The sequence below is a fragment of the Bidens hawaiensis genome, unplaced genomic scaffold (assembly GCF_021521415.1).
Source record: "Bidens hawaiensis isolate Kalapana, Puna unplaced genomic scaffold, B.hawaiensis_p1.1 tig00040690_1, whole genome shotgun sequence".
Lineage (NCBI taxonomy): Eukaryota > Viridiplantae > Streptophyta > Magnoliopsida > Asterales > Asteraceae > Bidens > Bidens hawaiensis.
Genome location: NW_027497199.1, coordinates 21664 through 92375, shown reverse-complemented (window position 1 = coordinate 92375; position 70712 = coordinate 21664). Strand labels below are relative to the sequence as shown.

General features: G+C 33.6%; 9 protein-coding genes and 2 pseudogenes across 11 annotated transcripts in view; 3 read left to right on the top strand and 8 right to left on the bottom strand.

Moving 5' to 3' along the window:
• Window positions 1-2428, top strand: part of LOC143592335 (putative mediator of RNA polymerase II transcription subunit 26b) — a 2546-nt gene extending 118 nt beyond the window's left edge. Inside the window, exons 1-9 of the mRNA XM_077072276.1 lie at window positions 1-536; window positions 621-689; window positions 782-864; window positions 1027-1079; window positions 1162-1298; window positions 1397-1427; window positions 1522-1769; window positions 1906-1996; window positions 2114-2428. The exon at window positions 1-536 is cut by the window's left edge and continues 118 nt beyond it. Coding sequence (XP_076928391.1) covers window positions 30-536; window positions 621-689; window positions 782-864; window positions 1027-1079; window positions 1162-1298; window positions 1397-1427; window positions 1522-1769; window positions 1906-1996; window positions 2114-2241 — 1347 coding nt within the window. The 5' untranslated portion in view covers window positions 1-29 and the 3' untranslated portion in view covers window positions 2242-2428. The remainder of the gene's footprint in view (window positions 537-620; window positions 690-781; window positions 865-1026; window positions 1080-1161; window positions 1299-1396; window positions 1428-1521; window positions 1770-1905; window positions 1997-2113) is intronic.
• A 6379-nt stretch (window positions 2429-8807) lies between these two features.
• On the bottom strand, window positions 8808-12659 carry LOC143592334 (proteasome subunit alpha type-3-like). Its single transcript, XM_077072275.1, has 9 exons — window positions 12410-12659; window positions 12240-12323; window positions 11489-11562; window positions 10695-10781; window positions 10526-10610; window positions 9821-9867; window positions 9365-9430; window positions 9093-9183; window positions 8808-9010 (listed from the first exon to the last, which is right to left on the bottom strand). Exons 1-9 carry the CDS (start codon window positions 12551-12553, stop codon window positions 8939-8941), a joined length of 750 nt encoding a protein of 249 aa, XP_076928390.1. The 5' UTR covers window positions 12554-12659; the 3' UTR covers window positions 8808-8938.
• An 8355-nt stretch (window positions 12660-21014) lies between these two features.
• On the top strand, window positions 21015-28092 carry LOC143592333 (pectin acetylesterase 5-like; annotated as a pseudogene). Its single transcript, XR_013145905.1, has 12 exons — window positions 21015-21266; window positions 23244-23326; window positions 23619-23748; window positions 24118-24197; window positions 24282-24371; window positions 24886-25010; window positions 25309-25369; window positions 25605-25658; window positions 25761-25838; window positions 25936-26041; window positions 26117-26262; window positions 27924-28092. The product of XR_013145905.1 is annotated as a pectin acetylesterase 5-like (transcript).
• Window positions 28093-34307: 6215 nt separating this feature from the next.
• LOC143592326 (uncharacterized) lies at window positions 34308-35906 on the top strand. Its single transcript, XM_077072270.1, has 6 exons — window positions 34308-34343; window positions 34789-34851; window positions 34934-34981; window positions 35057-35110; window positions 35232-35289; window positions 35729-35906. Exons 1-6 carry the CDS (start codon window positions 34308-34310, stop codon window positions 35773-35775), a joined length of 306 nt encoding a protein of 101 aa, XP_076928385.1. The 3' UTR covers window positions 35776-35906.
• A 475-nt stretch (window positions 35907-36381) lies between these two features.
• Window positions 36382-37707, bottom strand: LOC143592332 (thaumatin-like protein). The gene is made up of 2 exons (XM_077072274.1): window positions 37621-37707; window positions 36382-37055 (listed from the first exon to the last, which is right to left on the bottom strand). The coding sequence occupies exons 1-2, from the start codon at window positions 37688-37690 to the stop codon at window positions 36382-36384; spliced, it is 744 nt and encodes a 247-aa protein (XP_076928389.1). The 5' UTR covers window positions 37691-37707.
• Window positions 37708-39503: 1796 nt separating this feature from the next.
• On the bottom strand, window positions 39504-42675 carry LOC143592331 (hsp70 nucleotide exchange factor fes1-like). Its single transcript, XM_077072273.1, has 6 exons — window positions 42590-42675; window positions 42379-42521; window positions 42252-42302; window positions 41061-41282; window positions 40863-40965; window positions 39504-40080 (listed from the first exon to the last, which is right to left on the bottom strand). Exons 1-6 carry the CDS (start codon window positions 42673-42675, stop codon window positions 39579-39581), a joined length of 1107 nt encoding a protein of 368 aa, XP_076928388.1. The 3' UTR covers window positions 39504-39578.
• Window positions 42676-43909: 1234 nt separating this feature from the next.
• LOC143592330 (actin-like) lies at window positions 43910-46915 on the bottom strand (annotated as a pseudogene). The gene is made up of 4 exons (XR_013145904.1): window positions 46841-46915; window positions 45866-46259; window positions 44606-45217; window positions 43910-44167 (listed from the first exon to the last, which is right to left on the bottom strand). The product of XR_013145904.1 is annotated as an actin-like (transcript).
• A 7134-nt stretch (window positions 46916-54049) lies between these two features.
• Window positions 54050-54755, bottom strand: LOC143592325 (uncharacterized). Its single transcript, XM_077072269.1, has 2 exons — window positions 54575-54755; window positions 54050-54204 (listed from the first exon to the last, which is right to left on the bottom strand). Exons 1-2 carry the CDS (start codon window positions 54753-54755, stop codon window positions 54050-54052), a joined length of 336 nt encoding a protein of 111 aa, XP_076928384.1.
• A 1690-nt stretch (window positions 54756-56445) lies between these two features.
• On the bottom strand, window positions 56446-57679 carry LOC143592329 (elicitor-responsive protein 1-like). Its single transcript, XM_077072272.1, has 5 exons — window positions 57592-57679; window positions 57435-57527; window positions 57208-57352; window positions 56741-56870; window positions 56446-56574 (listed from the first exon to the last, which is right to left on the bottom strand). Exons 1-5 carry the CDS (start codon window positions 57659-57661, stop codon window positions 56473-56475), a joined length of 540 nt encoding a protein of 179 aa, XP_076928387.1. The 5' UTR covers window positions 57662-57679; the 3' UTR covers window positions 56446-56472.
• Window positions 57680-60874: 3195 nt separating this feature from the next.
• On the bottom strand, window positions 60875-66006 carry LOC143592328 (uncharacterized). Its single transcript, XM_077072271.1, has 12 exons — window positions 65839-66006; window positions 64775-64886; window positions 64620-64693; window positions 64478-64524; window positions 64098-64233; window positions 63962-64003; window positions 63512-63716; window positions 63356-63417; window positions 62435-62535; window positions 62231-62285; window positions 62054-62101; window positions 60875-61280 (listed from the first exon to the last, which is right to left on the bottom strand). The coding sequence occupies exons 1-12, from the start codon at window positions 66002-66004 to the stop codon at window positions 61099-61101; spliced, it is 1230 nt and encodes a 409-aa protein (XP_076928386.1). The 5' UTR covers window positions 66005-66006; the 3' UTR covers window positions 60875-61098.
• Window positions 66007-68211: 2205 nt separating this feature from the next.
• LOC143592336 (putative cyclin-D7-1) lies at window positions 68212-70143 on the bottom strand. Its single transcript, XM_077072277.1, has 6 exons — window positions 69829-70143; window positions 69630-69716; window positions 69447-69545; window positions 69141-69333; window positions 68530-68645; window positions 68212-68454 (listed from the first exon to the last, which is right to left on the bottom strand). Exons 1-6 carry the CDS (start codon window positions 70141-70143, stop codon window positions 68212-68214), a joined length of 1053 nt encoding a protein of 350 aa, XP_076928392.1.
• Window positions 70144-70712: the final 569 nt, after the last annotated feature.

The following is a 70712-nucleotide window of genomic DNA, read 5'->3' as shown; positions in this document are numbered from 1 at the left end:
ATAATTGAAATCTTGGTGGGTTTATTGATATGGCGGGTGCGCGGGTGGATTACTGGAGGGAGTATTTTCGGAGTGCGAATGCTGACATTTTTGAGATTATTGAAGGGGCAATTAAGCTAGCAGCTTCTGATTGTCCTAAAGAATTTAAAGTTAGGAGAGATAGTATTGCTCAGATTTTGTTTTCTTGTAAATTGTTTAAGTGTTCGGGTTGTGATAAAGAGGAATTAGCCTTACCGGTAGACGATCAAGAAAATCGTCATCATGGTGATGGAGGGTTTAAAGATAGCAGCAAAGTAGCTAACTTTTCTAGAAATGACGATAACGAAGAAGATGAAGATGATGATGATCATGATGTCGAGCAAGATCAGAATGTGAACGAGCATGATCAAAATGTGAAGGGTGATGAAAGTAAGCATCACGTTAGCAATTATAGTTATGGAGAGGCAGAAGCCCTAAGTGATGAAATCGAACGAGAATCTCAAACTTTTGGTGAAGTTATGAGGATTAAAGAGATTGTTGACAACAGTCAAGATGAGGTTTATCTCTATTACTTTGACTAATTTTATCAAAATTTATTTAGTGTTGTGTTAATCATTGTTCTTGTTCTGTGCATTTGTTAGTCAGCTTCGGTATTATGCAATTCGTTAAGGAAGCTTCAGTTGATGTCAATATCCGTCGAAATACTCAAGGTTTGTAACTTTGTATATAACAATATTAATCACTAAAACGAGAGTTGCTAACGTTGTAGTTCACTTACTATCATTTATTCATATGTTTTCAGGCTACCGAAATTGGAATATCAGTTAATGCTCTTCGGAAACATGCATCAAAAGACATCCGTGAAATTGCAAAATCATTAATTATGTATGCATTTCTTGTCTATTTGTTTTTTTATATAAATGAACGTTAAATCCAGAACCAGTTTTTAGGTTCTTTACTTAAAATGTGTTCTGTATTCAACGCGCCCTTTTCCCTTAAACGGATATGATTAAACTTTGATCTCATATATGAATTTGTGAAATGTAGACCGTGGAAACGTATGGTAGATGAATGGGTCAAGGCTACCGCAAAGATGAGCGGTAACTACAAATCTTTCACTTTAGTATTTTTTTATTTCGAAAGTTTGTTGATTGTTAAAAGTTACTTTAATTATTATGGCAGTTTCTGAAAATACCCCCGAGTCGATGAATCCATCGGTTCTTGATGAAGAGGAAGGTTTAGAGGAAGGTTTACCTTCGCCTCCACTAGACGATTTAGGGTTTTTGAACCCTCATTCATTGTCTTTGGAATTAACCGAGGTATGATATGATTCGTTATAAAGAGTAACATAATTCGGTTTTGTTACGTTTTATAGAACATTTATTGATGGTTTTTATGTTTTTATTGCCATTTTCAGAAGTTCTTTGATGACGTAGACGATTTCGGAAGTGAGTTATATAACTTACTATTTATACATATGATACTCGGGTTTTGTTTTTAATTTTTTTTTATTGAATTCCCGTTTTGGATGCTGCTTTTTAGATGCTAAAAAAATTGAGAACTGTGATAACGGAAAGCTGCCGACGCCGCCAATGGAAAAGCGTAACGTAACAAAGTGGAAGCAACAGAAACCGTTAGCCGAGACAACTAAAGTCTCAAAACCAACCTTGGTCAAATCACCTGTTGTTGGCTCGACACCCAAGAGTCGAATGAATCCGACTATGGACCGCAAGTTGCAACCCCCTGAAAAACCTATTCTTCCAAAGACCGCTGCGGTTCCTCAACAACGCGTAAGTTACTCTAATGTATTTACTATGTTAGGGTTAGTTTGATAAATAAGCGGTTAATAATGTCATAAGTAGATAAAAGCTTTAATAAGCAATACCGGACTAATTGATTATTAACTTATTGTGTAACCGTAAACAGAAACCAATGCCTTCGGATAGGGAAGCCGAACAGAACAAGCTTGAAGCCACCAAGAGGAAACTTCAAGAACGCTATCGAGAAGCTGAAAAAGGTTCGTATAAACAATTCTTGAGGCTAAAGTTCATTTTAGATAATATGTCCAAACAAGCTTAGGTCAAAACATCTTTTTAATAATTATTAATTAATGTTTTATGCGTGTTTGTAACAGCTAAGAAACAACGAACCATACAAGTGATGGAGTTGCATGATCTCCCGAAGCAAGACACTGCCCCAAAGAACCAACATTTCAGATCCGGACACAGCCATTACCGACATTGGGCGAAGGGGCGGTTTTAACCGTCTTGGCGCGGTTTTGGTGGGCCCGCAGGCGTAAATCAGGTGGCTAGTTTAGTTTATCCAACAAATAATAATAAGATTTTTGGGGTGTTATTAGTTTAGGTTAAATGGAGGTGTCTCAATTGACTTTGTTGTATAGATTGCCATATACAACCACCCCTTTATTGACTTCTTAATCATTTGGCTAATTGGGCCCACCCCTATCCCAACACATGTGACAAGACATATTCTGAGACACATTCTTGGAAGCACATATAGGTGCATTTTAGTAGTCAAAACATGTGTACAACATGTTTTTTAGTAGAAAGTTAGACTAGACTATCTCATTTCACATGTTCTTTCAATGTCTTTGGTTTATAAAATATCTTTTTGTCGTTTATTAAATAATGTTTTTGATTCGCGTTAAATGCATGATGTAATGTAAATTTTGACGTATCTAAAACAAACTATTACGCCAAAAGCTTTTAGCCGAGCCTAAGTCTGGACTAAGTTTGAGCTTAGTCCAACTTAGCCCTAATAACTTATAAGGAGTGAAAACAAAACCGAGTTGTGTCCCAAGTATGGCTAAACTTGAGTTTCGCTTGTTTAATCGTTTTATTTTATAGGAGTAAAAATCCCTAAGCTTGTTTGGGGAGAAATTTACTGGTTTGAGATCAACTAGTTTATTATAAATTATTTTTATATGTATAATTATTCTTTGCGTATTTTATTATTATATATAACATAATTATAATTTAGTTTTTTAGTTATACTGAAATGAAATCTTGAATAATACATAGTTATACAGCATACTCGCTTAGTATATAAATTATTTTAGTTCCATACTATACCGAGTAAAATATTATTATTCGGAAAAAATATACTATTATTCTTTTTGGATAAATTCATAAAAATTTGAAGATAAGATATGGAAGGTGCACAACGATACTGTAAATGCTCGTGTACATAAAATATTTCTAAAATAAGTAAAAAGTGACTTTCAAAGTCAGTGAAATCAACATGGAGGCTTGGTAATTTTTGACCATATATAATTGAGTCAAGATGGAATCTTTTAATTATTTATTAAATTAAATTAATAAATTAATCAAATTACCTATTTTAGTAGTGTATGTAACCATCCCTGTACCTAAGTGATTCTTTTTTAAAACAGGATGCTAACCGGTTATTTTGATTTTGACGTTCCATTTCTGAATCACATAAAAACACTATAAACTAGGAAACTCGTCAATGTAGGAAAACCGTATTGAGTCAGTTTTGAACCCAAGATCTCAAAGATCCCAAACTCTAACTATTAAACCCATGTAATTAAACTAGAAGGCCAATTGCAACTAATCGAATTAATAATGTTACAAAACCGAACCTGAAACTCCAAAAGTATAAGGATTCCTGATCTAGTCAAGGAGGGACCGAAGGAGAACGTTTTGTTTTGTTTTTCATTTGCTAGATATAAATAGATGAATTTATGCATCTACTAGGGTAGTTGGGGGACTGCTCGGATTAACAAGCGGTTGTGCAAGAACACCGCCACAAGTCACTCAAGTAGGGTTTCTTGGTGGAAATTTGCGTTCACAAAGGTGGACATGAAGCCGATGATATGACCGCTTACTAACATTAAAAATACCGTTTTTGAGTCGTTGGCTTTTATAAAAAAAATATATAAAACCTATTTTTACACTAAAGTTCAATCGTTCTTCTATCATTTTAACACAAAAAGTACCCTTCTTCCACTATGTAACAAAATGTAACTTAATGTTATTCTTCCTCCATCGTCTAACTTTCAATTCTAGCGGGCTTCATGTTCTTGCCAAAGTTGTCACAGTCCCACTTGAAGTTGAAGATACAACACAATTAAAAAGAAATATGTGTCACGTTTCGTGAAAAACCTCATAAGGTTCTAATGAGAGTTTACATCGTCGATAGGCGTTTAATGCGAGATTTCGGATGTCGAAGGAATTATCTTTAAAAATTGTCGCGGATATAACTGCCAAATTTGAATGGGTTCAAGAAGGGTTAGATAGGGGGGGGGAGTTTCACGTCATTACAGAAATGCAGATCGGCAATTCGTCAACTCGTAGTCAGTAATGTTCCTAGCTTATACTATAAATAGGCAGTTTTTCCGGCTAGGAGTCATGTGAATCCTTATAATACTTTTGTAATGTGATTATTATTTTATACGGTACATTTTAGATACAACTACTAGCCATGACAATTTTGTAAGATGCACACAAATAAGAAAAGGATGTATCCAATACTGTCACAAGAAAATCAATTTGCAAAATATTGTGATTAATTCAAGAGTCAAAATCAATTAGCTAGATGTACGGTTAGCAAGAACAAAAGTCAAAGTCAAATCCATAAACTAAGCAGTTGAAATTATATGTATTTTATCATCTTTTAAGCAAGAAACACGTTTTATTGTATGTCAGTGTTTTACCGGCTTTAAGCCTTTAAAAGACCAAATAATCGAATCCAATAAATCTATATCCAAATAACCAGCCAAACTAATAATCAATAGTTCGCTTTTTTTTTCAAACTAGAATTATGGTTTAGTTTCAATAATCTCTTGTATCAAACCCTACCCAAACCGAACCAAAAAAAAAAAATTAAAACTTCGGCCAACTATTTTCATGCCAAAACATCTAAAAATCAAATGTAAATGCGAAAACAGTCGAAAACCGACTCTACACATACGTAGGTTTAAGATGTAGTACTATGATTATTTTATATGTATGTACGGACATGACTAAGACTGACGGTGGAAAATAATAGACGTATATTAGTTTGTAATACTTTATAATAATAAGAATATAATCATCTAGATATTGTTTTAGGCAAACGTCGACGGTTTGAGCTTATGCGTGTTGACAAAATGTTTGTCAACTTGTAAGCAGCAACAATGGCGTGTGGGACAAGACATGCACATGTGGTGTTTGGTATTTCACTACCACTTTTCTTGATTCAAACTTTAGTAGGTTACCCACACGTTGCGCAGTGAACTTGACAACAAGCCGATATTTTTAAGCGTAGATATACAAACATATTATAACGACTATCACTTCGACGTCATAACAAAAATGAGTTATCTAAATATCAAAAGGACTTGGTCGGTATCGGCTCAGGCCATTACAATATTAATGTCGTACAACACTCTAAATGTAGCTTCCGGTAGAAAAAAGATACTTATAGAGAATGCAACTCTGTTTTCAGTGAATCTGATATACTTTATTGTGACTACACCTCCATTTTAACAGCCTCACATACATAAAAATAAACATGTCATAAAGCATACTAAAAAATTTCGTATGTTAATCATTATAAAAGAACCAACGACTTGAATTTATAAATAATAATAAAAAGAAAAATACATGTTATGACACAAATTAAAACCTTAAAAATTTTGATGGGTTACATTACAAAGTAAGCAAAGTTTAGTAAAACAAAATGTTAGAGATTAAATTAAAACAGTTTAAAACTTTGAAGACTAATTTGAAATAATTTAAACTTAAGAGACTAAAATTGCAAGAAGCAATACTTTACTGTAGCAATAGATTTCCTATTACATATAGTACAATAGTCAAAGCCATTCGGTCATAGGATCTTCTAACATGCATATGAAAGGTTTTAAACATCCATATAATTGTAGTATATCACTATTTTTATGACTATTTACTTTTTCATCGTTATCGTACTAGGAGAGTAAGATCTAGGCAACCTTACCTCTACTCCGTAGGAATAGAAAGCTGCTTTCAGTGAGACCTCTGGCTCGATAGTAGTTTTGCATCAAGCCTTGGACATAAGGCACATAACACTCAACTATCGGGACACCGGCCGATTGGTGCATGTACCCTTGTCTTTCGGCTATCAATGCCACCACATGATGCCTGATTAACCTTCCACCACTTTTAACGTTATTTTTACGAGATTAGTAAAATAACGTTAAAATATATACATTATATGTGTGCACCGCAAGCAGGGCGTGACTATTTGCTTTTTATTGAAAAAAAAACATACTATTTAAATAAATGTAAAGCTTGTGGAGCTTATGGTGTAATCATAACAAGAAGAATTTTACGGCAAGGCTAGTTTATTTCTGTTAAAAATAACATGTCTTTATCAATTTTATTTCCAAATATGCGGGTTGATTGTTTAATGATCTCTTATCCAAATAACATGTCTTTATCAATTTTATATCCAAACATGTGGGTTGGTTGTTTAATGATCTCTTATGTTTTTCGCATATGTTTTGGGCTCGTTATCGGAGAGTTATTGGGCTTTAAGCGTTATTGGGCTTGAAGTTGATGCTGTTGGATGGCTTACTTATGAATGGATGGGCTAAAGTCTGATGGGCCCAAGGTCCACACATTTGTTACTGATAATATAAAAGGAGCATGAAACGGATCGATTATAATTTTTTGGAGAAGGATTCGGATCTACTGGCTGGTCGAGTGTTTCATTCGTCATCTTCTACATGTTTGGGTTTTCTTCATTCTTGAAAAACCATGTTTAGACGAAGTCGTTCTTGTGTAGTTTGGTGTTAATGTACATCGATTAGTTTTCTGTTTTCTTGTTGATTGAGTAATAAACACGTTCGGTTTGAGATTATACAGCCCCGATTTATCATTCATGACAATTTCATCAAGTATTGGGTGACATTAAATAACTAACTTTCTTGTGGCTTTCTATACGATCCAAGATTTCTATAAGGGAGTGGAGGCTTATGGTTTGATTTTAACCTGGATGGAATAGCGTATTTGATGTTTGGTTTAGCTCTTTCTATCTTTCTTAGTCAATAAAAAATAAAAAGCAAATGCATGTGTATGTAACGATATCTTCTATTGAGGCCCTGTGTAACGCCCTTGATTGCTATCAAGGGTTTCATTATCAGTGGAGTGGTCCCGACTAGCGGGATTCGACATGTGCAAGAACATCTAGTTAACTTTTGCAGCACTTAGATATGTATGAGTAGTTAGTAAGCTACACAATTTTGAAAATGTGATTATACATACATTTGACATGCTAAATATATAGATCATTTGTTTAAAGGGAAAATCACTAAAATAACCATTGATAAAGTGGGAAAAGCCAAAATAAGCATGGTAAAAGTCTGGGTTGTAGAGGTTTTACGAAAAACAAAAGTATTCAATATGTGACACATGGCTGAAACGTTTGGGTTGTAGGGGTTTCCTCTTGTAGTGGGAATGGCAAATGGGTTGGGTTGGGTCGAACGAGTCATGGGTTGAAATGGGTTTGGGTCAGAATGGGTAAACTAAAAAAAGGGTTATTTTGGTTTGGGTCAGAATGGGTTAGGGTCGGAACGAGTCAAAATGGGTTTCGGTAGTTTTTTTTTTTTTAACAAGAATAGTGGCGGAAACATTTTAGTATTTTTAGATTTTTTATTTTTATTTATATTTTGAGTTATGATTTTTTTATTATTTATTTTGAATTTTTTTCTAAAGAGTTTCCCATTAAGAACAAAACCCCCTCGAAAAAATATTCAAAAATAATAATAAAAAAATTATAACTCAAAATATAAATCAAAAACAAAAAAAATAAAAAAAACTAAAATGTTTCCTTCGTTGTCCTCGTTCCATAAAAAAAAACCACCGTAAAATCAAACTGAAACCGAAAAGTCGAGGGAAATGAAACAAAAAGCCATAACCGAACCAAATCAATCGAAATCAAAATGGAACTAAAAAAACTGAAACCGAACAAAAACGAAACTAAAAATGAAACAGAAAACCAAAAACGAGTTCGAAACCGACCAAAAAGAAACAAAAACCCAATCCGTCCTATGTGAAAACTCGTGTTGGCTTGAAACTTGAACCGAACCCGTTCAATCTCAAACTCGTTTCGTGCCGAAACCCGTCTCGTGCGGAACCCCGTTCCGATCCGAAACCTGCCACATTTCCTTAGGACATTAACCCACATCGACCCATTTCTTTGAATATGGGACCCAATTTGACCCGAAAATTACAAGATGAAATTTTAAATGACCCATTTGAGCCACTTAGTTAAAATTTATGACCCAAACCAACCCAGTTAATTTTTAAAACAACCCAAATTGACCCATTTAAAATGGTTTGGATCAAGATTGCCACCCCTAAGTGGGATTCATGTGTTAGCAAATCATTGGTCTGTTTGCGAGTCCCGCTATAAGAGAAAACCCCTAGTCTAGACTTCTCCCGCACTTATTTTGGCTTTTTTTTTCACTTGGTCACTGGTTAGTATTGTGATATTTCATTAATTTAAATGTTTTGTGATTAGAAGTAATATTGAAGTAACATTGGCATCAATATACCAACAACATTAAGGTGTTAAACAATTGAAAAATAAGAACGTTATACACCCTATGATTATGAACAGAAAATTTAGTTTGCATAAAGAACGACTGAGTTAACCGAAATTACCTCCACTCGGTTACTTGCTCACAATATTAAACACCAGTTTCTTATTATCATTTTATGCCCATTACTGCTATATCTTAAAACTTAAAAGCAATTTTTTGGTAGTAGTTTATCAACAAAAAGCAAACCTGAATTTTGGACGTAAGCAAAAGTCAACAAGGCTTACCAAAAGTCAACATACATGAATTCCAAATGGTGTCATGATGAAACAGAGATGGTACAATCTAAGATACTCGTCTTGGATTAAAACATGAGATAAACACAATGTGAACAGATCTATAATTATTACACTATTAATCAGCATCCATTTCTTCCAATGCTGCTTTAGCAGCTGCTTTTGCTTCCTCCAAAAGTGCTTCTGGAACCTACACACATGAAAATCATTAAATAATTATATATATTTATGTGTGTGATCGCGAATCGCGTGTGTATAAGCATATTATTTACCTTCTGGTGCTGGCAGTTTGATTCGTCACAAACCCAACTCATTTCCAATTCAAATGTCTTGTCCCTTGCCTCATCATGTACTCCGTAAATTCTGTTATCAACATCATAAAGTAAAACAAACCGATAGAAAACATTTACCTTGTATAAATTCAAGAACAGAAAAAAAATGTTTCTATAACTAAAAGAACACTTAGAGAAAGCTAACTAAAATAATGATATAAATTAAGGATGCAAACAAAACAATAACATTTCAAAGTAGAGAAAAAACTCACATTTTTGCTACTTCAATAACACCCTCGCGACATGTCAGCTCAGAAAGCTTCAACTTTTCGATCTCGCTTCAGTCACAAGAAAAAAAAAGATTATCATTTAAAAGAATAATTAACCAAGAAAACAATTTTGAGCCATAAAAGATTATGCATTAGAACAAATTATCATGATCATGGTCATGACATGCATATTATGGTCATGACATTAGTGAAGTTTGTATTCCTATAAAGTCGAACAAAAACAATAAGTCTAATTTCGTTATATACTGTTTTTTATCTTTAAAACAACTAATTGTCATTGGAAAAAAACAATATAGCATTCGAGAAGAAGTCAGTCTGATCAATAGATCTTGAAGCAAACACTTATATAGCATACACTAGAGTTTTATCCTGTTACTTAACATGCAATAGTTGCATGTTAAAATAACATAGGATATATAAAAGTAACGGTTTACTTACGTTTTTGCAGCCTGTCTGCCCTTTCCGATTGCAGCACCAAAATATCTCTACAAGAAAAGGCAACAAACATTTCAAAAAATTAAATTAAAAATAAGAAAAATTCAATTTCATCAAATGCTTGCTCAACTTCACGCATGGATGATGTCATAAACGTTTTTTTAATTCTATTTAGAATTTAGACCTATAAACGAACCGAATATTTAGTGAACCATTCAGCGGAAAGTTCGTTTATTTAATAAACGAAAGAACATGAACAGAAATTTTTATTCATTTAGTTAAACGAACAAATATGAACACATATCTCGTTCTTTCATTTATATTCGTGAGCGTTTGATTATGTTCATTAATTTACGTTTGTGTTTAATTCGTTTATGTATTTATTTAAACTGGTAGGCCCATTACAAGTTAGCTTGGTTTTATTAAATTAAAATAACACTCATTACACTTTATTATAGTTTAATTATTTTTTAGACACAACAAATTAGCATTCATGTTTACATTTAATTGGTGTTTGCTCAGTTATGTTCGTTTATATCTGTTCATCTATGTCCAGTTATATTTGTTCGTTTATACTATAAGTACTAAAATGAAACACTAAAACATGTACAATGCTTTTATATCAAAAGAAACTATAATTAGTAAAAATAAGTATTTATAAAATTACTTGTATTTATGAACCACTCAACCAAAGAAACTTTAACTCACATATGAAACACCAGAAGGTTCAACCATATACAATTGTGGGCCATCACAATCGTAACCTCCAAGAATCACACCAGATCCAAAAGGTCTGCAGCACAAACACTAATGATAATAATGATCTATTGTATAATGTGTATGTAAGTTTGAAGTAATAAGAAATGCTATAAGGAACCTGAGCCACCAATAAAGTGTGCAGAGATGCACATAACTAGCAACACGATCAGCAAGTTCTTTAATTGGAATAGGTTCACCATAGGTACTGCACAAAGAGTAAAGCTATTTGTCAACACAAAAATGCTGTAAAAAATGAGAAAACAAACAAGAATTTAAATATTTGTATGTCTCAGTACTAGTGGCAGGTGTTTCAAGGTATAATATTCACGTGCTTACAAGATAAACTAGAGTAAGTCTATAAAGATGCTACAGTTATACCAGTTCATTGTAATTCATGATGCTTTTTATCTAAAATACATGTGTGCATTTGCATCAAGGTTAGCTAAAAGTGTATAACAAGAATTAACTCATATGATAACAAGTCAGGAATGAAATAACGTATGGCATATCACATATGCATAATGCACTATTTACTTAGAACTTCACTTTTACAAAAGATAGTGATTACTGATTAGTGACCACAATGTTGATCCTAATACTTTAACAGGTCAAACTTACACACATCACACAATTTCTTGCAGATGTCTATCACACAATTTGAAAAATCATCCTTACCAAAAAGCCAAGAAGTTTTCTTAATCTAAACTCCCTATTACACAACTAATATGGGTTTTTGGACGTGTGCTTCAAACAATACCTGGCTTAAACGAACAGCCTCGGCCAAACATATTATAAGCATTAAGCTCAAACGAAGTTTAAGAGTATATCTAATCAAATACCTAAAAGGATTATTTATCGAAATGTAGTAATAATAAAGAAAGCAAGTAATATAGAATTGAAAAGCGAGCTAACTTTTCATAGCTGTGAGCTTCAGATTTGGCTCTTGCAACGATCTGTCTCCCATCTGCAGCTAATCCAGCTACCCCCTGTATTATGTAACATCAATTAGAACCTAAGCAGTTAACGCGGAAAAATATAGGATATTGGTCAAGAACTGATATTTGAGATATGGTTATCTCGCTGAGATATCGGTAATTTCAATATCATGTAAAATTCATATATATAACAATTTAACACTAATAATTCGGTATATTCTCCTACCATTAACAAATTAACCTTTTGCAACTTGCAAAATACTAACTGTTGTAGCAAGTAGGAACCGATTAAGACTTCAAACACTAACATTGAATACTAAAAATTGATAATCAAGACTTAAAACAATGATATTGGGAATATCGATGATATATCGGTCACTATCATCGACATACCGATTTCTGACCGATATTTTACCAAGGGACCGATAACCGATATCGGTGACATATTGGTGATATCGACTGCATAGATTAGAACACTTTCTGAAGCATGCATTCAACAGATAATAAAATCCTGACATAAAAAAAAACTACTAAGTAAAGAATAACTATCAAATATCATCCGAGTCTCTATCTCCATCTATATAATTTAACTAAGAAAACACATTTTCCTCTAAACTGAACACTTATTTTAGTTGTTTTCTTTATTCAATACTAAACATGATACTTAGCTGATTATACTAAGAAATAGACAAATACAGCAACAATTAAACGAACAAATTTAAATATACCATTCCGGAATGACGATGAACCGAATGGATTCTACGGTTAGATCCAGGCAACATCATCTTCGACGCAATCAGCTTCTCCACTCCCTATAATCCACAAATTAATCAAGATCATTAATCAGCAACAATAAATTATTTAAAATCAGAAGTTGTAATGAGCATAGAAAGCCTACGATAACAATGCCGTCCTTGCATTTGATGCCGACGACGGTGCCGCTGTTGTCGACGGCTTTAGCTGCGTACTCGATCTGGAAAACCCTGCCGTCCGGCGAGAAGGTTGTCACGGACAGATCGTAACCGGTTCCAATGCTACTCATGTTGTTGTGCTTGTTCTAGGGCTAAACTGGTAGTACTGATTTGATTTTGGTGGTGGTTTAATTGGGGGCAATGTTATTATAGGCGGAGTGGTGTCTTTCGTCTCAAGAAAAGAAACGAGACTAGGATTACATTCAAACTTAAGTGTAGGGCGTTCGAACTCGCTCGATTGTAAACGAGCTGCTCTGCTTGGTTCTGTTTGTCTAGAAACTACTAATTTGTTTACAAAATATCTTATTTATAGTATTCAAACTTGTTTCTTATTGAAAATTTTAAAGTGAAAAAGAAATAAAAAAATGCTCAAAATTGCTCGATTTTTCGATCGAAAAATGCTCGGTTCGATTTTGGCTCGTTTCGTTTTTCGCTCGGTTCTAATTTCAGCTGTTCGGTTTGGTTCGGTTGTAAATGAGCCAAGCAACGAGAAGCCTTCGCTCGGTTCGGCTCGGCTCGTGAATAGCCCTACTTAAGTGTGAGGCCGAAAGAGGTACTCGAAATTGTATTGATAAAAAACTCCAAATGAGTTGAGTCTTACCGAGCCGTGGTTGAGCTTGAAGCTAACCAAGCAATAAAGTTTGTTTAGTTATTGAGACTCAGCTCGAGTCTTGTCTTGTATGAAAACCTTGTTTAGGCTTCTCGAGTCTTGACGGGCATTATGTATTTTAAGGTTTTATTTTTAACTGTTTTAAAATTGTATGTATTAATTTCAAATTTGCACTGACGAACTTGAGGTAAACTATGGCTTATTTAAAGTACCGATTTGAGGTTTTTTCTCAAATTAGCTCGAGCCGATATGATAGTACTGATTTTGGGTTATGATTTAGTGTTCGATTGGGGGCTAAGTTATAATAATAAATGGAATTTGTAAAGGCTCGGTGGCCCAACAGGTTTAGGCCTAGTTAATTAAGATAGGCTTGGCTTGCTATGGTCAAGCGTTGATTATGGCCCATAATGTATCTTAAATTCTTAATACCTTAGCCGCCAACCCGACTCAAACCAACTAAATGACTCAATATATGTGTTTGGAAAACAGAGATGGATAGATTGGCAACTCAGGAAGAAGCTCTTGCTTTTAGACACGTGCGATTCTATCGAGACCACATTCGTGTGGAAAATGCTAATCATTTGTTTACAAATTGCCACATAGCCGACAACGTTTGGCATTCATGTTAGAATAAATATATTTATATATTTATTTATGGCCCTTATGATTATTTATATTATTATAATTGATCAAATAATATCATAAGCCTTATTAGATAATAGGTAAAAGCTTGATGGACGCTTTTACCCTTAAGACTAATTAAAAGGTTTCCCCTTGGGTGTATATATATAGAGAGATAATTAGAGAGTCTAAGGTTGGTTAATTGGCTAATCATAACACCTCAGAGTCACCCCACAACTCTCTCTCTCTCAAATCGTGTTCATCAAGAACACATAACTCCATCCTAACCGATACACCCTAAAGGGGAACCGAATCAGATTAAGAAGATGTCGATCTCCAACATCACTGGATTATCAGGTATTACATCCTTACTCGTTTCCATTATATCATCAAATAGAAGAAACTGATCAACATGTGGTATCAGAGCATGATGTTGATTAATCAGTTTCTTCGATGTCCATAAAACTGGAATTAAAATCGGAAACGAATTTTTGTTTAAAACCCTTATGTTTACGGTTTTGATCATCATCATAAAATTGATTGGATTTGATGTTCGTATTACTTCCAACGAATTGTCAGGTCTGATTAAAACCTGTTTATTATCAAAACCTGATTATTTTCGAAATCTGTTTTACAAAACGTTAAGATTTTGATTCCAGTGTTATTAATCTGATAAAATAATCGAATTATCAGTTTCATTATTTTTTTGAAACTGTTCTTATTTTCGAAGATGTTCTTGATGAACATCATAATTTTCGAAAAACTAACACTAATTTGGATTAACTTGGGAAACTGAAATCTGTTAAAGAGATAATGTTATCTCTAAATTTAATTTCAAAATCTTTTAAATAAAATAAAAGATATTATTTTGAAATCTTATTAAATTTTGAGATAATCTAAAATTTTAACAGAATCTCCCAAATCCCTTAAAATTAGGAAATAGGTTATCAGGTTGATTAAAAATTAATTTTTCGAATTCTTCTAATGTTGCGAATCAAGGCATCCATTCGCAACAAATGGACTCCAATCGCAACAAACAAGATGTTGCGAAATCGCATGATGTTGCGAGTACTCTTAATCGCAACAACTATGTTGCGAGTAACATGTTGCGATTATCCACTAATTATGTTGCGAATCAGAACCTGGCATCACAAAATGTTGCGAAAGGGACACATGTTGTGAAAGGTCACTAATGTTGCGAGTGCTTAAGATGTTGCGAGTATTACCTATGGATGTTGCGATCAGCCTTGAGATGTTGCGAGTATTACCTTATGTTGCGAGTACTCTTAATCGCAACAATTATGTTGCGAGTACTTCAAATCGCAACAATGCTGATTACATCGCAACAACATCATTCGCAACATCTCTTATAAAGCATCAATCGCAACTTATGACCTCACTATCCGCAACATCTAAAATCCCCTAACCAAATTCGCAACATTATTTCGAAGTAATCGCAACTTCTCTTATATCTTAGATGTTGCGAGATGATCAGAAACCCTTATGCACCCGAACCCAAGCAGGGGGCGCTGCCCCCCGCACCCCCCGTTAAATTACTTAACTTAAATAACAATTCTAGTTCACTTCTGCCCAACGGTGATGTGTAACCTAATATTGTTATTTAAGTCTAATTAAGTATGTCACTTAAAAGTGTATGTCCTAACATTATCAGACATTCGCGTGATTTTAGTTTTGCCTTAAATACACAAAAGTTTTCACTTCTGCCCAACGGTGATGTGTTATACTTAGTGCATTGCGAACCTACTTAGTGCCTAAAATCTTAATTGTCTCACTTCTGCCCAACGGTGATGTGTTACAATTAATTTTGCACAAAACTTTAATTTTCATAATTGCTTGAATATATTCACTTCTGCCCAACGGTGATGTGTTTTTATTTAAGTAGAACTTAATTTAAGTCTGTTATTTTGGTGTTTTATAATAGACTATATCACAGCTTCCTAATATAATGGTCCTTACTTGTTTGCCTGCTTTAGATTAAGTGCCCTTAGATCACTCTAAATTCTTCCTTAAGTTTCCAACTAGATGCCTTATTTAGATTAGTATCTTATTTTCTCATCTTATTTCCATCAGCTCCCAACTGTGGGATTGAAACCTTGACTGGCGCTAACTTTACTGCTTGGAAAGACTCCCTTACGCTGACACTTGGTATGCTGGACTATGATCACGCGCTCAGACATGAAGCTCCTCCTGCTCTTACTGATAAGAGCACAGCTGAACAAAAACTTGCTCATGAAAGGTGGGAGAAGTGTAACAGGATGTCACTTATGCTGATCAAGAACTCTATTACTGCTACCATCAGAGGAGCCATTCCTGATTCAACTATCGCCAAGACTTATCTGGCTTCTGTGGAGGAACAATTCAAGGGAACGTCTAAGGCACATGCTTGCACTCTTATGCTTAAGTTGGTGACTACAAAGTATGATGGAAGGAGCGGTATTCGTGAGCACATCATGATGATGCAAGACACGTCGAACAAGCTTAAAGACTTGGACATGTCAATCAGTGAGGGTTTCTTAGTCCAATTCATTATGACTTCTCTTCCTGCTTCTTATGAGACTTTTAAAGTCAATTACAACACACAGAAAGAAAAATGGTCAATGAGTGAGTTGATCGTTATGTGTGTCCAAGAAGAGGAACGTCAGAAAGTGGACAAACCTGAGATGGCTTACCTTATGACTACCGATAATTCCAAGAAGCGGAAAGGAAGTTTCAAAAAGAAAGCTGCTTCTAAGTTCCAGAAAAACAATCCAAGTACAAGCACTGTCTCCAGCTCTAAGAATCCTTCAGGGAAGTTTTTCTGCAAGTTCTGTCGTCTGACAGATCATAAGCAGAAGGACTGCCCAAAATTTAAGGAATGGCTGGCTAAGAAAGGTAATGATCTCTTTATGATACTTGAGTCCTTTAATTTAGAAGTTCCATCTAATACTTGGTGGGTTGATAACGGTTCAACTGTTCATGTATCCAATTCTTTACAGGGATTCCTTACAATCCAGAAGCTGGAGGGAAACCGAAGAACACTAAAGATGCCTAATGGAAAGCCTCTAGTAGTCAAGGCTGTGGGAACTTTTGAATTACGCATGAGAACTGGGTTTTGTATTAAACTTTATGATACCTTATATATTCCTGAAATTACCAGGAATCTTGTATCAGGAATAAAGTTAGACAATGACGGTTATGTAATTTCTCATGGTCATGGCAAACTTACTATTAGCTTTGAATCTAAAGTTGTTGGTTTTGGCTATCTGGATGGTCTCTATAAATTAGAATTGGATGATGATTTTACCAAGTCTTTGTTATCATATAATCTTAATGAATCACTAACAAAGAATAAACGAAAACGAGACTTAGAAACCTCATCTAAGTTGTGGCATGAACGTTTAGGCCACATTTCACGAGAACGATTATCTCGACTCGTGAAGGATGAAGTCTTACCATCTCTCGATTTCACTGATTTTGGAACTTGTGTCAAATGCCTTAAAGGTAAAATGACATCAGCGAATAAGAAAGGTGCTACAAGGAGTTCTAATTTATTAGAAATTATTCACACTGATATCAGTGGTCCTTACACTATCGCTGGAATAACTGGACATAATTCATTTATCACTTTCATTGATGATTATTCACGCTACATGTACTTGTATCTCATTAAGAAAAAATCTGAATCATTAACAACTTTTAAAGACTATAAAACTGAAGTTGAAAAACAATTAGGTCTTCAAATTAAAGTTGTTCGATCAGATAGAGGAGGTGAGTATTATGGTAGACATACTGACATTGGACAAGCTCCTGGCCCATTTTATGAATTTTGTAAAAGCCAGGGGATTGTGAACCAATATACCATGCCCGGTACTCCTCAGCAGAACGGTGTTGCTGAGAGAAGAAATAGAACCCTAATGAACATGGTTCGCAGTATGTTGGCCAACTCTAATTTACCTCAATTTCTCTGGACTGAGGCCTTAAAGACAGCTGTTCATATACTAAATAGGGTTCCTTCCAAATCTGTCCCTAAAACTCCTTATGAACTTTGGACAGGGAGGAAACCGAATCTAAGATATATGAAAGTATGGGGCTGTCTTGCTGAAGCAAAGCTTTATAATCCTTTTCTAAAGAAACTTGACCCGAAAACGATCAGCTGTTTCTTTATCGGCTATCCTGATCACTCAAAGGGTTATCGCTTCTATTGTCCTTCTCACATTACTAGAATTGTAGAAACCAGGCGTGCCGCATTCCTTGAGGATTTTAAGGTCAGTGGGAGCAGTGAAAATCCTAATGCTGATTTGCAAGAAGCACAAGACGCGGGGGAGAGGGATTCCTCACTCACATTAACTCCGATTACTCCTCTTGTACTCAATGCTGCACCGCATGTCATTGCACCAAATTCTACAGAACTTATCATACCAGAAAATGAAGTCACATTAAACGATCAATATCAACACAATGCTGAACCCGATAATCAACCCAGAAGGTCATCTAGGCCCAAAAAGCCTACTAATTTTGGTGATTATGTAACCTTTCTGGCTAAAGCTGAAGAAATGGATGATGGAAAGCTTAATGATCCTACCTCTTATCATGAAGCCATTAACAGTGATCAATCTTCTAATTGGAATAAAGCTATGACTGACGAGCTTGAATCCATGAAGCAAAATGACGTTTGGGATTTGGTTGAATTACCCAGCGGTGTCAAACCCGTAGGATGTAAATGGGTCTTCAAAACAAAACTGGATCCGAATGGAAACGTTGAACGCTATAAGGCGAGATTGGTTGCAAAAGGCTATACTCAGAAAGAGGGAATCGATTATCAAGAGACCTTTTCTCCAGTTTCTCGAAAAGATTCTTTAAGGATTGTCATGGCTCTAGTAGCTCATTATGATTTGGAGCTACATCAGATGGATGTCAAAACTGCTTTCCTTAATGGTGACTTGGATGAGGACGTGTTCATGACACAGCCTGAAGGTTTCAAACCCAAAGGGCAAGAACACTTAGTCTGCAAGTTAAAGAAATCTATATACGGGCTAAAGCAAGCATCGCGTCAATGGTATCTAAAGTTTGATGAAGTCATGAAGAAACAGGGTTTCGAAAAAAATCAAGTGGATCAATGCACCTACCTCAAGATGAGTGGGGGCAATTTTACTATTCTTGTCCTTTACGTAGATGACATTCTACTGGCAAGTAATAGCTTAGACATGTTGTGTGAGTCGAAGCGCTTACTTTCGCGAAATTTTGACATGAAGGATCTCGGAGAGGCTTCTTACGTTATTGGCATCGAAATACACCGAGATAGACACAATGGGATCTTAGGTCTATCCCAAAGGGCCTACATTGAGCGTGTCCTAACCCGTTACAACATGAAAGATTGCAACCCCTCTGCAGCTCCAGTAGTTAAAGGAGATGTTTTTGACTCATTCCAAAGTCCGAAAACAGAGGCTGAAAAGGCGCAAATGAGAATGATACCTTATGCATCAGTAGTTGGAAGCCTTATGTATGCTCAGGTCTGTACTCGTCCAGATATCGCCTACATCACTGGAATGCTTGGGCGTTATCAGACTAATCCTGGTCTGGCTCATTGGAAAGCAGCTAAGAAGGTCTTAAGATATCTGCAAGGGACGAAAGACTATAATTTGACTTATAGAAGAAGTGATCATTTGGAAGTGGTGGGTTATTCTGACTCTGACTTTGCTAAATGCAAAGATGATAAGAAATCCACTTCAGGGTATATCTTTATGTTGGCAGGCGGACCTATTTCATGGAAGAGTCATAAACAACAGTTGACTGCAACTTCTACCATGATGGCAGAATACATACCTGTTTACAAAGCTACCTGTCAGGGAATGTTGCTTAGGAATCTTGTCACTGGACTCAAAATTGTCAATTCCATTTCTAGACCATTGAAGCTTTACTGTGATAACTCAGCTGCCGTTAGTTTCTCGAACAGTAACAGTTCGACTGGCGCTGGACTATTTCTTGATACAAAGTTTTGTTCGTACGTGAACGAATTGAGGAAAATAATCTTTGTATTGAGTATATAAGTACTAAAGATATGCTTGCGGATCCGATGACAAAAGGTCTCCCATCTAAAGTATTCGAAGAATTTGTTTCGAGAATGGGCTTATTTAAAGATCTTATTTAATGGCATATTGTACTTACTTACGTTTATTAATAAAAGTTTCCTCACTTACTTGATTTACTTGTCTCTTAATATGTTCACGCTAGCCTAATGACATATAGACACTAATATGTAAGTCAAAATTAAGGGAATGATTTGATCCTAATGTTAAGTTTTAAATTTGGATTGTAGTATGATTAATGGGGGTCTTGTTTCGATTACTGATTCAATGACTGTATTTCTCTGCTACATTTGGGTTTAGAACTAAAATGAGTATTAATTCCTGCGCAGGCTTACCTAATGCTCATAATAAATAATCACTCGGACAAGTGGGAGAATGTTAGAATAAATATATTTATATATTTATTTATGGCCCTTATGATTATTTATATTATTATAATTGATCAAATAATATCATAAGCCTTATTAGATAATAGGTAAAAGCTTGATGGACGCTTTTACCCTTAAGACTAATTAAAAGGTTTCCCCTTGGGTGTATATATATAGAGAGATAATTAGAGAGTCTAAGGTTGGTTAATTGGCTAATCATAACACCTCAGAGTCACCCCACAACTCTCTCTCTCAAATCGTGTTCATCAAGAACACATAACTCCATCCTAACCGATACACCCTAAAGGGGAACCGAATCAGATTAAGAAGATGTCGTTCTCCAACATCACTGGATTATCAGGTATTACATCCTTACTCGTTTCCATTATATCATCAAATAGAAGAAACTGATCAACAATTCAATTAGTGTGTGGTGCCACGCCACTCTATTTACGTGTTCTCGGTTAGAGACCTGATTTTGATTTACGAAACGGTTCCGCTTTATAATAAAAAGAAGAATTCTTTCAAGGAATTATTATGACTAAATGTTGGTGTTTTTGAAAGGCGATAAATGAGGCAAACTTCTTTAACAAACTGATCAATCTCCAAGTTAACGAAAGATGTTGCTTTTCTTTAGATTAAAACTAGATCGTTTTTTCAAGGCTTTACGTTGTGCCATCTAGCGGATTGCCTTTTTATTAGAAGTTGTATTTTAAAAAAAAAGGTAACCGTTTTACTAGTGTTTAACAAACTGATTGTTTACGTTTCTTCTGGTCAATGGTAGCTTAACACTGAACAAACCTCCAATTTGGATCTGATAATCATGATTAACAACAAGTTGCTTTAATTTCACAGCTCAATTTCCTGTAACCCTATCAACAATGGCGATTACACAACGGTGGTGGCTCCGAGGAGTCCTAAACCGTAATTACATAACAACTTTACGGCAACGATGGGGAAAACGTAAATTCGCCATTGCCGTAGCTGAATCTCACCTTCTCGTTCATCGTATCATCAGATTCAGATTCAGATTCAGATTCAGATTCATCCGATTTCGTACCGCTCACTCTATTAAGCAATGCTGCTCAACGAGGCGCCTGTAAGTAGTCTTAACTCTACGTTCTACTTATTCACCTGTGAAGAAATTAGAGATACGATTGAATGTGGCGATTATTTACCTTTTGAATGCTTTAAACTCTAATTGTAAGTGGATACAGTTATTAGCTAATAGTGATTGCTGTTTAAGGTTCAGAATTAGGGTTTGATGTTTGGATCCAGTGAACTTGTAGTTAGTTTAATTTGTTGGTAGATAATTACTAAGTATCTTCTATCTAATGCAAATACATATAGGGATGTAAACGAACTGAACCGAACAAGGCCTTGTTCAGTTAAGCTTTATTGGGCAAGTGAACAGTTCACGAACAGCTAACCGAACGAAATTTCTTGTTCGTGTTCATTCATTAAGGAAATAAACTTGTTCGTGAACGCAAACGATGTGTTATTTGATTTGGTTGACCGACAATGGTCAGTGGCAACGTCCAGCTACCAGGTTTGTGTTGGTGTGATATGTATCAACTTGGATTTGATGACTTAGAATGGTGATTTGAGATGACCAGAAGAAATGTAGATAGAAATTATACTATTCTAATATATTTTCATTCATAATGCATACTGAAATCAATAAGCCTTTTATAGGCATACAAGAGACCACGGACCACTAACTTCTAGCCTTCTAGGCATGATAAATTAGCTACCCATTATCAGTAACTAATTAAATAAAGACCAATAGATTAAAAGGCCCATAGCAATTTTCTGCTGCATGACAACGTGGGTTGTAAACTGTTACATGCTTGAGACTGGCACATACCACTGATGTGGTTCCAACGGTTTACTCGTTGGCCAATAGAAAATAGGCGGAATCCAGATCAGCAAATAGAGAGAGCCATAGATTAATTCTTTTAACATTTTCATTCATAAACATTTAACAAAACAATAATGCCTTTATATAGGCTTACAAACATGTAGAAGTAAACGCGCATATGCCTTACATAACGATCTTGACCTAATTTAATGGTAGAAATAGGGAGATGATGGAAAAGGCACATAACATGGCGTTTTTTTTAACATTCATATGCAAATGCTGATTTTCATCATCATCATCATCATCATCATCGTACTCAGTATATCCCACCAATAGCAAAGCTATGGTAGGGTCTGAGGAGGGTAAGATGTAGACAGCCTTACCTCTACCCTCTAGGAATAGAGAGGCTGCTTCCGGTGAGACCCCCGGCTCGATAGTAGTTTTGCATCAAGCCTTGGACATAAGGCACATAACACTCAACCATCGCCGATTGGTGCATGTACCCTTGTCTTTCGGCTATCAACGCCACCACATGATGCCTGATTAACCTTCCGCCACTTTTGACGTTATTTTCACAAGATTGGTAAAATAACGTCAAAATTTGTGCAATTTCACTTTTGCCCACCCGAGGGTTCACACATATATACATTATATGCGCGCACCACAAAGCTGGGCGATTGCAAATGCTGATTTTACATATAAATTAATCACATAATACTCATATCTGTATTTGCTTTATAGTTAATAATTTTGCTTAAATCTTTATTGTAAGATTAGAAAAGTCATTAAAAACTATTAAGAACCTTTATTGGATAAACATAAACAAACACAATCGAATGAATCTGACCTTTGTTTGTGCTTGTTCATTTAGTTAATCGAGTGAAATTTCTTGTTCATTTTCGTTGATTTATTAAAAGAACGAACACATATGAACTTCCAGTCGAACAGTTCATAAACAGTCATGGAACGTTCGGTTCAATTGCAGCCCTTAATGCATAGGTAGCTCCATGGTAGTATGTAACTTATAATCATATTTTCACAGTTTCACATTCTCTTTACATTCTAGATTAGACTGAGTTTTTTGTTTATACAAAGTTTACAAATCCTTTGTTTGAAAGAAGTTACATGATGATTTGTCAAGTGAATTAGTATGTAATTCAAGCATCACTTATGGATTAAGCTTAGTTTATAGTATTTGCAACATCTGAAATGCAGATTGTTTGGATGGAAGTGTTCCTGCCTATCATTTTCAGAGGGGTTTTGGATCTGGATCCAGAAGATGGGTTCTACATATTGAGGTTATTGACCAATTGTAATATGTTATGGTTAATGAGTGTTACTTCCTTGAATCAAAACTTCCTTGAATCAAACCACGATTTTTTTTAACACAGTTGCACCTTAGCAATTGGATCTGTAAATGGCTAAATGCCCATGCATTAAATATTGTGCAGCTTACCATTATGAGCATATAATCTGTAATGGTCACACTTGGACAACTGTTTTTCTGTTAATACATTTATGGCATATCATACTATTTGTTGTAAAAACCTAATGTGCTCATGTTTTTTATTTTGTTTTAACAAACTGCAGGGTGGAGGTTGGTGCAATTCAGTAGCTTCTTGTTCTTTCCGAAAGACAACTGCCCTAGGATCTTCAAACTACATGGATCGCCAAGTTCAGTTTTCTGGAATTTTGAGTCGTGTTCAGTCCCATAATCCAGGTGAATTATGACTGTTGATGTCAGTTTGATTCTTAGTTTGTTCAAAAAGGAAAATCCTGTCACCTCTTACATCTTATTATGAATACCGAGATGTATGCTTTTAAAGCTTGTGAGCCTAGATGTGAATTTTAGTGAGTTGAAGGCAATATAGGCCATCTATGTTTGATATTTCAGTAAAGAGGAAAAAAAAGTAATGTTGCATTTGATACGTAGTTACGAACACTTAATCTAGCATCCCTCTTTGAATAGTAATCACGAGAGATGAGTTTTCTGCTAATATAAGAATTTGTTACATTTGTTCATTTGCACTGTTAAAAGTTGTCTTATTTCGATAATCATTTTATGAATCAATGCATTGGCATTTTTTAGATTTCTATAACTGGAACAAGGTCAAAATAAGGTACTGTGACGGGGCATCTTTAACTGGGCACCCTGAAAGTGGGTAAAAAGTAAATTTTTTTTTTTTGGAAATTTCTTTCAAGTATGCTAGTTTAGTATAAACATATGTTTTACCTGTTTCAATAATGCAACAGAATGATACTAAACTTTTCTTCAGAGGTCAACTCATATGGGAAGCAATGATGGATGAGCTCTTGTCAATTGGATTATCTAATGCTCAAGAGGTACATTTATGATTTTTTAGGGATATTGGGATAAGGTATGTGGGGCCGTGGGGGCCACTCACTTACTTTCTTTCATCAAGGTTGTTCATGTAAAACATGTCGGATGACTGACATTTCTTAAATCTATATAAAACAACAATTTTAAACCAATAACATGTTAACACCTCATCAAAGGTACTTCTGCCTTTTCAAAGAACTTAAGGTTATTTTCGTCATTTGAAGTTTTTGGCCGGAACTGGAACTCCTATAGATGAAACCAAGTATGTATTTGGGTGGCCTTCATATATATTACCCCAATTATTTACTTTCAAATCGTAAAGTTGAACTATATGACATTTGGTTTAGTCACACAAACCTTTATCTCAAACAAATTTGTGTAGGCTTAAACTAAAATCACCAGCAAATATGAGAAGACAAATTTAACTTTGTATATCAATTTCTGACTACAGATTCTTCTAGCACCTGTGCTTATAGAGAGATATATTTGACCTGTAAATTTAAAATTATTTGACAGGCACTTCTTTCTGGATGCTCTGCTGGAGGACTTGCAACACTCATCCACTGTGACGATTTCAGGGAAATTTTGCCAAAACACGCCAGAGTCAAATGTTTATCTGATGCAGGTTTCTTTCTTAATGAGTATGTTCTTCTGCAATAACCATTAATTGATCACTTTGTCAGAGTGCGGTGTGCGTAATATGAATACAAACAGATATATGTGTATGCGTGTGTGTATACACATGCACACACACACACACACATATATACATATATAAGTTTATTTTATTGCCAACCAAAGGAATGTTCTATTTTTCTTTAGTGTACCCTAATGCATTTAAATATTTAATATCTGAAAGATTGAAGACTGAGAATCAATATTATTTGCTATTTTCTTGAAAAATTGAGAAGTTATGCATCAAGTTTCCTTGTTTTGTAGGCCAGATATTGCTGGCAATGCCACCATCCAGTCATTTTACCATGATGCCGTCCATCTTCAGGTATGTTATTCTATTAAATAGCACAGCACAAGTCTTGAAAAATTTAAGACCCATTTAGGACTTAATTTTATAGTCATCTCACTAAGTTCCCACATTAATGTCAGTAATTCTAATTTGGTAATAGGTAATAAGTAATTAGGTATATTAATTTCCATTGAATGAATTTTTTTCCTTGAAATTTTGTGTTTATTAAATGGCATTATGCTCATCAAATTCTCATGTATGGTGATATCAGGGTGCAGCAGGAAGCTTACAAAAGGATTGCATGGCCAAAATGGAACCATCCAAGGTGCCTTATTTTCGTTTTTATTCGTTAATGTTACATTTTTTATATTTTAAGATCTAATTTGTTCTATATTATTAACTCGTTGATGTATTAAATGCCACCCAGTGTTTCTTTCCTCAAAATATGGTTAAAAGCATAAAAACACCAGTTTTCTTTGTCAACCCAACTTATGACTTTTGGCAGGTAATGTTTTTATTATATTGGTTTCTCTTAGAAACAAAACAGTCTTTTTCTTACTCTCTTCTATGCATTTTTCTTTTATTCTGTTTGTTGTTGACAGATAAAAAACATTTTGGTACCTGGTTCAGCAGATCCTGGTGATCATTGGCACAAATGCCAGCTCAGCATTCACAACTGTAGTCCTGAACAGATTCAAGTGCTCCAAGGTATTTTATTTATGATATTTTCTAAAGTATTGTGGCTAGGCTATATCTTAATGGGGATTATATATTTTTATGCAGGATTTAGAAATTCATTTTTGAAAGCATTATCAGAATTTCAGCAAACGAAGGATGTGGGAATGTTTATAAATTCTTGCTATGTTCACTGCTAAACATGGATGTCTGTCACGTGGCATGGTCCAAATTCTCCCAAGATTGATAACAAGGTAATGCTAAATATTATATGTGATGGTATTTAGGAACCAAATTATTACAACCAAATTATGGCCTAAGAACGGTCAATGATTTATAAACTTTATATAATCATTCACCTAGTTAATTAATAATTATATTTGAATGTTTTATTATTTTTTATACTGAAAAGTTACTTGTTAGCCATAGCCTTAAAACCCTTGATTTTAAACTGATTGTGTTTAAAGTTTGTAATTAATATACCAATGTAAGGGAAACGAACTTGCAGTGCATTAACATGTGGTTTTAGAGTAAGATGTAATGTTACTGAATAATTCTCAAAATGGGCGGGTTGGGTTACGAGTTTGGGTCAAAAGTGATAATTAACATAGCTCAAAGTGGGTTGGATTGACCTAGAAACATGTTTCTTTTTCCCCCTTTTCTTGAATTTTTAAAACAGTTAATGTACTAAGTACTAGGGATAGATCGGTACCGAATTTGAACAAAACAGGGTACCGAATACCATACTGAATGTATTGGTTCGGTACCAGTACCATTAATTTGGTACAGTAACCGCTTTGGCATTACTAGATCAATCGGTTCACTTGCCGTTTAGTAGTTTAGTCGAGTTTTAGAGAGTCTAAAATATAACTTAGTGTCTATTTTAGGTTAAATTAGTTATAATTATTAAAATACTTTTAGCACATCAGGATCACTTGCACCTCTCCACAGTAATTTGTAACGGGCCTAAAATTTAAAACACATATATAAACAAAGAAACATAGTTGAACGAACGTGCGTAAATGAACGAGCAAGATATGTGTTCATGTTCATTCATTCAGTAATGACCACATAAATTTGTTCATGATAAACGCTTATTAAATAAATGAGCATAAACGTTCTGTTAACACCTCAACCAGTGTTATTTTCCCTAATCACCATTGATCGTATCAAATTCATTCATAACCATGGGTAATCAAGAAACCAAAAATCGTATTAGTTCCATTCCTAATGAAGAAACCATAATGCGAAACAAAAACAATAAAAATATCCCAAAAAACGTATCAATTTATGTAGAGAAACAAGAAAGGTACGGGTACTGGCACCAGCACCTAATACTTAAGGAAAACTCTAAATATTCATGCCGGTACCTAATACCAAAATACAGAAAAAATACTGGTACTGATACCGTTTTCACCGAATACTGAAATCAATAAATTTTGGTACCAGTACGGGTACAATGCCGGTATTGGGGAAAAAGAATTTCATCCCTGCTAATTACAAGGTATAATTATGAAAACTCTATCATCTACAAAACGTTATTTTCTTTCTTTTATCAAAGAGATTTGCAAGAATTTAATTATACTTCGCGTTACTTTCGACACATTAAACGAGCCAAATTGAGCCCAAGCTCACCTTGAATTGAGCTCTATGTCTAAATTTTGAGCCTTGGCTCATTTATTATTTATTTAATTGTTATGTACATGCAAGTTCTTTTTGTTATATGTAATGCAATATATGTTATTTAGTTATTTTTATCAAAATCATACATTTTACTTTACTTATTATGTAATTATTTGTTTATTATATTAAATAAAAACTATTACATTTATATAAATACCAGGCTCTTGTTTATTAAACGAGCTTCATTTTAAAATCGCTTACTATTTTCTATTTTTCTTTGATGGTCGATTAGACAATTGCTGAATCAGTTGGTGGCTGGTTTTTCGAGCGAAAGGAATCAAAGCATATTGATTGTCCATATCCTTGCAATCCTACTTGCTACCATATGGATTTCACCGGGCCAAGATTTCATTAACAATGACCATAATACTGACATCGCATGCGGCGTGTGCAGAATCATCAACGCGATAGTGTAATTGAATTCTCTTGTTTATATTTTATAACTATTTGGTACTATTTGTTAGTAACAATTTGCAAAAAAGCTTTTTGTCTAGATGATCTAATGGGTTTTCTATTGGTAAATTGAAATGGGTCAAAATAGGCAAAGGTTAAAAGCAGTCAAAATTGATCATTGGTGAAAGAAGACCGCTGCAAAGGATGATCATAATGTTGTTTATACATTTTCAAGTTTTGTATACTTCTTTTTACCATGAAATTTTTCGATAAAACAAAAATCACAGTCTAATTATGATTACTATAGAGGGCATTCGATTGTCGATGGAATCCATCTGTGGTTGAGATATGCTGTTACATACATGTATTTATGCTATTGGCCTGTTGGCTTGGTTTTAAAAAGCGTGAAGCGCATGTAGACTAAAAGGTCTAAGACTGATGGTTCGAGGCAAAAGGCGCAAAGCACAAAAACACACTGTTTTTTGTACGTGATGCACAATTTATTTATATAATTTTATTTATTAATTCTCACTTCTAGGATTAGTTACCTAACCTTTAGCTATAATTAAGCTTTGTCTAGGATTTAATATATAAATAACTTATGCAAATAAGTTATACGTACTAGGGATGAGATTCGTACCGTACATGTACCTAAAATACCCTAACAACTGTTAACAAAACCGCACAGTGCAGATGAATTGCTTAAGGCATAAAAAGAACATCACCTTTTCATTTATGCTGGACCTGGAAAGGAAGTGATATGTGTTGCTACTCTTCTTATGGGCTGCGAAAATGGATCTTTATCCTTAAGGCACATATCCCCTGCTGGGGCTCCATTGAGTTGCCGGTTAAAAGTTAGCCTGTATTGTTCAGCAACTTATGGGACGTAACAGACGATACCGTTAGTTTTATTAGAAACGTGTTGAATATATAGAGGTTGTGTACATTGTATCCAGGTTCGAGATAAATTTAATGACACTGCCACAAAGGAAAGAAAGAGATCATTAACATATATGTATTTAAAAGCAACACGTATGTAAAAGCAACACTTAGTTGTAAACATAGAGCAATGATCGGGTCATTTATGGGGTCAAGGTCGAGCAACATGTTCAAGAATGGAGTCATATGCTATTGTGTATCAATGGACATTTTTAGAAAAGGTTTGTGATTTTGTTTGTTTTTATATGTTTGGTGTTGTATGTATTTGTAAGGCCCCCGACCCGGGAACCCTACTTTCTCGCTGGTTGGATTTACTCATTCACATAATTCGTAAAATCAGAGTTAATTAAAACATTTCGCGGAATATAAAGTCAATCATTCTTACATAACTTAAATGCTTTGTCCTTGAACTGAAATAACATAAGTCTTAACATAAATATAAATAACGCGTGATTCTTCTTTTCTTCGATGTCAGTCTTCTTTTATTGCCAAGTGTCCCACTCTAAGCAACCTGCCTCATTATACTCGTCTGCGTGCATACTAAAAGTCAGCTACGCTGAGTGAGTTCTAGTTAATTAACATACATTGCATTCACTTATTTATTAATACGCATCCGAATATACGTATTAATTAGTTACCTGTTCTTCTAACATTCATACATACATACATACATTCTTCCATACTTTATCTGTCTTTCTATAATTAATATCTACGCGTCCTTTCTATATTTTAAAGAGTCTTTCATCCTATAAACTTCGCAGATGTTATTAGGGTCCGCCACCCGTTATTCTTCGCAGATATTAGTAGGGTCCGCACCCTGTATTCTTCGCAGATATTAGTAGGGTCCGCAACCCTTTATTAACCGTTCAACCATACAATCATACATTTGTTCGTTTCATACCTTTATCCTTCAATTATAATATACTTAATTACAACTACGGCATACTAAATTAATAAATCCATATCATTCACATTCATACGCAAACATATACCTAATATACACTTACCATTTAAGTTAAGTGTATAAACCTAAACACATCGTAGTATGCACACAGCCCCGAAAACATAACACATAAAGGGGGCTAGAACTCACCTGGATCCTATTACGTTCACCGTTTATAGTAATTCCCTTCCTGAGTTTGCGCAGCTAACTGTTTAACATATATATTCATTAATTAACCACGTACTAACATAATTAATTAGAGTTGTATTTATTAATCTAGCGTACTTGATAAGCTAGGCTCGTTTGTTTGGGCTAACAAATCTAACAAAATAACTTTATTTAACGACGGTTTTTATTTTGCGTTCATATCCTCCCATTATTATATATATATATATATATATATTTCTCTTCTTCATTAATACATGTTTCTTTCCTTTAATATATTATTGAGAGTGTGTATGTATATATATATATACAAAATATATTCCTTTTCTTTAACTGATTATTTATCTTAAAAATATATTAGGTTATACGGAGGTGACGAAGTTGGTTGGTTTGGTTCATGTTGTTGGATTATCTTGGATTAACTAGGAAGAGCCCAGTTCACATCGCATGAACCTAGTTCGCTTCGCTTGGACCTAGTCTATTTCGCATAGCCTTCTTCACATAAAAAGAATTCGTGCGAAAGCCGGGTTTCGAACACGTAACCTCTCGCACCTACCTAAGTGGCTTACCCACTCCACCACTTGCTATGGATGCTTTCCATGTTATTGTTATTATCATTATCCTAGCTTTTCGTTACTGCTACTGTTGTTACATTATTATTATTAGTAGTAATGTTATTATAATAACACGTGTGTAGCCTTCCATCATACATCATTGCTTCTTTTCATTATTATTGTTACTCGTTTTACTATTATTCGTGAATAATAAGCGCTGTTACTGTTCTATTATTATTATTATTATTATTATTAATTCCATTACTATTAACACTAATAATTTAAACTTGGTTAGATTCAAGTTTCAAATCTTTTATACTATATTTATAAAGAGTCAAATTTTCGTTAGATCTACAAATATGAACGAGCCGAACTTAACGAATGAGTCAAACGAATTCGACTCCTAAAGTTCATCATTTAACATCAAGTTTATACTTTTATCAGCCCTTAGGCCCCGATCTAAGGTTCTACCAATTTTCATGGAGAACCGACATCAAAAGAACCACCTTTATACTACAAACGTACCTCTAAGCGTAATCCGGTTTAGAGTTTTGGTCTTGACACGAGCTAGATCTTGATTCTTCTTGTTGTTTGGATGCGAAAATCACTAAAACGACTTGGATCTCGTTCTCGGGTTTCAAGGTAGGAAGAGTGTGTGTGTGTGTTGGTAAAAATGGAAAGATACAGAATTATAAGATCTAGGGTTTTAGGAAAGGTTTAAGGGGTACTTATACCCTTAGCTCATGGACCTTAGGCCTATTAATTTACTAAGTCCATGTTTTATTGTTAAGTCCATATCCATTAAGCCTACCATCTCTCATTTTAATTTATTTACTTATTATAAGGAATTTAAATAACAAAGTTCATTTAAATATTACTTTATTTATTACTTCAGAAAGTCGGACGTTACAGTATTTACTCAGCTATTGTAACACTATAACCCGACTAGGGCTGATGTGTCACTTATACAACCATAAAAATTCAAAACTCAATCCAGGTTACTTTAATCATTACAATTTATAACATAAAATCAATTACAACTATCAAACTCATGTCTTTTTAGTTCGTGAGCACTCTTCCGGTCTTCCCCAAAATGTACACAAAAGGAAAGTTTGAAGTGGTTTTGGTTCAATTTTCGGTTTAATATGTTTGTATACCGATTGAGGTTGATATCATTTGACTGTAATTAGTTAAGTTTAGAGAAGAGAATAAGGAAAACAAAGGGCCGAACACTTGTATTATGAAAACGTAAAAGAAAAGGTTACAAGAAATTACATGGCCTAGCCCTCTCTCACTGCATATGCAGAAGCCATGACAATGCCATTATAAACATAAACATACTCTCATCCTCTTTGTTAATTATTGATATCTATTTATAAAAATATAAGTTGCACTTGACCCCTTTAAAATAGACAAATGATATTTAAACCAGAACTAGAGCATAATTCCTATCATATACACTGTGTTATATATGTAAAAAAAAAAATAAAAAAGAGATGGGTAATGAGATTGTGATGGACTGACAAGGAATAGAACTGATATTCCATGTTACCAAGGTTTGAATCCTGCCCCATCGTTTAGTGTCGGTGACACCAGGTGATGATAAGAGATTAGGCGAGTAGGTGTTGTTTACTAGTTGAATCCTTAAACTGAACTAGTTTTATTTCGTCGTACTATCGTGCTTTCAGGAGAATGTTCACGAGTGTTGGCCTTAGGTGACGGTTTTCCCAATATCGGAAGTCGAGTGTATCCTGATATGGTGAATTTAACCGGTAGCTCGTTTAGAGAATAATAATAAAAAATAAAAAAAAACATGAAGAAAACGTGCGTAATAATTTACTTAGTTACCTACCAATTAAATTAAAATAAAATCTTGTTATTGAATAATAATAATAATAATAATAATAATAATAATATACTTGGTTGTCCAACAACTTGTTCTCCTCAATCGGAAACCGCCTTCGTAATCGGTAATTTATTATGTTTTATTTCAATCAGATCTTAATTTAATAATTATTTTATTATCTCAATCGTTGATTTGAAATCGGCGTATTTGTTTGATGCTGTGATTCAACGATTAGTTGAATATTGGTATCTCAATCGTACGTTGATATCCAATGATTTTGTTTGCAGTTTCGATTAGAATTCGCTTTGTTTTCGTTGTAGAAGCTAAAACTGTAATTGATATCATATTATTATTGTTATTATTATTGATAGGTTTGTTAACGGTGAGCCCTAGTTGCTTCAAATCTATGCTCGGTGTGAACGAGCCGAGCTTGAATTAGCCTCGTTTAGGGCTCTAGTTTTAAAGCTTGAGCTCGGCTCTGGCTAGACTCGTTTATTATCTATTAATAATTGTTGTACTAATATTTATACCTATTTTTTTATGTAACATAATACATATTATTTACCTATTTTTTTTCACAATTTGCATAAATATTAAGAATTACAAAATAAATGTATATCTAGTAAATTAAATAAGTAATAGGCTTGCGAGCCAGCTCACGCTCGACAAGTGAAGCTCTGGCTAGTTTATTAAACAAGCTTATTTTTAAGCTCAGCTCGATTTGAATTTTTAATGAGCCGATCTCGAGTAGCTCACGAGCGGATTGGCTCGTTCACACCCCTAGTTCGATGATTTTGTTTGTAAGTTGTTACATATGTTATTGCATGTATTTGGCTAATTTCTGTTCTAGGTATTTAATTCTAGTGAGTTGAATTTTAGACATTTAAAATTGATAGAATGGTCTCTATTATTGCCTGTCGGTGTCTATCCTTTTGTATATGTTTTTAAGTACAAAGGGATTGAAAAATAAAAGACAGTGGAAAGTACGTAAATCGTGTATTAAGAGGTCAAATGAAGGTGCTTGTGACATATGTGTATGCAATGTTAGAATAATTTAAGTTTTAGAGGACTTCGCAAGTGTGTGATAGATGGTGTCTTGCCTTTTTAGGATTTCATAATGTCTTCTTTCAATTTGTATGCGTTCATTTTCATTAAGATAGCTGTAAACTTTTAATCTTGCAAACCATTTGTCAAATTCTATTAACTGAAACGGGTGTGTATATGTATGAGCTCTGTTAGTTAGAACCAAAAATGTCTGTTTAAGATTTTTGTCAACAACTACATGCGATTACTGCAATATCTTGTCAACAACTACTGCAATATCTTGGGCCTTATCACTTATGTTTCTTTAACAGATATTTTTTATAGTATCATTCATTGTTCTTTCTTTTCTTTCTCAAACTTATGACTTTAATGCATACCTTAATAGTAAAACCGTCTTTGTTAGTGGAACGAGATGATCATATATAAGCTTGGTTTGTGGTGATATAAACTATATGCTTATAAGTACTTGAATACTACCCATAAATACCATGTTATATACTAATCATTACAAAAGGTGTTTTCTTATTGTTGGTTTGTTGCTGACATCTATCTTCTTATCATTTGATTGGAACTCAAAACTGTACAATTGTTTAATCTTCCTATAACTTTCTCTTATTACCACTTTGATATGGATTCAAATATGTACATTGAGCATGCACCTAATAATTCATTGATATTAAAAATGTGTTGTTTTTATTGCAGCTTGCGTATACTTACTAGTATAAAGAAATAATGGACGAGACATCTAAGGTTTCATCAGTTCAGGAGGTAAGATTCCGAAGAAGTTCAAAGTTTTTTTATGTTTTTTTATATAATAAACGAATGAACATGAACAAAAAAATTATTCGTGTACTTCAGCGAACAAACATGAATACATGTCTCGTTCACTCATTTATGCCGTGCATGTCCGCTTAGATTCATTATGTTCGCTAGTTTAAATAACTTTTTAGGCCCACTCTCGTTCTACACATTACTTTTAACTAACTTAGCTCAGTTATGCTCGTTCGTTGACGCTTGTGAACCATTCGTTGACGCTTGTGGACCATTCGTTTACACAGTTAACAAGTGAACACGAACACCTTCATTTTCTTAACGAATGAACACAGACAAGAAAACCTATTCGTTTAACTGTTTCTGTTCTATCATACGGTTCATTTACAAGCATATGTATCACAAATAGTAACCATTATGTTTATTACATTTTGCTTTTTAGGAGGAAGTTATTAAGAAAAAGTACGGAGGCATTGTTCCAAAAAAGCCCCCACTTATTTCTAAGGCAAGATTCGTAACTTTGTAGACTATGGGATTTATTGTAATTTTAACTGTTGGCTTCAAATAAGATATTGAATTCATTTTAGGATCATGAACGGGCTTATTTTGATTCAGCTGACTGGGCTCTCGGAAAGGTGTTGTTTAAATTAATATACCAATAATATAGTTTGTATATCAACGGACCTAAAATATATTGTTAATTTTGACAGCAAGGTGTAGAGAAGCCCAAAGGACCTCTCGAGGCGCTTCGGCCCAAACTGCAAGTAAGTGAATCTTGCTGTGTTATTACAAATTGCTTTATGTTTCTTGAAGTGATATATATCTATATTAAATTATATTTTTAAGCGAATTTTCGTTTACTTATTTGGCCCTGTTACCATTCAGCCAACTCAACAACAAACGCGATACAGGAAATCACCTTGTGCACCCGCAGATGGTGAAGGTACGTGTGTTAAAGTTTGACTTGCAACACCTGACCTTTTACATTAAAAAAAGTTTAGAAACCATTTAACATTAATCTGCTTGCTGATAATTAGAAAATTTATATAATGAAAAATTATTCTGAAACTGGGTTGGGTAGGTTTACTAGAAACAATTTTTGTCCATTTTTTAATAATACTTGTTGTTATGCATAGTTACCACGTTAACTATGATCACAAAATTTATATTGCTAAAACAAAATTTTCTATAAAAAATATAATGATGTAGAAGGCTGTATGCACTACAAATACAATATAAGCAACTTTCAAACCATTCCACTAATTTTTCATGGTAACTAATGGTATACATAACCCTAAATCGGCTCATGTGGGCCAAAACTTCATGTTTTTTTTAAACCATTTGGAGACCAAGCTTGGCTAATTTATTTGGTGTTTAAATAGATGGAAATGGTACACCATCATCAGAAGACACAGCCATGACTGAATGAGAAATTGGTGATCTCATGAAACTTGTTATTAATTCTCTCTTTTTTCGGTTTCATGATTAACTACATGCACTGCAACATATTATGATACATATATGCAATCTGCATTTTTTTTCCCTTTGAATGTTTTTGTTTCTGTTTTCTATTCTACTTCAAGCTATATTTCAACTAGTTTTCCACTGGGATGAATGCTCTGCTACTTTATAATGCTCCGAATTGGCTTGACTTTGACTTTTATTTCCTAACGAAATCGTGAACGCTAAGCTTGATATAAAGTTATAAGCACTATCCTGATGCAACCAAACATTAACGATGCATTTCTCTGTAGCTTCATCTAAGTTATAGTTTGAAATGATGACAATAAGATTTTGTAATAAAATGAATTCTTTGAGAGAGTGATAAAATAAGTTTAGTTGTTTAAAATTCTAGTGATTAGGAAGTAATAAGTTAGGATAATAATAAGTTAGGATCCTAAAAATAACAAAGAAATCATAACATTTAAATGCAATAACTAAACATTAGATTATATGAGGTTAACTAGAAATTAAGGCCAACTACAAATATTATCACCAAATTATCTCTCAACCACCATTCAACGCATGCTATCGATCATTCTGGAGGGCAAAACGTGATAACATATCGCGAGGCCCGACATTTATTAAGACTCGCAGAGTCATCAAATGCGTAACTATACGCTTTTGGGCATATTGCCTTGAAAAGATGCGCAAACAGTGTTGGTTTACATGTGTTTGGGTTTGCATACGCGCCTGTACAACAATATTTTGGTGACATCATCGCCAAACATGCACTCTTACACCCGACAACCCGACCGCCAACCTTCACCTCAAGTGCAGATGGACAACACAAGTTTAGATCAACCTCACACGCCGCCCGACCGCAACCGACACCACCACCAACCGGAGCCATTGCCACGGGAATATTAAACCCATCTACCAAACTCACATCATAGAAATGCAAGGGTGAACTTGATGACCCAAGTGTCATTTCCACCACGGTTGCTGGCGGCTCGCCACCGCTTCCCTGGCAATGTAACTGGTCGGAGCAACCACCAGTGACACATTGACCTTTACCGTTATTGTTGAAATAACAACCTTGCCTTGCCCATATTCTCCCGGACCATTTATCTTGTACATCAATGACTACTTCCTCCGCGCTACCCAATCGAAAACCACCATTTTTCGGGCTCGGGTGGCCGGCACCGCCTTGTAGACCGGGCCATATGGTTTCCCTGCAATTGTTGACCAGAATCAACTGAACCCCATCTGCAATATGTCATTATGTTAAAAAGAACATCTAAAAGTTGAAACAAATAGATTTGTACATAATTCCTACAAAATTCAAATCATAATATATTTTCAGAAAAAAATGAATCATAATCAATAATAAAAACTATTTATATTAATAATAAAAAGTAATATTAATAATACTACTAAATATATGAAGTTAATAATAATGTAATAATAATAATAAATGAAAAATAAAATTTTTGACAAAAAAAAAATAAAATGTATTAAAATGAAAGGTTTTATATAAAATTTAAATTCCTACTAAATTCCAAATAAACTGAACATAACTATAAATAACAATAGCAATAAAATTTAAAAAATAACGTTCCTGATAATAATAATAATAATAATAATAATAATAATAATAATATGACAAATATATATTCAAAAGTAAAAATTTTATCAGAAATTTGTAGGAATTTCTCGGCATTTTTTTTTCGCCGGAAATTTTGGTTTGAAAATGTAATTGCTAGAGTTAATTATATATATGCAAAAAGATGAAGATTGTGTTTGGAGAGATTTGAGGTTTGCATGGAATTACTTGAAGTGAAGATACATAGGAGCATGCACATGAGTACTAGAATGAAGGGAGAGTACGATGATGTCGCCATTGTTGTTGCTATGGTTGTGTGTGATGTGATGTGATGTGATGTGATGTGTTGGGTTTATAGTGTGTGTGTCACTTTCACTTTGTGGGAGTCAAAAAGATGGTTATAGATAGATGCATTGCTTCCGTGGGAGGGCTGTTTTTGCATTATCTAAAGTTACAAAAAGAAAAGCCTATAATACTATGATATCCACATCATATATGTTATGTATTAAAAATGTTACATTTGTGTTCTTTATAACCTTTATATCAAATACCAATAATAAGATTCTCTTAAATGAGTTTATAATTTATTCTTTCAAGCCCAAACAACGTTGTAACTAGGGATGTGCTTTGTCTTTGTTTAATCCTTTCATTTGTGATATGTCTTTGTTTTGCTAGAATTATCAATACCGAATTGGATTCCCCATCCGTTCCTTTTCATTAATCAATTTCCAGTTCAGTTGTAATTGGAGAGTTAACCCTTCTCGAAATGGGTCCCCTATTCTTCGCGTTTTTATTAATCAAATTCCAGTTCGTAACTGTATTATGTTTTAAAGCATAGATTTATAATGGTTGTTTCTGAAACAGAAACAAGATGTGCTAACCTAACGATGAGACTAGATTTATATTTTCTTAAAAGAAATGAAAACATAATATTATCTTGGCAAATGGACTATTTATTGAAGTATACATGCAGAAAAAGGTTAGAAATTTTTTAAGCCGGTAAGGTATATTTATTTTATTTTACAGAACTTATTCAAAGGAATAGAGGATGCATATTATTTAAAGTAACTTAAAAGTGAAAGTGGTGGTATGTACTTATATGTTAAATTATTTAAAAACCTTAAAAAAAGTTGCTACAATGGAACTAAACTTAATAACTTATTATGCTTAATGGTACCAGGTTAATTGATACTAATAATTACAATATTATATATTATCTTTACTTCAAAAAGTGCTAAATCACATGCTTGAACATACCAATATTACTCTTGTAAGCAACAAATCAACTCTTTTGACGTGTTTGACGCTATAAAAGAGCACACACAAGTTAAAAGAACAATGAGATCCCATTTGCTTTATATCATCATTATCAATCTTAACATAAAGATTTAGTAACACACAAGACTATACTCACGCCATCTACATTACTAATTAACTTTATGCCATATATAATTAAATCATAACCTACATATGAAGTGCAACCAGTACTATACTAACACCACCTGTGATTTGATGTTATGTTGGATGTATAGGCATTGTGTAGGGACTAGCGATCAATCAAGATTAATAAGAATTAATTGAATTAAAAATCTTATCCGGAATTTTTGAAAAATCACATATAAAAGTTCACATAGATACTTCAAAATTCACATAATATTAATATAGATAAAAGATAAGCAATTAAACAAAAATATAACAAATCAATAGGAATACCCAATAATTGAGATCAACGGGAGAAAATCAAGGGCCGATTGCCCGATTGTCATCCAACATTTTCTTATTAAAAATATTAAAGAATGTCCGATTTGTGTGCCTTGGGCCGAGTTGGCCCAATTTTACAACACTCTCATATAATATATGGAATGTAAGCCGGCATAGCTCAGGCACTGGTATTGTATATAGCAGCCATCTACGCCCATAGAAATTTAAGTTATTTTGAAATGCTATACATCGATATACATCTAACGTATTAATATGACAGCTCGACAGGGTGTGTGCATGAGCACATGTAAGAGAAGGGTGTTTCGACAACATGACCACATCCAAAACATGACACAATCTGAAATCTATAAACTTAGTTTTCAAACAAAAAAATTTATACAAGCAAATATTAGATAGGAAACAAACAATTAAGAGCCACATAGATGAACCAAAGCAAGCCGAACACATGTTCCATTGGTTCACACTCAAGGACCAGGACCAGGACCAGGTAACAAGGGTGCCTCTTTCTTTTCAGATTTGTCACCATTATTAGCCGGACGGTTCAGACCTCTAAGTGGTGAAACCAAAACCCTAGATGCAACATCCGGGGGCGGTTCATCCGCATCATCACACACCAGTCCCTTGTCTCTAAGGGAAGAGGGTTCGTTATAATGTGCGGTCCATAAAGAGTCCACAAGCTGTCTTTCATCCCTAATAGCCGCAAGATCTTCTGATGACATTAGGCTGATGTCATTAATCCTTTCTTGAAGGACTTGTTTTAGTTTCTCATGATCCTCATTGGTGTCATCTGTTTTTACCGGTTTGTCCTTGCTGAGCTCATATAGACCCCTTAATGCGCCTTCACGGACTTCCGGGTCTTCGCTGGTGGCAAGATGAGTCATGATTCGTGGGAACCCGAGCTCGGTGATGACTTGGCTGTCGTTGGGGTTTTCTTGGATCAAGTACTGGATCAAGTTGAGCGCTTTCCTGCATTTCATTTAAAATTTGATGAGAAAATGCTGATGATGTGATATTCAATACTAGCACTCTCAAAATCGACTCGGTAGAAGCTTAAATCAAGCCAAGCTTAAACATGTTCAAGCCAGAGCTCGAGCCTAAAAATAAGCTAATCTAATAAACAAGTAAACAAGCCCAAGCCCAAGCCCAAGCCCAAGCCCGGGACTCACTTATCGACATCGAGTAGGCTTGCGAACCTAAACGAGCCTGTTATTTATATACTTTCTATTTTTATATATTTACATAATAATTATTGTATAAAAAATTATGAAAAAAATAAATAAATATAACACATACTGTGTTAAAATTATATTATAATTATAAATATATAAAATTAATTCTAGACGTGTATAAAAAGGTAATTAAATAACTATTAAATAAAAAACAAGCCGGGGATTAGGTTGAGACTAAATAGGCTCGTTTAATAAATGTGTCCGGGATTCACTTATCAAGCTGAGCAGAGGCTCGCAAGCCTGAACAAGCCTTTTATTTATTATATAATATAATGTTTACTTAATATATTTAATATATATATATATTTACATAAAAACAAAATGATGATAAAAATGACAAAATATATATCAAGTTATAAACAGAAAATTATAATTATAACTACATATAAAAAGAACTATAATTGCATATAAGTAATAAAATAATTGATAAACTGGGCCAGCTCACTACTCCAAACTACCCATTTCAATATTTCACACAAGTTCTCACGGATTATACAAAAGTTCTCAACAGATGATTACCTCTGGAATCTAACACTTTCAGAGCTGAGAGCATCTTTGAGAGCACCATAACCATTTCCAAGACGAAATGCTGCAATCCCGGGCTTGTTATGCCTAATCAGAGCTATAATAAACAATAAACAAGATGATTATAAACACTATTTTATATAAAAATAATATATAATGCAAAGTGCAGGGGGCTTTTGAAGGACTACTCACAGGAGATTGCACCAAGTGATTTGGTACGAACAGTGACATCGTCATCAGAAGTAAAATTTGAAAGCAATGGCTCCATGCCATTTGCATCCATGACCAATTGTTGACTTTTTGGATTATTTTGAACAATAGTGCTTACAACCTCTGCAGCTTTGGCGCGTATGTTAGCATGTGAGTTCTTTAGATATTTTAGCAAAGGGGTCAAACCACCGATAGAGTGAAGATCTGTCAAAATGTGAATACATGAACAATATTATACACAGTTACTGATTATATAATCAAGAACATTGTTTGACAATTATTAGGAGGGGTTGCCGTGGAGATTCCCGTGGGAAGCCTAAGAAGCAATCTTGTGGTTATATGCTGCAGTGCAAGAAAATTAACATCAAACGAAATTAAGTACTTATTTATCCTTTTCAAATTCCCCATATTTTTTAAACTTAATTATTTTTTTCATACGAGATTATTAGTATTATCTTTTTTTATAAAAAGTTAGCATTAAATGAAGCATATTTTTATCTTTAGTCTGGGTATATTCTTTCTGTTTTTCAGTATTATGTTAGTTTTCCATTACTTATTAGCTTAAAATGTGTTGATTTACCATTGATAATTGTGTTATTATACCATTCATAACTGTAGTGTTTTACCATTTATAAGTATGTTGGTACCATTAAGTACTTTATAACTGTAAAACAATACAGTTATACAGTAGAACAGCACAATTTCCGCACAAGTATATGATAAAACAGAACAAGGCCATTTTTTAAACATATAAAAATACTATGCTCAAATTAAAGACAAAAAATGCTTGATTTTTAATGTATAATTTAGTTTTAAAAAATAATTCTATTCTGTATGAAAATTGACTTTAAAAAAAAGTAAGGGAATTTAAACAAAGTCCAACAATTATAGTTTTCACAACCATCGTTTTCTTAGGGAATCTATGATGATATAAAAAATCACATGTGAATAATTGAACTATGTTAGACACAGTTGGTACCGGTATTCGTTTTTCATGTTTCTGGTATTGATATTTCAATGGTACTACTATAAAACCGGTATGGCATTAGGTTTAATGTTTAATACTTTCACGGTATCGGTACTTTCCAGCACGGTTCCAATCTCATCCCTAAGTAACTATGTAAAATAATTTCACAATTACAAATCAAAACAATGAAATAAAAGGTGACTCACCATCAGCCATATCGATAGACTCCACATGCTCTTGAAGCTCATCAAGCATATCTACAATTTAATCATCAACATTAAACACTTATAAGTAAAATTAAAAGTATAGATTGAAGAATGAATATATATATACCTTCGAGATCTGTAGCAGTTACACCTTGTTCCTCGAGAATATTATCAGGTGTCTGCATAACCTGAGTTATCTCCTTCATACGCTTAACAACGTCAATTGTTTGAGCTTGCATAGCTTCCATGAACCACTTCCGATCCTCCTCACTGTAATACACTAAATCAGCAACAAAACTAAACACAAATTGAATTCGAAATAACGAATTGATACGTACCTTAAGTTTCTAGGGTTTCCGGTGCCATCGGAATGAGCAATACTCCACTTGAGCAACCCGTCCCAATTTGGTCCTTCTTTCGCCATATTGCAAAGTCTGTGTACGGAGAGTTTTGAATGCAAATAATTATAATTAGAGATAGATAGATAGATAGATAGATAGATTGAGGTTTAACGGTGGATTGGCAATACAATGAATGGTTTTGGATTTGTGAAGATGATTCTGGAACCTACTTGAACAATCGTACGCAGTCGCCTCTCTATGACTCGTCTACCCAAGGGCCCTAGCTTTGTCCGGGTCAACCCAAACTCGATTTGTTTAGTTTGGTATCGATTTTAAGTTGTGTCAGAAATTGTCGTTTTATCTCTAGTTAGTTAGTTAGTTATAACCGAAGAAAAGTCATAAAAGTAGTTTTTTTTTAAAAATTAGACTATTATTAGTTACATGTATAGCTAAAATTGTTACATGTCTACTTTAACACTTACGAATACACCTTTTACATGAAACTTCGATAACTCTATAAACAAATTTCATAACTCATCTGAACACATGCACACAAGAGATCAACGTGAATTGGTAATTTATCAATAACTAAGATCCAAGTATATATGTGCTCTTTAGAATCACAAGATCAATCATTGTTTATTGCTATTTCGTAAAGTCAATCATGTAAGTGATATTGTATACCATTATCAACTTATCAAAAGGGCACAACTCTTCTCCTTCATAACCACATGCTTGCATGCCATCTAATAAATATTGTTGGGGATAAAGACATAACTTAGTGCCTTCACCAAATAGCATTTTTGAGGGAAGTGTTGACCATATATCATCTTAAATTGTCTAGCACCTTCCAATCAACATTTACCATGGCTTGCATATTTTCAATATTTGATGTCAGTCAATGATGTCTTACCATTAGGTTGATATTGTTGTTTTCATTATGTTAAACGGGGGACGGGATTAACAGCATAATCGAACATTAGCAACCTACCGTGCTTGGTTGTAAAAACATGTTTTCTCTAATAGAGACCGGTAAGGTAGGGATAATTGACCTTGAAAAGCATGTTGACATATAATGCTGTTAATGTCTTCTAGTCGCAACAAACTTTTTAACTTATGATGGAAAACCTATGTTATATAATGCTTGATCATGCAGCACGGTTTTATAATTAACAATGTATCAAATGATAATACATTAATTATTAATGCGCTCGTTGCCATTACAAAAACCATTTACTACACTTGATTCATTTGACCAAAATCGGCAATATGCTATTAAGGAATTGATTCATAGAAGCATCAGTCACAAAACAAAAAATTGAAGAAAAAAGTTGGCATACATTGATAGCAATTTATGCTTGACAGTTGAAGTGAACTGCAAAAAACACAAAAGAAATTGGGTGATAATGCGCCTGCGGAAGCTCGTATTCTTGATAAAATATCAGAATTTCCGAACCCCAAATGGCGTAGTAGTAGTTAAAAAGTAACTGTTTTTCTTGTTTGTCACGATTAGAAACATTTCCTGTGGACAATGGATGGTCCAGATTCATCATATTCAGCCTTTGCGATCCACATCTGCATCGTATTAACATACAGTCAGAATCCATATCAATGCATAGGCGTGCGCATACAGTATATATCTTGCATTTTGTAATATATTCAAGTTTCATGAGATTGAGTAACGGGTCAAAACATTACCGAGTGAAAACACTTTTTATCCAAATTTACAACTTTTTAAAAAGTAACTAGTGTTTTAATAAAAAAAGACTATATAATGCCAATAATAATCAATTTACTTACTAAAATGAATCGGATAATTCAAAGTTTCAAACATTAGAAAAATCCTATGATCGGGTTTTTTGTTTGAAACCAAATTCAAACTGGTTTTCGGTTTGGTTTTACCAACTTTGAATTAGGTTCTGTTTTGACCCAAGAAATCTTCAAACCGAGGAAGCCGAAACCGGACCCGATGATCACCACTAAAAATAATAACATATGAGAAAAAGAACTCACCTGCTGGAAGGTACTGAGAGATGCCAAAATGGACCCACCAATCCAGACACTATACTTCCTTTCCGGAGGAGCAACAACCTTAATCTTCATGCTGCTTGGAGCCAAAGCAGTAATTTCCTTGCTCATTCTGTCAGCAATACCTGGAAACATAGTAGTACCACCACTAAGCACAATATTCCCATACAGATCCTTCCTAATATCCACGTCACACTTCATGATCGAATTAAGTAGTCTCATGAATCCCAGCAGCTTCCATTCCAATCATCGAAGGCTGGAACAGCACTTCCGGGCACCTGAACCGTTCTGCCCCAATAGTAATCACCTGCCCGTCAGGCAGCTCAAAGCTCTTCTCAACTGATGAGCTAGTTTTAGAAGTCTCTAGTTCTTGCTCAAAGTCAAGTGCAATGTATGCCAGTTTTTCTTTCATGTCTCGAACAATTTCCCGTTCAGCAGATGTGGTGAATGAGTAGCCTCTTTCAGTCAGAATTTTCATCAGGGCGTCGGTTAAGTCACGACCTGCAAGGTCCGATCGGAGAATGGCGTGTGGGAGTGCATAACCTTCGTAAATAGGCACCGTGTGGCTCACACCATCCCCAGAGTCAAGAACAATACCTGAAAAATGAAGCAAGTATCAAATAATTGGTTCATGTGTTTATTGTGTGATTTTATCAAATAATAACAACAAATACTTAATTGCAATAAAACAATTTTAGTTGTCTGGAGTTGTTAAACAGTTTTTATGAAATCAACCCCTACCTCTATTAATTACATCTTTTTAAACCACTCATCCGCATTGTATACATTTGTTATACGTCCGTATACATATCCTACATGCCCCGCTTCCATATGCTATACCCCCGAATACATGACAAATCAAATTAAATTAATAGAGGGTTGATTAGTAAAGTAGGGGTTGCTTTAATAAGTTTAGATTAGTTAAGAAATTAATCAGTAACATGAAGAAGAATCAACATGCTGGTAAAACAAAAGAGATGCATTAATCAGTAACATGAGATGCATTTTTTTCTTTGAAAGAGAGGTAAACAGCTTTTCCTAATTATTTGATCCCTGAAAAGCCCTTATGTTTATTCAAACATAAAGGAGTATTTGGAATTTTACTTTTTGAAATAAACAACCTCATGCTTATCAAAATCCGCACACGAGAATAAACAACATAAAAGATGCTTGTATAAACTTTCAAATAGTTAATACAAATGACATCCAGAAACCATAAGAAACAGGTATTATTAAGAAACTTACCAGTTGTACGACCACTAGCATACAAGGAGAGAACAGCTTGAATTGCAACATACATTGCTGGAGAATTAAATGTTTCAAACATAATCTGAGTCATTTTCTCCCTGTTAGCTTTTGGATTGAGGGGTGCTTCTGTAAGTAGAACCGGGTGTTCTTCTGGTGCCACACGGAGTTCATTGTAAAATGTGTGATGCCATATTTTTCCCATGTCATCCCAATTATTCACAATCCCGTGTTCAATTGGATATTTCAAGGTTAAAATACCACGTTTGGATTGTGCCTCGTCACCAACATATGCATCTTTTTGTCCCATGCCAACCATAACTCCAGTGTGGCGTGGACGTCCAACAATGCTAGGAAAAACGGCTCTTGGAGCATCATCTCCAGCAAAACCAGCCTTAAGACTGGAAAACAATGAATTACGACATGAAAATATGAAATTACAAAGTTGTTTGAGAGTTTGATAAATTCAACTATTTAAGAGATTGATACATAAATGACCACAAAGCTTTTTTTTTCAATGAAAAAATGAGATACATTTTGAAAAATGGTAGCATATGATGCTCAATAATATTTAAAAAGGATACATAGGTAATCAGTTATAGGTAATCAGTTTTTCTAATAAACTGGTTTTCCTGAAAATTTGATCCAAAAATAATTAGACAATCAAGCAGAATCTGTTTATACAGGGATTATGAAGTGTTTGGGATTGTATATTAAAAATCCTTATTTGTTTACTGTTTCTTGAAATAATCAACTTCAACTAATCACCCTCAAAACACATCTAGCAAATGCAATTAGAGTCTTACGAAATGCAACTGGTGAAGTATTTAACAAACAACGTCAGGTGTCAAAATTTATAGCCATTGGAGTCTATATATGAACTTTGTTCCAAAGGGGAATTGAAATGACATTTTACCGCAAAAGAAACAAAGAATGAAAGTGAGTAAACAATAATGCCACTTCAAAACTTAATACCTTGACCATTCCAGTTCCATTATCACAAACAAGAGGCTGAATATCTTCTTCTGCCATTTTTTAGTACCTGTTTGTTTGAATATTGCAACATTGAAGAACAATCAACGTAAAATTTAATCATCGCCTTTGAAATATAAGTTCAAAATAACGGAGTTTAAAACCATAATATACATATATAATCAAATGATGCGTCACTGTATATGCATAGAAAGCAAGGCAATAATACATCCCAAGGCATTTTGTGCACAAAAAAAGTGAAAAACAATGATCATATCTATTTTGATCCTCCATTATAACTAATTAAACAAGTTAATTGCACGATGCCTTTTCTGATGTTAAATTACCGATTCTGCTGCACTATCTTAACTTTTATTTACTGTAACATTTTTCAGATTTTCAAAAATAACTTTTAACAGGAAACTGATAAAAAAAACAATATGATCTAAAGATCAATGCTAACCTACATGAATGATGAAACCAACAGAAAACTATATAAACCTCAAATTAATCGCTAAATGCATCAAAATCACAACCACTGTAAGGCAGGCAGATCATCATGACGAATAACCGCAACAAACAGAGTTGCTGAACGATGAAACGTTGGATCGGAAATTGATATGTAAAACACACAGATCCACGGCTAATTCGCATAATATCATATAAGCAACATTTACACAATAATGACAGAATCAACAGTAGTAATTCAAATAATATCATATACAGCAAAAATTCACCGGTAATTTTGCAGAATATCTATCATAGACTAAGCGGCGTTTATACAATGCGAGAGATAATATCATACAATAAACGTAACCTAAGGATGAAATTGACGTGCCTGGTAGATTGGATTGTAACGAAATGAGTAAAATAAGGAGTGATGAATTGCCAGGGGGGTAGGTTAAATAAATCATAATCATAATCATAAATAAATAGCATTGGCCGATTTCCACGACTATCCATTCGTTCAAACTTCAAATCCACGTATTCTCCGCCTACCTTCTTTTCATTTTTGCCCTTTTCAAACGCCCGTTTATGGATTATTATAATCGTAAATAATAATAATAATAATAATTGAATATTTGGAAAACTCTCAAGTTCAAATCCGACGGGCCTCAAAGCGGCGTCTTTTCTCGGTAATCATTCATTCCATTCATCATTACTAACTTACTACTAACCAAATTGTTGCAGTAACTAACTATTAATCACCCTTATACTAGTATTAATGTATCAAGTTGCAAAGATTAGTTTTCGCTGGTGATCATTAGTAACTTACTAGCGATAATCAATTACTATCGAATACTGTTTCCAATCAAATTTTCTTAAATGCGACCTTAACAGAAACCCATCCACCTAAATCTCATTCAGGCGGTGCCCTTTTGGAACTGTCATAGTCTAGGGGCTTAGCTCCTATAAACCTTTGATGCTCTTCAAAACCTTAAGTTTTAAGCAAGTGTGTTCATCCACAACTATCACTTATTCATGTTTTAATTATAATGTGATAATCTAACCGTTTGCTACACCAGTTTTATCTTATATCAAATAAACACCATGGTTTATAACGCTCTTTTTTTTAACAACCAACAAATAAAAACCCAACTAGATGGGGTAACCTAATGGTAAAAGGCGCCTTCAATCACTCATATTTTATTTTTACAAAGATAATCAGCTATTATCGTGTGTGAAAAGCCCATACATTTTTCTGTTTTTCCTTTTAGGAGATACTCAATTACTTCCCAAACTCTTATAAATATAAAGTGTAGTTTACAAAATATCTAACTCACTTTCTGAAAAACTAATATATTTTTTTTTAACTAAATGGACTTATGGACTATATGGAGTATCTTAGAAATAATATGTTTTTGATCAGCTTAGAAATAAATTAAGCTGTAAAAAGACATTATATGAACCACATAGATATGTTCATATGTTCATTTCACCAGGGCCCAACACCCAGTTGGACATTTGGACTTGCTAACTTGCATATCCAATAATAATAAAAAATAAAAAAATGGCATAATACCCACTTGGACATTGGACTTGCTATCTTTCGACTCACTAGTCCACTGGCTGGATTAATTTCGAAATACAAATAATGCAATATATGTAGAACCACCGTTCACAAATTAAAACATAACAAAAAATTTATAAAAATCCATTAATGTTGATTACAATACAAATGTGATGAAAAGAAAATTACATTAAATAAAAGTAAATTACTTGAAAAGAAAAGAGAACATGACTAAAGAAGAAAATGAGAACTGAATAAACCGGGTGTTGCCTGAGGATTTCTATTTAACAAATGTCTCTTAAAACAGATTTCGGGTCACTCAGGTGAATATGCCTGTCTCCTAGGATACAACAGCCGACACAATGTGTACTGCCGGGATTAACCAAGCACCCAAACTATACCTGAAGCTAAAGCGTACAAGATGGAAACGAATGAACCGAACTATTCTCGATTTGGTTATGTATGTGTGTGGAATTATGGTATGTTCAAGTGTTGCAACAACCTGCTATATATAGCAAGTATATGTCATGAGTCAGCATGACACTAGTCACATACTGCACACATTCACGACACTTGTCGAAGCAGCAGGGAGAGACGACACGTGGCAGTTGACTCACCATTGGACACGACACTTGACAACCGGTGGCATACACCCGTTCAGATCACGACACTTGTCTCGACTCGGTACCATACTGCAAAAATACTACGTGCGCCATCAAAGTAGGGGTGTTCAGATTTCAATTCGCATTCGAAACATTCGAAATTCGATTCGATTCGAATTCGATTATTAAGATTCGAATTCGGTTTTAAAAAATTCGAATTCGATTCGATTCGTATTCGAGTATATTAATCGAATACGAATTTATGATTTATTATTCGATTCGATTCGATTCGAAATTCGAATTCAAATTAGATATACATATATGTATATATAATATTTTTTTATTTGTGTCAAATCCATAAATAATAAATGTCCATTACAAATTATTAAACCCAATATGCCATATTATTGTTTCCTATCCTATACTAATATGGGTGTTATTAACTTCTCGTTTTGAATATTTTGAATTTATACTATTTGTAGTTTAGTTTTGAATTTATTATCATGTGGTATTGTAGATACTTTAAATTTTTATGTTTCTTTCGCAATTATGATTATGGTTTTCAAAATTTGTAGCATAGGTAAACTTGAGTTAGATTGTATTTATTCGAATGAAAATTGAATTCCATTCGAATTCGAATCGAATTTCGAATTGCCATATAATACGAATACGAATCGAATAGGTCAACTTTTAATCGAATACGAATACCGGCAAAAAAAACAATTATTCGGATTATTCGATTCGATTTAACTTGAAAATTCATTATTCGATTCGGTGAACACCCCTACATCAAAGAACCACATTTGTGTGTTGGGTGCTTCGCACCCTTGCTAATGCCACCAAGTGTGTTTTGTCAAACAAGAATATAATCTTGTGAGCTCATCCTCCTTATAAGCCACTTCTTAGCCCATTCACAATAAGGTATTTTTAGGAAGTGTTTTTGGGTGCTTGTCCACGCCATCTGTAATTTCTTATTGTGGATGTAAATTTTATCATGTGTTTTTTAGTTGAGTTTTTTTTACAAGAATTACCAAAAACATTACTTTGTTAGTTTTTTTTTTTTTTTTGGGGGGGGGGGGGGTCGGTCTTGAATGATGTTTTTTTTTTTTTTTGGTTAAAGGTGGTGATGACATAAAAATGTTTTTGGGTGTTTTTAGGATTCCCATTGAATGAGTTTTTGGTGATTTTAAAGAATGATGTTTTTATGAAGTGGCATTCGACTAGACATGTTTTTTGGTGTTTTTCGATGTCACACCCCGACCATGACGGAAACGTTGGGGCGCAACCGATTGTTCATCGCACACGACACTATTAAGTGATAATATTTAATCAACTCATTTAAATTCATAAAAACACAAAGAGTCACATAACTTGTTCATACAATAGCCAAATTCAAATCATAGTAAATAATATATTGTTCGTTTTGCTAATATCCTAATAGTCTTGATAACTTTTTTTTTCTTCAAGTCCACGAGTCAACCTAAAGTCAAACCTGTAACATTGCATAAATAGATTTTGTCAACACAAAGGTTAGTGAGTAATTTCATAGTTTTTGAACAATAGATATATAATATGAAATTCCACAACTTGTATACAGAACAATAAATAATAGCAACAATTTAGATAAATGAAATCGTTAATAAGAATACATTAACGACACCTTTCTATAAGGGGATGCCAAATATACTCGGATTTTGTATGAAATCGTTAATAAGAATACATTAACGACACTTTTCTATAAGGGGATGCCAGATATACTCGGATTTATGAATCAACCATCCAAAAGCGGTAAACACATTAGCACTTAAGCATATAAGCATATAATCACCAAATCGAGCATTTATTTAAGTGAAGTATACAATAAAGTTTGTGGTTTAAGACTCAAGTATAAATCATTTGGATTTGAATAAGTTTGCAATGTCACCCCCCAAAATATAAAAGAGTGAAAACGGGGGATGAAAGTACTCACATTCAAGTAATAAACTTGAAAGATTTGATGATTTGGAGATTAACCGGAACGATGAGTTTAACGAACGAAGCCTAAAGGAGAAGAAGTCTTGTATTAGAAAAGTTGTCTTGGAAGTCTTTAAATGAAAATAAATGATAAGAAATATAAACAATTTAAAGTTTAATGTTTAAAATGTAAATATTTAAGAAATTATAATAATAGTCCTTTAAAAATGTAAGTTTGCTCGAAACCGGGTTAAAGTATCTAGCCCTTAATTTTACTCAACCTATGTTAAGTAATAAGGTGGGTAAAAATGCAAGAAAACAAGTCCCTTTATAATATAGATACTAAAACGCGTTTTAACGAGTGTTCGGGTGGTCGGTTCGGGTCTTGGTGACTTGACCAAACCCAAAGTCAACTTTCCCAAAATAATAAATGTATGAGATAACTCAATAAATCTTAAAGAGACTTAACCAAGTATGTAGTTCTATTGTTTTAGAACTAACAACGTCCGTAAATCGAGTGTTCGGTTTAATCGGTCCAAACTTTGTTATAAGATCAAGTTGGATTCAACATTCCCAATACTTTGTGAAAATAATTAAAATCAGTTTATAAAGTATTTTTAAAGAAATATATAAGCTTTAATGGTTAAAAACACACTTGTGTGTCTTAAGCGAGTAAACTTGATTTAGTTCGGTTTGGTTCGGTTTTTTTTATCTTGGAATAAGGCCAAGAATGGTTACCACATGTCCAAACATCATAGAACTTGTAAAATAATTTATAAATAATAATACCAAAGTTTTACATACAAAAAGTCAACAACAAAGTCTTTAAACGAAAGTTCGGTTTTCGGTACGGATCTTGTTTCGGGATAAGACCGAGGTTAGATTCTACAAACCCATAACCATTGAACTAATTAAAATGATTTTAGAAACTCAAATCTTACATATAACATGTTTATACAACTATTCAAACAAACTGGTAAACAAGAGTTCGGCTTCCGGTTTGGAGCTATTTACGGAATAACGGAGGCTAGTCTCTACAAACCCATAACCATGGAACTCAAAATGTAAAATAAAACTAAGATGAGCAGAAGTTAAACAAGTATAACTAGTTTGATAGTTAGATGCGGAAAATATATATAATCAAGGACTACTACGAGTCCTCCATGTAGCTTTGTCTTATGGGCCGGACATTTAACCGACCGAGACCGGAGAAATGCCCACCGAAGGTACAAAGGGTGCTATTATATATATGTTGTATAACAATCTTCAAGTATAAATAAGTGTTAACAAGTTGATTATAATGTAAGACTATGGTCAGTTTGACTTTGGAAAGTCAAACTGCCAAAAAAAATATGAAGAACACCTTTGAATGCTTGAGAATTGGAAGAGAAAGAGATGAATGAGCAAGGATTAATGAAGGGGATATGAGTGTATATATAGAGTGGGTTGAAAGGGTCAAGCATGGGGTGTGATATCAAGGTTTGCATGCAAGAGGGGTCAAGACAAGTCACAAAACAACAAAAAAATAAAAAATAAAAAAATGGGCTGCTGGTCTGCTGCTGATCTGCTGGTGGTCAGCACGTCGGTTCGCGTCCGAAAGTTCGTTTTTGATGTATCTTGAGCGTTTTAAGTCCGTTTTCGAATCCGTAAAAGGGGTTTTTCAAATTAGACAAGCGGGAATGTTTTAGTAACATAAAATCCAATATTTTATATATTTGAAATATTCGGGATATAAATCGGGTCGGTTTACAACATAAAAACAAATACAAAATAAATACAATTTAACCCGAAATCGAGGATTGTCACATTCGGGGTGCTTATTGTGGATGCTCTTACACTTTGTTCCCGAGTTTCATTTAACAAGGGAAAGGAAAGGAAATGAAGGGATGGAAAGAAATTGTTGTGTTCCCGTGTTTCATTAAAGGAAGGAAATAACAATATATGTTTCCGAGTTTCATTAAAGGAGGAAAGAACAATATGTGTATTCCCGAGTTTCATTAACGGAAGGAAAAGAAAAGAAAGAAATGGCAAGATAAGAGGAATAAAGGGTAATTTGGGTGGAATCTCTTTTCTCCGATACGGAAGGAATTGAAAGAAAAGATAGGAAAAGAAAAGGAAAGGAAAGGAAAGGAGAGGAATAGATCCTTTCCTTTCACTCGTTAAATGAGCTCGGGAACACAGCGTTAGTTTCCTCTTCTGTCAATGTGGGACAAACCCATTTTCATTTCACCGAAGTTTAAGTTCTTAACCACACGTTTTAGAGTATGGATATCGCATATTCATCTCTACCTTTTGGACTCGTTAATAATTAGTTTATTAGTAATATCTATTAATAATTATTATTAATCCAAAATATTTCCAACAAGATATGCATACAAGTTATTTAAAACAAAATAAAGAACTAATTTTATCTTTAGATGTGCTTTGCAATTTTTATAATACATATAAGCAACAGCCCAAAATAGAGAGATTGAAAGCTAAAATTTGCTCATTGTAGAAGATAAAAAGAATAACAAGTTTGAACATGCATTACAAAAAGGAACATTGGATCGTTGGAACATATTCTTCTATATCTACTTTCACTAATTTGCTAAATTATTCCGCCAAATGCTCTACACCAAAATTTCAAACAACCAACAAACAAAATTAATAGATCGACGGTGCAGGAGCCGGACTAAACTCACGGCGATAACTTGCACTGCCTGTTGGACCACCGGCAACAGAACTGGAACTTAGAAGCTCAATCATCACGCAATCAGGATGACTACGTTGTTGTTCACACAGATCCGGCAACGATACACCTATAATCAATCACCCATATACGCAATTTCAAATTGTAAATCAAATTAGACGAATAAATTACACAAACTAGTGGGAATGTATATTCAGATTAGGGCCCACTATGCTTATTAGGTTAAATACAACTTCCTTATAATTTTTATATTATATTATAAGGAACTGAATTGAATAATAAGCCAGTGGACTCTAATCTGATTAGATATTTCAAAAGTTTGTGTAACGTGATTATTATTCAATGTGGCTTCATATAATATAACATTGCAATTTGCAATAATATTTTAATTAACCTAATAAGCATGCGTGTCTTAATCTGCTAATACATTCCAATACAAACGAATCAATAATGCGTTAAATTTGGGGAAAAACCAGTACCTTCACCGACGGCCAAATTGAAGTGGAGATCGATAATATTGGGGCACATTTGGTAACACTGCGGCGCACAGAGTGTGACAATTGAGTTTTTATCGAGTAACACATCAGAGGAAATACCTGTTGCGTTTCTGTTGACGCCGCAAGCCCTAACACAGTCATCAGACTCGGTGTAATCCGTCATGATCTCCACCGTAACCTCCGAGGTCCTACAATGATATTCAACCTTTCCTTTCGGATCCTCGAAATCCTCCAACACGCATCGTTTTCCAGACGATGAGATCGCGAACGAGCAATTGTCCTTGGTCAAATCCTCGCATATAATCGCACCTACACATACTACTACTACTACTAATAATAATAATAATAATAATTGAAAGGTGTTGATTGATGATTAATATTACGTACCAAAGGTTGCATGGAAGAAGAGAGTGGAAGCAAAAAGGAGAGCCAGAGAAAATAACTTCATTGGATTGTAGGGAGAGGAGAATTGAACACGAAATAAATAATAATATTACTATTATTGTGAGGGTGAAAGTGATGAGAAAAATGGATGGTCTCTGGTATATGTAGGAGTTGACGACATCCACGCCATGCATGAAGTTCATGTTTTGAACACTTGTCAACTTTATGAATAATGCTTACTATATATTACTACACATAATAATATAGACAAGTCACGCTTACAAATTTACCAAACTACATATTTGCTCATCTCCTCTCTCTTTTTCTTGCTAGCTTCTTATCAATTAGTTTATAAAGTCTCCTATGTTTAAAAAAAGCTTAAGTTATTGTTGATGCTTATATCGTCTCTAATGATAAATAGATAAATGCATGTCAAATCATCATTTTCATCCATTCTCTTGCCTATATACCATTCATTCTCACTCTACTTTTCTCTCTCTATTCCCGTCACAACACCACAAATATATGCACTTAACAAGGATTTTTCTACCTTTTTATTTTCAATCTTTTTCCTTCAACTCATCATTCATGCCACATATACACCATAAGAGCATCTTCAATGGAGAAGAAAACAAACCGTCCGGCTCTCCACATCACCACTCATCCTCTTCTCTCTTATCCCGGCCCTCGCAAAAAACCGCCCGACAGTGCGGACGGTTCCTTCCCCATCCTCTCTCTCTCTCTCTCACAGATGGGATATAGACGGTATACAACCAATGGAGATGCTCTAAATGCATTGCATTGGGTTTGGTCTTAGGCTGACTAACTGTGCGATATGGACCAAATATAACAAGTGATGATCTTCCGTATATTTTCTAATATTTATGAACCAAATATGTGATCTGGGTAATTCACAGGGACCATTGGTGTAATAAACTCTTACAACTATAAAATATAAAAATTATTAAAAAGGTAGTCAATCAGGTGTTATTTTGTTTAAAAGTTTATTTAACATGAGTCTATTACAACTCACTTGGCTTGTTTAATTAATGATTCAACCTGTCACACAAACAAAACTTTTGAATCTTCACAAGATTTAAAACATATGAATATGGGAATAAAAAGAGGGAGTCAAAGCGCTATGTTAGTTTAAACCTACTACCCATAAAAAAATTATTAATAGAGATCTAACAATGCTATTGCTTTCTTGTTGTTTGACCGTTCATACTTTTAGGCTTTTAGCACAACCATAAAAATCAAATTTATCATCCTCTTAAAAAGTTACAAACCTACAGCAACCGCAACCGTACTCACTCATTAAATCACTCGTAAACAAACCTTACCTCTATAAATGGAATCCTTCGAAGATCCCATAGGGTTACTTAAATTATTATCGAATATAATTAATCATAAATTTTACATTCAAATTAAATGCCTATAACAAATTACAAACGAATCTAGTAAATTGTATCATACATCGTGCATTTTTGTACTCATTATTCACAATGCTCATTATTCTCAATGTTTACTTTCCTTTGGACTTCTTTATGCTCAATGCTTGCTTTCCTTTCAACTTCTTTATCTTCTCCGTTTTTCCTCTGTGTATCAATGTATATACATAATGTAAGTGTGAACTCAAAACACATAATTGACAAAATAGTCACATTAATACAAAACTTGCTTAATGCATATATATTGTTCAGATAAATCTACTAATTTTGTTTGATATTTAAAGTTCAAGTATTGTAAGTGAAGTTAACAAACCTTAAATGAAACCGCTGCGGATATATCCCCGGTGTAGGATTTATCTTCCCGGACCACCCTGTATTTCCGGCTTCCGAGCCCGGCTTCCCCTTTCTCCAGCCCCATTAACACAACATCCTTCACATGAATCCTACATCAATATTCAATAAAAATATAAGTTAAGATCTTCTTTCTTACTTAATGTTTCTTTCACATGTATTGTAAAGTTATACCGTCTAACACAATACATACATATATATATATATATATATATTTATTATGTGGTACAAGTTTTCAATTATATATATATATATATATATATATATATATATATATATATTTATTATGTGGTACAAGTTTTCAATACAGATAAAATGATATAACAAGTTTTCAATATTTGAAATTCTACTGTATTATTAGAGCTCAGATATGTTACATAATATCTGACCTCTAATAATACGGTAAAAGTTCAAATAAAATATTCTTACGTTGCTTCACCAACGTATCCATCATCCGAGAGTTTATGCTTGTCCATCACACGAAACACGAGTTTTTCAAACGACTTGTTTTCTTCGATCGGGTACTCAATCTCGAAGTTGAACGTTTGCTCCCAAATAGATTTCTTCCCCTTTCCTATATATACATGTTTCACTAAATCATTTTAATCTTTCATCACATAAATTACATAATTAATCGCTTTAAAACTGAATATCACCTTCCGCAACCTTGCTTAATCGCTTTTGATCACCGTATTCGACACATACATACGGTCTATGAACAGCTGATGTTGTGCAACAAACTATGCAGCCTGAAACCAATAACACATAATTAATTGATTACTATGGTAAGATTAGTATGAGCTTGATTCTTACCTAGAAACTTTTTGTCTCGTATGCCTTCAGAATCGACCAATACAACTTCTAATATGCCGCGACTTGTCATCGTATGTTATTTATGGTTTTAAGAAAGAAATTAATTAAGGATGATGAAAATAATCGTTATGTCGGAGAAAATTGAAGGTTTGAAGTGTTTGGAAGAGAGACTATTTAACGACAAACAGGAAATAACGAAGACGGTGCCGTTAACGTGTTTGACGTTTTATAGAATTAGAAACTTAGAAAATCGTTGCATACTCATTTGAATAAAACAGGGAAGCCATCGGAGTGGGCTTGCATGTTAAAATTATAAAATGTTTGTCTTTTATTTAAGCAAATTTAATTAATTCTCTTTAAAAACCTCGTTAGCTAGTCTTCCTTAAAAACATTACTGAGATCGAATAATGTTCTGTCTTGAATTTAAGTAATTGTGTTCTAATGAGTAAGGCGGTTCCAAATGTTTTTCCATAGGTATATTTCGGGGCTTCCGTCTCTTGTACGGGTCGATGATAACTTGTAATTGTTACCGGTAAACCAAATAGCTACAATTAATGATGTTTCGTGCAATCATATATGACCACGGAATGATATTACACAGTTTAGTTTTTTTACTTTTATTATTTTGTTTTTACTTTTGTTTTTCAAATGCAATATATATAGACTTATAACTTTTAAGTTTAAAATCTTGGGGTTGGTTGAAAAACACTTATACACGTTACATGATATTATTTCTAGATACTTATTGAAGGGCTTGATAGATCTCAGACGCCCCTGTATACTTACTTGGTTTGTCCATGATATTATTTCTAGATATTTATTTGAGTAGAAATTGCAACATCAATAGTTATGCATGGTCGATCCGTTTGTGACATGTTTATCCCATTTACACCCTTTTATGACATGTTCAAGTTAATCGATTTAACCCACGGCCGAAGACACCAATACCTCAATAAACCGACAAGATTGGCACGTAAAAAACACAAAACATGTCCAATTAAAACAAATTTTTTTAAGAAATTCCAATACTTAACATAAAAAGTGTATTGTGATAGAAATGGTTTAAACTTTAAATTGTAGCATTCAAAATAATTTTATTTTTATTATTATTTTTTAAATGAAAATGGGGTGTTTACTTTAAAAATAAGTCAAGACACCTAACAACGACTAACGCATGATTTGTGCATGCAGGCTGTAAGCTAATGAATTCAACTTGCATTAAAAGACGAAAAAATATTGTAATGGAGTAGTTGGATAACACATGTGCAACTTCTCCCAAAAAATATTTATTACTATTATAATATTATTTCTCTAACTTTGACCGATTGGGATATTGATAGTGGTCTCAGATTTAAGGTTATTTTAACCTCGCTCATGATCAATTTACGACGATCAAATCAACATGTTTGTGTGGATAATGTATGATGCCTAAGGCCCTAAACAACCATATTTGACAAAATATTGTAAAGGTTTAAGTTGATTATTGTTTTTTTAATTGTGCATTAAATGTAAGTTATATTGATGGAAGTTAAGCTAACTTCCACACGTTTATTCGTTTCCACAAGTAAAAGGCCGCTTTGATGTCAATATTCTTTACGGTACAAATTAATTATTTTTTTAATGATTAAATAAATATTAAGTTGATGACAAAAACATATAAATCTATACGAAAAGCCAAAAAAAAATACATTAAAATTTATGACTAATATGTACACAACATGACGGAAAGGCAAAGAAAATACAGTTTTGAAATAGCTTGCATGATGCTATTGATTTAGTTATGAGAAAACAACTCGTGGCTCGTTTGTATCTTTGCTCGTTAGTCGTTAACACTTGATTAAATTCGGTCCGAACTTATTTGGCTAAATGTTGTTGGTTCATATTATATTCGAGACATAATGAGTTGAAAGTAGTTTACTCGTTGGCCTAGTCACAATACAACATAACACAGTTCAATCGTCGCCTCATGTAAAATGTCAAGACAACTCTTTATTTATTATTGTGTAATGTCACCTTTTTAAAGAATTGTGTAATGTTGTTTTTTGAGACTTGTATAAAAAGAAACATATGAACGTGAGCTCGAGTTGAACACATGCTTAGCTTTTAACTTGGATTCGGCATGTTAACTCAAATGAGCTCGAGTCATAGTATTCGTAGATGTCAACACATCGTTGAACAGCCTTCAAATTAAAATTGGTTATCTATATGTTTTCTTAGTGATATGTTGTTCTAAGAAATTTCCAATATGCTTCTTAACTTTATATGTCACCTCTCATTAATAAGTTTAATAACCTTTCATTTAAGTTATTATTTTTAAGTAATAATATTAAAGAAGAAAAAAAAATAGATAATTGTTTAAAGGAAATCGATGTTCAACTTGCAGTACATAAAATACAAAATTATATGAAATGATCACCCTATATAGTGGAGTGGTTGGATTGATGATGTGCTAACTTTATTCTTTATTAGATTTTCTACGGGTTTATTGTATACAATAATAAAATATGTAAAATGTTCTAGTACATATGAAAAATTCTTAAGAGTTGAATACTATTGAAAATTTTTTATTAATAACATTGAATTCCTTTTTACTTGTCTTTTGAATAATATTATGCATATTCTGTCTTATTAAAAGATTAGGAAAAAGTATTTTAATAAATTTAGTTTCTTTAATAATATATAGCTGTTTCGTTTGTCACCATTCTGCATATTCCAAACGAAATGAGAAACACGTTTTTAATCATTATATAACGATATATAGTAGAGTAACAAGATTTAACTAAACAACTGCGAATCACATGATACATTTGTATTTTTTTTATTTTAAACTTTGAATGTAAAAACTTTCTTTTAGCAGCAACTCGTATCACTAACGAGCCACTGATCCACCCGATCATTTCTATTTCACCCTTACGAGGAACGCCACCAATACGTGAGCTCTCCAATTTGAAGAGTGTGGTGGCCATAACATACCTTTTATTTGATATGGCTATTTATCCGTCTTTACCGATTTTATTGTTATCAAGTCATTTTAGTTAATCAGTTTTTACTTACGAAAAAAAGAAAATATGAATAAATATTGATATGAGTTAGGAGGTGTGAAGCACGGTGTTCAAGGGCATTATGGCCCTACTAGGAGCCTCAATGTCTTGGCTTGCAAAAATTCAGTTACAACGTTTAAACGCCGTTGGAAATTGCTTATGATCTGGCTTGCAAGAATACTATCGAAACACGTTAATCTTACAACAAACACACAATTCACAAATAAATCCAGACATTTAAAACTACAGTCCTACAGTAACTATATGAGCGTTTCGTTGTTCCAATTAGACACGCCGAATCTATGTATTCTACCAAATGAAAGATTTAATAAACAAAGAATACGCTATTTTTTCTATAACCGCTCCATACAAAAATGGGGCCTAAAACGCTTGCTTTATTCTAACGCTACGTACAAGCGCTTGTACATAATTTATCAAAAGTTTAGTGTACTCCATGTAAAAGATTCTAAAAGGCCCTGCTGATTCTAGCATCTATAATTGGGATTTTGGAATTAGGATCAGAAGTTATGTCTAATGCCTCTGATAACGAGAGTCTTTTGTTTTTCCATGCAGCCTCTGCCCAAACCTTCATTTGCTCGCCCACGGCCTTGCGGTTTCGTTGAACACACAGTGTTTCAGCATACCCACCTTCACTAACAACCAAAATTAGTTGGCCCAATAAGACATTTCAGAATTGGCTAAACGGGCCGATTGAGTTGCAGTCCGAGATGGGCTCGGCCAGTTTTAAGTGTGTTAATACTTTGGACGAGTTTCAGCCCAGTCTGACCTACTCGACCAATTTGATCCGTATCTCTTTTAATGTTTTAGCTTGACCGTTTTGAGATAAAACATGAAAACATAACCCACATTTAGCCAGTTCTAGTGAACTGTATATATGAAATTACAGGTGTAAAAGAGCCAAGCCTTTGCTTGAGATCGGCTTGCTAAAATCTTGAATCGAGCCCTAGCTGGCTTGACATAAAGTATAAACGAGCCAAGTCGGCTCGTGAGCTACTCGAGATCGGCCCGTTAGAAACTCGAATCGAGCCGAGCTTAAACGAGCTCAAGCCTTAAAATAAGGTTGTTTAATAAACGAGCCTGATCTCAAGCTTCAGTTTTCAAGCTTGAGCAGCGAGCTTGCTCGCAAGCATAAACAAGTCTATTATTTATATAACTTTTATTTAATGCATTAATATATATTTATATAATAATATGTATTGTATATAAAATGATCATAAAAGTAACTAATATATAAAAGTTACAATGAAAACTTATATAAAAATAATAAAAAAATGTATATAAATTATTTTAATAAATTTGAGCCTGGCTCGAGCTTGAAAAACCGACTCACGAGCTCAGCTCAAGCGTTAGAAAGAGAGCTCGGAACGAGCCAAGTAAATGAAATGAAAAACTAACCATACCTCTTGCAAGGGCAATTATGTCCTTTCCACATACTTTAGCTTGTTGAACTGCAACATCAAATGAAAAGGTTCTCAACGCAGTTAGGTGGGGTCCATGAGTTTTTCAGTAACAGATTCTCAGTCAAAAAATTCGAAGTCGAAATAGGCAATGATCACAATATTTTCTCTCACTCTTACCTTCTGTTTCCAATTGAGGTGCTTTTAGTAATTCCAATGCTCTTCTATAAAGTCCCTGCCAAAACATCATCCGCTCATTATTTGAACATTTAAATCACAATAATCACGTTGAAATCGCACATCTAATAACCATTTTAGGAGTTTTTACAGTATAGAATAAAGATTGAAGGAATACAAATAAATCCATTATGTTGTGTGACTAACCTCTTGAACCATAAGGGAACTAGAACGCTCGATTGTTGCTTTGCGCCGAAACATAAGAGCGATGCAAGTTAATATTATTCCAATTTTTGGATGATGGATGCCTAGAAAACCGAAATAGAATTGTTTCTTAGATTTTATCTCCTCTCTCCTGAATTTAATAAAAAAATGTGCACATATTCATTATGTGCATTCAGTATATGCATATATAATCCCGTAAACGAACCAAATAAACATGAACAGTGCATGTTCATGTTCATTTGACTTTAACCAAACAAACGATCAACACGAACAATTAAACGAACAGAGTTTTCTTGTCTGTGTTCGTTCCTTAACAGTATAAACGGACAGTTCATGAACGTAAGCGACCATAAATGAACAAACATAACTAGACATAGATGAACGGATACAAACGAACACAATTAAGTGAACACTAAATAAAAGTAAACGTGAACGTCAATCTGTTGAGCCTAAAAGACTAATAAAACTAGGCTAAAATGCAATGAATGATATTATATTTAATAAAATTGACTAAGCAGTATCGGACCACAAACAAGCTTAAACAAACGTAAACAAACGAGCATAATTGGACGAACGAGACATTTGTTCATGTTCATTCATCAAAATGAACAAAAATTGTTGTTCGTGTTCATTTGTTTATTAAATAAATGAACATAAAAAAACTTCCCGCCAAAGAGTTCACTGAATGTTTGGTTTGTTTACAAGCCTATGTATTTAAGAATAAACTATCAGTTTTATATTTTTAAAAATAAATCTTATTATAATGAAATCTACATGCATTTTAGTTAATTTTGTACATTAAATTGTACAAGAGTTAATGTGGTTCTCTTAGTAATAAACATATTATTAACTCTAAAATGAACGCCTTATCTTTATGCAAAATAATGCGAAATGAATACGGACCAAAACGCTCTTCGGTCATTCTTAGTGCCCTAGTCAATATCTTTTCTGCATCGTCAAAGTTCCTAAAACACAAAACACAAATAATATTACACATAAGTTTTGAGTAAATAATGATATAAAATTAGTCTCTTAATACTTGTAATAATGTAATATTACCCCATGTGCGACTCGAGTTGTCCTAATGCACACGTGGCAGCCATAATAATGTCCTCGCGTGCCATATTACCCGCAGCCAAGTTATATGAATTACTATAATCTTTACTTTCTGGTATCCCTTTAATTACACTCTCGTATAATTGCTTTGCAGTTGAGAAATCTCGTGTTATGTGCAGATATGCAGCATATGAAAAAGTATCATTTCCTATAAAAACTTGAATAAATAATTCAAATTTTTGAACGGTATATAATTACAATAAGAAATTAGGTTACATTTATAAAAATAAAAGAAAATTAGATTTTAAAGAGTAAATACATAGCATTTCAAAGAACAAAAGGCAAAAATAAAATTCACACAAACAGATGCAAAATATATTTAACCAAATATTAAAAAACTAGCTTCTGAGACTAAAAACACAAATCCAAGACTCAAGAGTTGCAAGAACTTACCAGTGCCTAAATTATTTTTAAAGTCTTCAAAACAGGTTCGTGCTGCATAAATAAAACAATTGAATAACCTTATAAATAACGAATTATAACAACAATAACAAATAAAAGTTTAATTTGATAGAAACAAGGCACATACATGAATCTACGTTACCACGAGCAAGCTCTATAAGCCCTTTTAATCCTCTAGCACGAGCATCTAATAATCCAAGTTGCGGTTTCATAGCATCTAAATCCTTCAAGCAAGCATCTGCTATATTTGAAGAAGTATCATCCTATGTGTGTACAAAATGAACATAATGAGTTTTTGTATTTAATTTTGAAAGTTATGTACTTACGGGTCAAAATTAGGGTCTAACTTTAGTTTTAAATGTATCAATATGTGAAAAATATAAAAAAAAAGTTTTAAAAATAAACGATCCGGCTAGACGAAACACAAACTACCTTGGGCTTTTGACGAGCCAAGCTCGAGCCCAACATCTCAATCACTAAGATAAACGACCCAGTCGTCGTTATTACCTCTTCTAACTCTAAATGGAGTCCTGCAAGAGCTTCACTAGCCGCCACTAAACCAAATCACAGAAACAGTAATAACTTATCAAAATAAAGCAATCATTAAAACTCAAACAGATGAAATCTCTTCATTACTGATTTGCATTACCTTTAATTGGCAAACAAGAAACATTCAAGTCATTAACTTTCTTCAATTTCTCAATAGCCCCAACAAAATTCCCCCTAAAAAAATCAAAACCACCAACAAATTACATCCATATACATGAAATAATTAAAAAATAAATAAATACATAAAAATCAAACCTTTCGGACAAAAGAGTCGAAATTGCGAGAAGAACCAACCCTTTTGAATTATTATCATTCTGATTCGATTCGCACTGTTCTAGCACCAATAAACCTTGCCCATATGATTCATCTACACACACTCAAATGAAATAGTAATGTTATGACTAGGCATGTCACTTTTATCTGCAACCCAAACCCCGACCGGAGAAACTGTTGACCTGAACCCGAAAGTACTCGTACCAATGGAACCCAAACGGGAACCATTCTAATTCGGTTCAGTTACTGGGGTCAACCAAAAAATGCGTTCTGTGTCTTATACCCTCGTAGTGCGTGTTAGACATAATCGTTATGTTCACAGGTTTGTTAACATACAGGTCAAGAGTCAATGTTCGGGTCAGACTTCTGGATTAAGTAAAAGGATGCTTTGTGCAAACAACTTGTGTGTCAAGTTGTTATATTAGATAAGTTAAAATAATGAAGGTTAGCATATGTAGGAAGGTAAGGTTGTAACTTGCAACTAGTTGTGCAAGTTGTTTAAGATTATGCGGATTTTATGTTGTATGTTTTGGTATAAATAGGTGGCTAACGTTTCTTGTAAAAGTGTGGTGGTTTGATCCTTTCTTTAATACAAAAACAGTTTTGTGCCTTTGATGACCAGCAGTGCGCATTGACTCGTTTAGCATTCCATCACAGATTCATTTGACTCTCCAATTGGCATTCCCTTGCTTATTTATATTATACTACTTCTACAAATTTTACACTTTTTAATTTCTCTTCATAAACAATTCTACATTTTTCTTTTCAAATTCATTCGATTCTATCTATAGGCTTTGTTTGATCAGTTTTCGTTCAATTCTACAGGTTTTCTGTTCGATCATATCCATCTATGTTCGGTCAATTAATAAACTTTTTCTAGTTTCTGGTTCAAAGACTCGAAACCCGATAAAACCCGAACTCAAAAAACCCGGGAGAGATTAAAATTCTCAAACCCGGAGAACACCTAAACACTACTCTTTATACTAGTTATTATATGTAACAAAAATTAACTGAAAAAAATGAAATAATAATAATAATAAAAGGACCTGATTGATGGGATCTGGAAAGGGAAAATGCATAATCAATCATTTGAAGGGCAACAGGGTTGGGGGTAAACTGGTCGTGGAGCTTGGTGGAACATAATCGGATGACTGAGGGTGAGCCGGAGTAGCTCCGGGTTCGTGTTGAGAGCTTGGTGGCGAGGCTAAACATCGCCGGTGGGTTTAAGATGCTGATTCACTTGGATGTGAGCAGGGTTTATACTTTATACAGATGAGTTTGGGACTGAAATTTTAAAACATTTTTTACGGAAACGATATTTCATGTCAAATTTAGAAAATATTGTTACCGAAAAATCAAAATTTGGTATCGATTTGCTACCAAATCATTATCCAGTTTGATACTAATACCAATCGATACTCGTAATCTCTCGTGTACACTTTAAGCAAATATATATTCATTTACCCAAATTATGCTTTGTAATAGTTTAATTAATTTTTGGAGTAATTTTCTAATCCACTAATTTTAATTTTTATATTTCTAGATTTCTGAGTTTTATAAAAAAATAAATAAAAGTTGTACGTAGTGTATTTGAAAATCCTAGCGGGTATATAATAACTCCGTCTCCTATGTATGCCTATATAACATTTTACAAACAGATGTAAAGCTGAGATCGACGATACCCTTTCAAGCACGTCCGATAATACCACTTTTTAGATGTTCTTGAGCCAAACCATCTCTAATTAAGCACCCATAATAGAATCTTTATCATACTTTTATCCTTAAAATTTAGATAAAGCTGCTAAAAAAACGTATTTACAACGGTTTTAAACCTTTTTTTTTAACGACAAAAAGAACTTTATTAACCACCAAAACGGCATAGCAAGAAGCTAACCAACCGGAAACAAAACCTCCCGGGAGGAACAAAAGAAAAGGATAAAAAGCACAAGAAACACACCCCCAAGAAAGCACCCCCGCGTAGACATCAAAGGCACACCATTTCTCCCATGAGATCTCCCCCAAATTTGATCTATTCCGGGTCCACAATAAGCCCAAAGCTTTTATGTTGCTAATCGTGGCACTAAGATTCATTGGTTTCCCATCGAACACCAATGCATTTCGTGTACTCCAATGACACCACATTATCTTCAAACAAACCGCATCATAGAAAGCTTTCGTCTTCTCTGCATTTCGTGTACTCCAAAGACACCGCATAGTTTTAAACTACTTAAATCTCTACATCTCATTCTTTAAAATAGAATAGAGAAAAAAAAATAGTGATTTTATAGCGTATCTTTAAATCTATTGTCAAGTCATTTATTTATTCTTTGTCATGCATTCTAAAAATGTTTTGAGTATACTACTGAATTAAATAAAGATACGTGTAAAGATCGATGTGATGAGTTTCTAAAAGATGAGAAGATTTAGAGATAAAAAAAAGTTAAATTATATAAAGATGTAAATATACATAAAGACACAATTTGAGCCAAGAAACCACCTTGAGTACAATATATTATCTTTTGAGGAATTGATGATGAAGTAGCAAAGGTTAACAAAATGGATTGTTTGTGTGCATGATCTGATGTAGAAAGATTGCATACATGCATTACTATTAATAAATGCATAGCAAATAAATAAGTTTTTCAAAAAATGATGATAATGAAATGCATTCAACTACTCACACCTAGGGGTTTTTTTTTATCATTGTCAGTTTCGTTTTAGGTTTGAGATAATTGAATTGATTTACACAAAGTTACAATTTTTTAAACAAAGTATAAGTTGCAATTCATAGCTTGACATTTTTGCTTATTGAATTGATGTATAAGTTCTTTTATCTAATATAAACTTATTTATGTACTGACTGTTTCATGCACTTGTTTATGATATACATATATTTCAAAATTAAACAAGTATACAGTCCAACACATTCATTTAATCTTTTGTGTTCATCTTAACCACATTCATTTAATGCTTGTGAGAACAGTAAATATATATATATGTGCTTCTTAAAATGTTGGTCTTTTAGAAAGTTGATGAATTTATTAAAACTTTTCAATGATCTAATAATCCTAATTTCTTAGCATGTCAGAAGGAAGATCAGAATCAAACAAAATGGATATATTCACAGTCAAAATGGCACAAAGGTTATCCCTACGTACGTTCGGTGGATATATACTACTGTCATGCAGGATCATCATAGGTACTTGGTCCAATAGTTTCAAGTACAACATATACATATAGATAAATTAATTAATAATCATTAAATCCCAACTGTCTTTATGTTTATCATGTATATTTGCATGCCATTACATTGACTGTTTGCATGATCCAACACCAACACCCATCTGTAGTTAGTAGTATTTGTGTCATCCAGACACAATCCTTATCAATTTTTACAATAAATGTATAATTTACATATATTATTTCTTATGCATTATCACACAATCATCAGCAGCACCATGATCATGCACCCTCTTTCTCTTGAGTTTATCCTTTGTTGCAGTTCCATCAATGAAAGATAGATCAATATTCTCCTCTTGTATAGGAACTAGAACCTCCTTGGTTAACACGGTATCCGGACTTGTAGGGTTTCGGTTTAATTCGGATTTCTGATATCCCACCAAGATTTCTTGCATCATGTTGTAGCAAGATTCTACATTTTTCTGTTTCAAGTGAAACCAATCAATTAATATGTTTTATTTGTGTGCAAAGATAAAGATATTTGATCATTAACTTACTTTCTGATCTGTAGGGATGAAGCTGGTGATGTGGGAAAGACAAACTTCATCTTCAAGAATGCATCTGAGTCCACTCACCGCGATAACACATGGTCGATATCCGAGTAATTTTAGATCTGCAATTAGATTTCATTATTAATGTAGTTAGATTATTACTATTAATCTATGCATTATCCAAATTCTTCAAATCTGGTCATTTGTTACTATATACAATAAAAATTTTATTACTTAATATTAATTAACCTATACATTACTATTCCAATTCTTCAAATCTTGTAGTTTGTTACTATATATGCAATAAAAAGATGCAATGAAAAGAAACCATAATCTTGATTAATTTATTAAAAAAATCAAAAACTGTTTACTATGACATATCAGTTTAGTTTATCAAAAGATCAAAAACTGCTTATTATGACATTAAAATTTGTAAGTTAAAACCAATAGTTTTTAATAGATCACGTACTCAAATTAAACTAATTATTTTGGCATCATAATATATTATGAGTACCATAATCTTGATTAGATTATTTGATCAAATACTCAAAAACTGATCAATTATGCGTGGCTAATAACATCATATATAACATTGAAGATGAAAACGGAGTGAGTACCGAGTGAAGACGCAAGAAGAACTTCATCAAACCGTGATCTTACGATTGGCTTGAAATGCTGATTCAATTCCCATTCGATCAAATCAACATACGAGTATGGAGTGACAGAATTAACTTCCCATCCCAAAGATTGCAATATCTTCATTTCCATCTTTTGGATCAATTTTGCTTCAAAACAATATTCTAAACCCTCCTGCATCAATCAAAACCTTTAAAATAATCACTTGTTTCAATGGTACATATTTGTTTATTTTTGCAAACAGCATTTACATAATATTAATATATAGTATAATATTATAATGTTACCTGAATTTCACGCATAGAGGGAGGAAAAGTTTCACCAAATTTGATAGCAATTGATAAAGAAGCCAATGAAAGCAATTCCATCATCCAATAACTCCAACCCTAATTATCAATATTTAATTATATTATTCAAACATGAAAACTTTCCATAATAAGAATAAAAACTAATCAAACAAGAAGACTTACATGGCATTTATTCATGTGGATAAACCGATCAACATAATTCACCGCGTTAAACACCGTCCCAACACCAAAATCAAACCGTCTTTGACGCTGCAATTAAACCGAAACTAAACCATTAAAAAAACTCATGAACATAATGATCAAGTAAAGTTCATAATAATAATAATAATAATTGATCATTTGAAGAACAACAACAACATACATGAATGAACCAATGGATGGCTTTGAATCTACACTCGGCAACAAAATGATTGTTTTGAAGAAAGTTAGCGTATGCCGATCCGGTCATGAACTTAACTTCTTTAAGAACACAAGTATCAAACGAGTGTATGAAGTCTTGTCTTGTAATGGGTTGGATCAAATTATTATTATTATTATTATTATTATTAATAATAATAATATTATTATGGTGATTTTGATGTGCATGATGATAATGTGGAGAAGGCACTGGACTTGTAGCATCCCACTCTTCATCACAAAGAAGAAAGTCATCAAGAATATTATGATGATGAGTCATGATGATGATTTCTAATTTGTGAAATGAATGTGTGGAGAGTATGTAGGAATGTAGCAATGGCGGATTATTTGTGGTGGTTGTGTGGAGGTTATATATATGTGTGTGAATTAAAAAAAAAGAAGCGGTTATGAGAGTATTGTGTTGGTTGGAAGGAAAAGACACGTACCGCATGAACAGGGTAAATGCATGCTTGTATGTGTGTGTGTGTTTTTATTGGTGTGTTAGTACGTGTGTGTGTGTGTGTTTTTATTGGTGGTGGTTTTACTTAATTTACTACCGTAAATAAGTAAAGTAAGAGGCATGTACACGAGGGTTTATTGAACAGTGGTGGGGTTTCATTAAAGGGTTGCCAACGGTTCGATCAACATCTTGGTTACTTGCCCATAGATATTTTCGTGGGTCGGATACTTATAATACTTTTACCTTAAATGTCTAAAAATCTTAAAAATATAATTGATGGGTAGATCTTGGCCTTCGACTCTCTTAATTTGGGTTGGATATAATTACTTGGTGGTGGACTGGTGGTTAGATTTTTATAAATTTTATAATTGGCATTTTTCATTTGATAT

Bases quoted from the DNA above. Each gene is read 5' to 3' on its own strand.
- LOC143592332 (XM_077072274.1), bottom strand. From the start codon at position 37,690: ATGGCGACATCATCGTACTCTCCCTTCATTCTAGTACTCATGTGCATG. The intron at 37,056-37,620 runs GTAATTCCATGC...GACATATTGCAG, and splicing joins CCTATGTATCTTCACTTCAA to ATGGGGTTCAGTTGATTCTG.
- LOC143592329 (XM_077072272.1), bottom strand. From the start codon at position 57,661: ATGACAAGTCGCGGCATATTAGAAGTTGTATTGGTCGATTCTGAAGGC. The intron at 57,353-57,434 runs GTGATATTCAGT...ATGTATATATAG, and splicing joins ATTAAGCAAGGTTGCGGAAG to GAAAGGGGAAGAAATCTATT. The intron at 56,871-57,207 runs GTAAGAATATTT...ATATTGATGTAG, and splicing joins GGATACGTTGGTGAAGCAAC to GATTCATGTGAAGGATGTTG.
- LOC143592331 (XM_077072273.1), bottom strand. From the start codon at position 42,675: ATGGCGAAAGAAGGACCAAATTGGGACGGGTTGCTCAAGTGGAGTATT. The intron at 42,522-42,589 runs GTACGTATCAAT...AGTGTATTACAG, and splicing joins GGAAACCCTAGAAACTTAAG to TGAGGAGGATCGGAAGTGGT. The intron at 40,966-41,060 runs GTGAGTAGTCCT...TGTTTATTATAG, and splicing joins ATCACTTGGTGCAATCTCCT to CTCTGATTAGGCATAACAAG.
- LOC143592336 (XM_077072277.1), bottom strand. From the start codon at position 70,143: ATGACTCATCATCATAATATTCTTGATGACTTTCTTCTTTGTGATGAA. The intron at 69,546-69,629 runs GTAAGTCTTCTT...ATTGATAATTAG, and splicing joins TCCACATGAATAAATGCCAT to GGTTGGAGTTATTGGATGAT. The intron at 68,646-69,140 runs GTACTCACTCCG...ATCTAATTGCAG, and splicing joins TCTTCTTGCGTCTTCACTCG to ATCTAAAATTACTCGGATAT.
- LOC143592325 (XM_077072269.1), bottom strand. From the start codon at position 54,755: ATGACGGATTACACCGAGTCTGATGACTGTGTTAGGGCTTGCGGCGTC. The intron at 54,205-54,574 runs GTACTGGTTTTT...GATTGATTATAG, and splicing joins CAATTTGGCCGTCGGTGAAG to GTGTATCGTTGCCGGATCTG.
- LOC143592328 (XM_077072271.1), bottom strand. From the start codon at position 66,004: ATGTTTAGCCTCGCCACCAAGCTCTCAACACGAACCCGGAGCTACTCC. The intron at 62,536-63,355 runs GTCCGTATTCAT...TCGGTTTTCTAG, and splicing joins AATGACCGAAGAGCGTTTTG to GCATCCATCATCCAAAAATT. The intron at 62,286-62,434 runs GTTAGTCACACA...ATGTTTTGGCAG, and splicing joins GTTCCCTTATGGTTCAAGAG to GGACTTTATAGAAGAGCATT.
- LOC143592326 (XM_077072270.1), top strand. From the start codon at position 34,308: ATGGACGAGACATCTAAGGTTTCATCAGTTCAGGAG. The intron at 34,852-34,933 runs GCAAGATTCGTA...AATTCATTTTAG, and splicing joins AGCCCCCACTTATTTCTAAG to GATCATGAACGGGCTTATTT. The intron at 35,290-35,728 runs GTACGTGTGTTA...GTGTTTAAATAG, and splicing joins TGCACCCGCAGATGGTGAAG to ATGGAAATGGTACACCATCA.
- LOC143592334 (XM_077072275.1), bottom strand. From the start codon at position 12,553: ATGAGTAGCATTGGAACCGGTTACGATCTGTCCGTGACAACCTTCTCG. The intron at 12,324-12,409 runs GTAGGCTTTCTA...TGTGGATTATAG, and splicing joins GCAAGGACGGCATTGTTATC to GGAGTGGAGAAGCTGATTGC. The intron at 10,611-10,694 runs GTTCCTTATAGC...TTTGTGCTGCAG, and splicing joins ACACTTTATTGGTGGCTCAG to ACCTTTTGGATCTGGTGTGA.